The sequence below is a fragment of the Elaeis guineensis genome, chromosome 1 (assembly GCF_000442705.2).
Source record: "Elaeis guineensis isolate ETL-2024a chromosome 1, EG11, whole genome shotgun sequence".
In the NCBI taxonomy this organism is placed as follows: domain Eukaryota; kingdom Viridiplantae; phylum Streptophyta; class Magnoliopsida; order Arecales; family Arecaceae; genus Elaeis; species Elaeis guineensis.
This window is the reverse complement of record NC_025993.2, coordinates 163,294,952-163,362,736: the sequence shown is the minus strand read 5'-3', so window position 1 is coordinate 163,362,736 and position 67,785 is coordinate 163,294,952. Positions and strand designations below refer to the sequence as shown.

General features: G+C 37.4%; 3 protein-coding genes and 1 pseudogene across 4 annotated transcripts; 1 reads left to right on the top strand and 3 right to left on the bottom strand.

The window, feature by feature from the left end:
* Nucleotides 1-7,727: 7,727 nt before the first annotated feature.
* On the bottom strand, nucleotides 7,728-13,271 carry LOC105039485 (ADP,ATP carrier protein 1, mitochondrial). Of its 2 annotated transcripts, none has more exons than XM_010915648.3 (4): nucleotides 13,054-13,271; nucleotides 10,416-10,942; nucleotides 9,000-9,371; nucleotides 7,728-8,321 (listed from the first exon to the last, which is right to left on the bottom strand). In XM_010915648.3, exons 2-4 carry the CDS (start codon nucleotides 10,920-10,922, stop codon nucleotides 8,025-8,027), a joined length of 1,176 nt encoding a protein of 391 aa, XP_010913950.1. In that variant the 5' UTR covers nucleotides 10,923-10,942; nucleotides 13,054-13,271; the 3' UTR covers nucleotides 7,728-8,024. The 2 variants fall into 2 exon arrangements, with proteins under 2 accessions (XP_010913950.1, XP_010913951.1); XM_010915649.4 differs by having other exon boundaries at nucleotides 13,020-13,269.
* Nucleotides 13,272-27,693: 14,422 nt separating this feature from the next.
* LOC105039541 (DNA-directed RNA polymerase I subunit 1-like) lies at nucleotides 27,694-40,881 on the top strand (annotated as a pseudogene).
* LOC105039484 (uncharacterized) lies at nucleotides 39,925-51,177 on the bottom strand. The gene is given in 5 exon segments (XM_073246485.1): nucleotides 39,925-40,176; nucleotides 40,327-40,563; nucleotides 49,440-49,874; nucleotides 49,877-50,066; nucleotides 50,068-51,177. Coding segments are annotated over 3 exon segments (1,281 nt in total). The 5' UTR covers nucleotides 50,884-51,177; the 3' UTR covers nucleotides 39,925-40,176; nucleotides 40,327-40,563; nucleotides 49,440-49,599.
* Nucleotides 51,178-54,972: 3,795 nt separating this feature from the next.
* Nucleotides 54,973-63,133, bottom strand: LOC105039483 (copper-transporting ATPase HMA4). Its single transcript, XM_010915646.4, has 9 exons — nucleotides 62,801-63,133; nucleotides 61,930-62,178; nucleotides 59,724-60,469; nucleotides 58,749-59,220; nucleotides 58,493-58,660; nucleotides 57,704-57,958; nucleotides 57,445-57,567; nucleotides 56,732-57,217; nucleotides 54,973-55,747 (listed from the first exon to the last, which is right to left on the bottom strand). The coding sequence occupies exons 2-9, from the start codon at nucleotides 62,170-62,172 to the stop codon at nucleotides 55,328-55,330; spliced, it is 2,913 nt and encodes a 970-aa protein (XP_010913948.1). The 5' UTR covers nucleotides 62,173-62,178; nucleotides 62,801-63,133; the 3' UTR covers nucleotides 54,973-55,327.
* Nucleotides 63,134-67,785: the final 4,652 nt, after the last annotated feature.

Genomic DNA, 67,785 nt, shown 5'->3' with positions numbered 1-67,785 from the left:
CTGCCCCCCAAGTGATTCCCACAAATTCCTTCGTGAACCTCTCGGAGGGCGTAGTCAGCGTCGGTCGGTCCCAAGCACCTGAGCAGAGGGAGGGAGAACGACCTCTTGTAGAGTCGGCCGTCCATGATCACATATTGCGACGCCGACCATCGGAGTCGCTTGGCCTCCGCGGGATCTTCGGGACTGGTCCCGTCGGACAGGTACCGGACGATCGGGTCCATCCAACTTGGTTCAGACGTTAGCTGCTGTACTTCTTCGACCCGATCGATGCTCGGCTGTTGGAGGTTTTCGACAAACGTCGACCCAAAGAATCATAGGCCGACGTTGCCAATCTGGAGAGAGCATCGGCACGGGCGTTCTCCGTCCTGGGGATGTGGGAGATCTCGAAATGCTCGAGGCGGCCACGAGATCCTTTACCTTCTGAAGATACTTGATCATGGTCGGATCTCGCGCCTCGAAGTCGCCCTTGACCTGCCCCACGATCAGCTGAGAGTCGGAGAATGCCCGGAGGCTGTCGACGCCCAGTTCCTTCGCCATCCTCAAGCCCGCGAGGAGTGCCTTGTATTCGGCTTGATTGTTGGAGGCCTTGAAGTCGAACCGGAGGGCGTATTCGGTGACTACCCCATCCGAATTCGTGAGCAGGAGCCCGGCCCCGCTTCCCTGAGCGTTGGAGGCTCCGTCGATGTGAAGTACCCAGGTGGAGATCGGGTCTGGCTCAGAGACCGAATCTCGTCCCGGGCCTTCAGCTCCCGACCTTCGGTCGGTCGTCGGGCATTCAGCGATGAAGTCGGCCAAGACCTGAGCCTTCAAGGCAGGCCTCGGTCGGTACTGAATGTCGAACTCGCTAAGCTTCATTGCCCACTTGCGAGTCGTCCGGATGTGTCGGGTCGGCGCAGTACGCCCTCAGGGGCTGGTTGGTGAGTACCACGATGGCGTGGGCCTGGAAGTATGGTCGGAGCGTGCGCGGAGACGGTCAGGGCGAAAACCATCTTTTCCGTCTCCGAGTATCTGCTTCGGCGCCGTGGAGCACTTGCTGGTGTAGTAGATGGGCTGATGGGTTCGGCACTCGTTTTCCGAACGAGCACCGAACTGATCGCCTCAGAAGATGTGGCCAAGTAGAGATACAAGGTCTCCCGACCTGCGGCTTTACGAGCAGCGGCGGGGAAGCCAGTACCTTTTCAGTCTTCAAAGGCCTGTTCGCATTCATCCGACCAAGAGAAACCGTTCGCCTGGCGCAGGTCTTGAAGAACGGGAGGCACCTTTCAGCTGATCGGGAAATGAATCGGCTAAGAGCGACGATTCTTCCGTTCAGCTGTTGGACCTCCTTCTTGGTGTTCGGATGACGCATGTCGAGGATCGCCTTTATCTTCTCAGGGTTGGCCTCGATCCCTCTCTGAGAAACGAGGAATCCGAGGAACTTCCCCGAGGTCACCCCGAAGCGCATTTGGTCGGGTTGAGCTTCATTCGGTGTCGTCGAAGGGTGCGAAGGTCTCCTCGAGATCCTGAACATGGTCCGGGATCTGCGTGCTTTTACCAGCATGTCGTCCACGTACACCTCCATGTTCGCCCGATCTGGTCTTTGAAGACCTTATTGACGAGTCGCTGGTAGGTGGCGCCGGCATTCTTCAATCCAAAGGGCATCACCCGATAACAGTAGAGGCCCTTGGGGTCACGAACGCGGTGTGCTCCTCGTCTTCAGGCGCCATCCGGATCTGATTGTACCCGGCGAAGGCGTCCATGAAGCTGAGCAGTCGAAATCCGGACGTCGCATCCACCAGCTGGTCGATCTTCGGAGTGGAAAGCTATCCTTCGGGCATGCTCGGTTGAGGTCGGTATAGTCGATGCAGATCCTCCATTCCCGTTGGCTTTCTTGACCATGACGACATTGGCGAGCCAATCGGGATACGTGGATTCCCGAATGAAGCCTGCTTCGAGCAGCTTGTCCACTTCTTCGTCATGGCCTTCTGCCTTCTGGGGCGAAGGACCTTTTCTTCTGCCTCACCGGCTTCATGTCGGGTCGATGTTGAGTCGGTGAGTAATTGTTTCTGGAGGGATGCCCGACATATCTGCTGCCGACCATGCGAATATGTCGGCGTTGGCCGTCAGCAGCTCCGCAGTCGGTGGCGTCGGTGTCGGGCAATTGAGACCCGATCCAAACTTTTCTGTCGGGATTTTCTCCTATCGGGATCGCCTCGAGCTGCTCGGCCGGCGAACCCCGCTCTTCCTCCTCCCGTTGATCCAGCTTGTCGATTGTCAGGGGATCCTTTGTCTCGTCGCTTTGGGCGGAGATTTGGAAGCATCGTCGGGCGAGCTGTTGATCTCCGCGCATCTCCCCGACTCCGTTTTTGGTCGGGAATCGAACAAGGAGATGGTACGTCGAGACGATCGCCCTGAGGGCGTTCAGTCCGGGTCGCCCGAGTATGGCTTGTAGGCCGAAGGAACTTGGACGACCGCAAAATGAGGGAGACTGTGCTTTGCCGTGGTTCGGTACCGACCATCACGGGCAGGGTGATTTCTCCTTCTGTCGTGACGGTGTCTCCGGCAAAGCCGATCAAGGGCGTGGAGACCCCACTAAGTCGATCAGTCGGTAGTCGCATTCGGGAGAAGGTCGAGTAAAACAAAACATTTGTCGAACTTCCATTATCAACAAAAATTCGTTTTACATCGTAATTGGCTATTGTCGCCGACACAACAACAGCGTCGTCGTGGGGAGTCTGGATGCCCCGAACGTCGTCTTCTGAGAAGGTAATCACGTCGTCCGGGCGCGGCTTTTCGTCGGCTCCCCCCTGTAGACGTCCCCGATCCCAGCCGCTTGGAGATCATGTTGATGACTCCAGCCGTCGGCTGGTTAGTCGCGCCTCTTCAGTCGGCTGGGGGCGTCGATCGGCAGTCGGTCGGGTCGGCGGACCCTTTCGAAATTTGCCGAGATACCCCCGGCGGATGAGATTTTCGATCTCATCCTTCAACTGGATGCATCGCTCGTGTCGTGGCCGTGGCTCCGATGGAACCGGCAGTACTTCGATGGTCGAGGCCCTTTGCCTTCAGAGGCGGAGGCCGTCGCAGGTATTCTTCCCCTTCGATCTCCATCAAGATCTGCGCACGGGGAGCGGAGAGAGGAGTGTAGGAGTCATACCTGGGAGCACCGGCCTCGGAGTCTGTCGGCGAGGTGATTTTGGATCTGTCGGGGTGGAGAAAGCCGACTATTGGCCGGGGGCCTGCTTGGTTCGGCGGGCTCCCGACCTTTCTTCGCTTCTCCTTCGGACCTCTGGGCTCGACCAAGCGTCGGTCGGACGCTCCTTCGTCCGCGCGCATATACTTGTATGCGCGCTCCAGTAGCTCGGCGTATGTTCGGGGGAGGGTTTGTCCAGAGAATAAGTAAATCGGGACGACCTCAGGCCCCGCTTCATGGCTGAAACCGCCATGTCTTCGTTGAGGTCCCGGACCTCGAGCGTGGCCGCATTGAATCGCGCCACGAAGTGTCGGAGCGTCTCGTTTTCCCCCTGCTTGAGGGAGAAAAGGCTATCCGACGTTCGCGGCGGCTTTCGGCTGGTGCTGAAATGGGCCACGAACGAGTGCTCGAGCTGCGCGAAGGAATGGATACTGCCCGATCGAAGACCGGAGTACCAAGCCCTGGCAGCCTTGCGAAGTGTAGCGGGGAAGCCGATGCAAAAAAGAGCGTCGGTTGCCCCTTGAATCGTCATGAGAGCTTTATAGCTCTCGAGGTGGTCGACTGGGTCGGCAGAGCCGTCGTATGGCTCCACGTTCGGCATTTTGAACCGACTGGGAATCGGCTCATCGAGGACCAGTCGAGAGAGAGGCTGGGCGGTCTGGAAGTCGACGTCGTTCGAAGACTTCTGGCCGTCCATCTGCAGTTGGGCGAGCCGGCGGTCGATCTCCTCGAACCGTCGCTCGTAGTCGTCCGCTCGTCGATGCTGGGAGACCCCAGGAGTGGAGCCTCCGGAGGATTCTGAAAGAGAGGCCGACGGTGTGCGCGGCCGCTTTTCCTTCCTCGCCCGTTCCAACGGGGAAGGAGAGGGCCGCTGAGACCGTCGGTCGTCGCGCCGTGGTCGCCCTCCTCCTCTCCGTGGGAGCGCTGTTGGGAGCGCTCGCATGGAGGCGACAGGGGTCGGCGCGGCCGTCGGCGGCTGCTCCTGGAAGGCATAGGTCGGGCCGCCGATTGTTGCTGGAGGCTTTTGACTGCGTCGGTCAGTACGGTCATCTGCCGTACGATGGCCGCAATCTGGGCCTCCGTGGTCACTGCAGGGCGCGGAGAGCTAGGCTCCGCCGCCGGTGGGGCGGGGAGGCTTCTTCCCGGCGGGAAGAGCGCCTGGCCGACCCAGTGACTCTCGATCGTTGAGCTCTTGTCTTTGTCATGCTGTTCCCTACCTGGCGCGCTAATCTGTTGCGGCCAATCGCCTCATCGCCCGATCGCCGGGAAGCGTGCACCTGCAAAAGGAAGTCCGCACTGACCGGAGGCGGCTCCGGCGGGGACCCTCCGATGGTCAAGTCAGAGAGGTGACTGGGCAACAGTGAGATGCAGACAGAGAGCTCTGAGAAAGAGAGAGAAGAGAGAGAGGAGCGAGCCTGCGTATGTGGGAGAGACGGGCGGATCGACCCTTGCACTGTTGCCTTCCCCGGTATATATAGTGGAGCACGGTATGGCGCCGTCATTAATGACGCGGACAAGTGAGGAACTGTCAACTCACTGTAGACTGTCAGAGCCGCCGTGAAAATGTCATGTCGCCGTGTAGCCGTCTAATCACCAGGGTTGACCCGGCTCTCGGCGGGACAATGCCCCTAGGTAACTGTGCCGCATGTCCGTGTCAGAGCTGACAACGTCTGGCGGCCGTACGGTGGTTGGTGGAGTCGGCCGACCCAAAGTCGGTGGCCAGCAGAGTGGCGTCGGACTCCTCCGTCGGTCGGCGAGCTTCATGTGGGTCGGCTACCGGACCTTTGGGTTCAGTCGGTCGGGAATGGACCGTGGAATGGCCGCAGTTAGCCGCTGATGGCGTCCGTCGGCCTGTCGCCCGACTTACTATCGGCCAGTCAGAGTCGTCCGTCGGGCCGTTGGTTAGTCGGTCGGGCTGCCAGCCGGTCGGGTCCTCCGATAGTCGGTCGGTCGGTCGGGCCGCCAGCCGGTCGGGCCCTCCGATAGTCGGTCGGTCGGTCGGGCTGCCAGCCGGTCGGGCCCTCCGATAGTCGGTCGGTCGGTCGGTGGGTATCCCCCAACACGACCTAAACCGGTTTAAGTGCGGCCATGTGATCACTGTTTAGAATACAGAGCCCTTGCCATAGGGATTATATATGGCCGCGTGACCCATGCTGCAGGGATTATATATGGCCATGATTATTGACTATAGAGCAAAATTGGCATTGGATACCCAGATATAAGTACAAATATGTGTATGGATTGATGTATCAATATATGATTACATGTATAATAATGATCTTGAGACTTGAATAATCTACATTACTCCGCTTGTAGTGATTAATATATGTTATATATGTACAGTATGGAAAGATAAGGTATGCTATGTTAACATATAAATTTTATCAAAATTGATTATCATACAGTAACTTGTACAAATATCATGTTTATATTATTTGATTCAGCAACATTATATAATTTTATCCAATTTAAATTTATAAAAAAATTTGTTATTTATTGAGCCAGAAGTTCATAATCTTCATATATTTTTTAGATTTAAGATTCTAATTTTTGAAAATAGTTATTGATTTTTGGAGCATGTTCATAGAGACAAAGCCGATCTATAGATGGTAAATATTTTCAACCAGTTGGTATAACTTAATATATTATATATGGATATTATATAAATTTTTAAATATTAGAGTTTTAAAATATAAGCATAATAGTTAGTTATTCTGATAAATAACACTGCATGTTCACACAAATGTATTATTTTATATCATAGTGGATTGCATGATAGGTAGAATATCTTGCATGCTTATAGAGATACTTCTATATAAATATGCCGCGGCTGCTGGCATCCTCGGTTTGTGATTGGGGGTTCAGCATGCGACACTCTGAGATTGCTTTTTAGTCTCACATTCCTACTTTATACAATGGTGAATCTTTTTTGTGATGTTTTATGCTCATGGCCCTCCACTAGCACAAAGCTACAGGAATGGCTCTTTCTTCTCCCTTCTAGCATTTGCACGATTTTTTCACTCACAAACTGATGATATATATATAGCTACGGTTTGTTTGCTGTATAGAAACAAAACCCACGGCCTAAATAAGTTGTGTAATAAATAAGAGAGTGCACCTCAGCAGCAATGACTGGTTAAACATGACTTATATTGTTGGGATTGAGAGGGGAAAATCGCCTCTATGGTTCTCAATGAGTTCACTGAAAAAAATCTCTAAGATCAAATTGGCATCAGGTCAATATTTCTGGTTTTTTGCAGCCCACCAATGGATGGTCGTGCCATATCCTCTGCCAATAGTATTTCTTTTGGTGCTGATCGAAAAAAAGATGGAAGTATTATCACAAGCTTAGACATGTAAAATACTCAACAAGCCAACAAAAATACAACTCTCTAGCATTTATCGACTGCAAGAAGATCCAAGAAAATGCATCTGCTGAATGTCAAACATAAAAGGCGTGGATCCAAGAAAAGAACAATGCTTTTAGTATATTAAACGAACAGATTGAACTACTGGGAGAAGTTGCACGCGAAAACTTCTGCACCGATCTGGAGACAAAAATCTTTCGTCTTCTTTCTCATTTATTGTAACAGTTGACGTCCTCTCGGGAATGGTAAAGATGGTGGCGAATGATGGTTCACAATGGTACTGGACAAAGAAGAACATCCCTGGAGTTTCAAATCTCAATTTGTGATGATATGTACACTTGGTCTTGCAAGACAAGAAAGAAATGTTATTGCAATAATGAAGAACTAGTACTCGTAACTATATTGAAGTTGTTGAAGAAACATGTAACACTGGCTACCTGTATATATACAGATGCAAAATACATCGTGTATGGTATGAATAAAACTTTTAATATTTTATATTATATATTTTTTAAATAATTTTTATTTTTCGAATATTTTTAATATATGTAAGTTTACTAATTACATCTTGTATCATTATCTGATTATGGTGCATGGCTCACAATTTTGATAGTAGATTTCATTTATTTAATTTTCATGATCAAGTTCCCCCCGATGTGATTTATATCAGAATAATATCAGATTATAAGTGTATTTAGATAGAGAAAATATGGATGTAATTAATATCCAACTTATCTCCATTTCTCTTCCAAATAAATGTAGATACACTTAATATTCGACAAGTATCCATTAAAAAAATATAAATAAAAATATGGATATATCAATATATGATACATATCCAACTATCAGAGCTTGCTTTGGAGAAGTTAATTCAAAATGAGATTGAAAACTGCATCCATTGTTAATGTCTTTGTTAACAGAAGTAGAAGATATGAAATTGACCATGGAATACCTTGTTCACATCTAGGAGTGGGATTTCCACAATAAAGATAACAATTAGCTCTCACAAAGTTGAATGCTGCATCATGCTTACAATCATTCAACTGATATCTATTGTTGAACAAACAATTCAGAAATTCTTGGTTCCAAATCGACAGAACAGGAAAAATAATTGATAAATTCTTGCTGTTCAAATGCAGCGAGAACAATGCATATTCGATAGTAAATTTTAAGCGCTGCAACAAAGGGAATAGCAGCAACAAATTACTGGCATCTGCATTGATGTCATTTTAAATTTGAGATACCACCATAAGAATACAAAATTTAAAACTTCTGATGTTCCTTGTTCAATGGGCAAACCCACCACTATAACAATGATGATTAAGGTTTGGGAGAACATCACTCCAAAAATTGGGGGATAATCTCCCAATGCGAAAAAAAATTATTAAAATGGTTGACAAAACATCACCGGAGGGAAGGCATACAAACTCTCAAATAGAAACATTAGTTTTGTTGTCATCGCCATCTAAAGAAAAGGTATCACCAACTTAAGCACCACCAGAACCATACTTCTTCCCAAAGACGATCAGCTGCAGCTTGTCATAGCCAGCAAGCACACCAGCCCCGGCAACTGCACGGAGAATGTTGGCACCCGCACCCTTGAAAAGGGATTTTGGCCCCTCATTCTTCAGAATCTGAGAGAATGCATCCAGGGAGCTCTTGTACTTCACTGCTTCTCCTGAGGTCATCATCATTCTTCTGCGGACAGTGTCAATGGGGTAGGAAGCAAGTCCAGCACCATTTGTGATCACCCAACCCAGGGCAAAGCTAGCAAAGAAACTATCCTGTAATCATCCAAAATAAAACAAGCTGAAGAGCCACCATGCAATTCTATCAACAGGTGAATAAGATTGAAAACACCCAGACATATCGCACAAGAAATCTATGTTGAAACTTCAAAACTGTCGAGTAACCCAACAAGATGGCAACTCATGCATACAGAATATTAAGAAGAGCTCTGATAAGGTGTAAGCATATTCAGATCCTCAGGCATGTAGCAAAAAAAAATATTACACTCGCAATTTGAGCATGAAAGAAGTAGCCAACAGTTAAATATCGACCACTTGCTGATGTTCATAGGATGTATTATCATTCAAGCAAGGATTCAAATCCCAATGGGACGTCCTGCGGGATACTAGGTTGGGATACCTTCCCATGTGTTGGGACGGGATTGTCCCGCTGGCATCCCAGCATTCCGATTGAGACGTCTTGGGACATCTCGTCTCAAGTGTTGGGATGGGATGGGATGGTGGCACGTCCCGTTCTATAGAAAAATCAAAACAGCCCTATCCACAGGATTTAAAATCTTGCATTCAAGTTCTAAATGCATTTGGGATGGGATGGGACGATGGCGCATCCCATTCCATGGGAAAATCGGGACAGCTCTATCCCACGAGATTTCAAACCTTACATTCAAGTTCTAAATGTTGATTCATCTTGTAAAATGTCATAAAATGTCATACCTGCAACTTTCCAGTAAGAACAACTGGCTTCAAAGAGTCATACATTCCAAAGTACAGACCCCGATAAACTATAATTCCAACACATGAGATATTGAATCCACGGTAGAGGCCAGCTATGCCATCAGACTTCAATGTCTTCCGGTAGACATCAATGAGGCCATTGAATTGTCTTTCACCACCTTTTTTTGCTGCTTTTGCATCATTTGCCAAACGGGTACGGGCATAGTCCAGTGAATAGACAAATAGTAGAGAAGAAGCACCAGCTGCACCACCAGAAGCAAGGTTGCCAGCAAACCATTTCCAGTATCCATCTTTATCTTTCTTAAAATTAAACATCCTCTTGAAGTAATCCTTGAAAGCAAAGTTTAGGGCCTGCAAGTGATAATAGGGAAGGAAATTAGCATATCTAAACCAAAGAACCATTTAAACATTCAGTACATATAAAGTCAGTGTTCTCAATTCAAATCAAAGAAGTAGGTCACATGCTTTAATTTCCAGTAAATAAGACAACAGACATTCTAGATACATCTGCTGTGAGTGAGGATCATGCTCTAGTACAAGCACATAGATAATGAAACACAATCCCGCAGATGACAGCAGAAGCTGAAAAAACACAGCAAGATGCTAAAATACTACCGCAAGGAAAAGCTATGAATGCGAAAGCCAAGGAGATATTTTGGCTTGATGTTGTACAGCCATATTGTGTCCTCACCAAATTCACCAAACAACGGGAAAAGGGAATATATAAGCAGTCCACGAAGGACAGGCAAAAAATGCACATCAGCATATATTTTAAAATCAGTTATACCGAAATTGATGGGCAAAAAAAAAAAAGCCTACCTAGGCCTAACATGTAGGGCACAGTCTGACCAGCCAAAAAAAAGTGTTATAAGTGCAAGCAACCAAATTATTCTTTTCTTCCTCTCCTAACTGCAAACACCTTATATCATATGCTTTAATTCTTTCTACTTAGAAAAGACATGAAACGCATAAGTCAAAACTCAAAAATTAGCATTCATTGATGTAAACCAAAAAAATTTAGGGAAGGCATCTGGTTTCTCAAAAGCTCAGCTAATTACCTACAGAAGGATCAAAAAAATGGTGCAGGTTCTACTAAAATCTTTCAAGGATTATGCCATGAAGATAAAATTTATCTAGCAACTAGGGGGGACTTTAAAGTTCAGATGGAACACCCTCGTTGAGGATCCAACCAGGCCATTCGACACCCTAGTTCTGAGTAGCAAGTAAAAAGGAAACTAAATGCAAGAGCTGAAATTTAAGAACATCATAAGCAAACTGAGGCAATCAATTCCAACAACTTATTGACTATCTTGCAAAATTAAATAAATTGGTTAAGGTTGCAACGATAAACCTTAACCTAGTATGAAATGATTAGAGGTATGTAACAAAACTCACCTGAGTAGGGAAGTAACGGATCACATTTGCGGCATTCCCTCTCCACAAAGACACAACCCCTTCATCCTTAATAGTTCGGCGGAAACAGTCCATGATACCCTTGTAGGGCTCAGAAAGACGACCTGCCTTGATCATCTCATCCTGGTTCTGGATAAGAAGTTTCACACGCTCAATAGGTGCAGCAGCAGTTTTGGAAACTGCAGCTGAGACTCCACCCATAAGGAAATCAATTGCAAAGCTGGTAAGACCTTTTTCTGAAGGCGCATGGGCAAAGACAGGTGACACAGATGGCACCATGGAGAGATCACAGGTAGCTTTGCATGCAGGCATAAATGGAGTTTGCAGGCCATTGTTGACAAAGCTTGCAGAAGTAAAGTGCCTCCCATATAAAGATGGCCTACTGAAGTTGTAACTGCGGACCTGCATATCTTGTGCAAAGCTGGAACTGAGATGAAATTGGCCGGTAACCTTTTGGATTACAGTTGGGTGGTTAATTTGATCAGCCATGGCTTGTAGTAAAGATAAACCTAGAAGCAATGTACAGCATTCAGATAAGTAGAAAATTTTAACACAGGTCATATATTGTTAATTTAGAAGATACAAGTTTTGTAGAAGATGATAAACAATAAATAAATATTGCTCAAAGAAAACTAAAGGCATTTAGCTTAGCAATTTACAATGCTAAGTATTCCCTCTTCAATATTATTAGAAATGGAAAAAGTAAATTTCAGAATTTTATGAAACAAAAACAACAATTTGCAGAATACATGTCCATGATTTTTAAAAAAAGGCTGAGGATTATGCTAAACAAGCATATGTTTTAGAGCCTCCTTTTCACATGGATTGTTACTTGTTCATAATATTAAATCATCAGTTAAAGCACCTAATGTTGTGCCATTAAGTACACTATATTATGAACAAACACCAAGCAAATATCACCGAGATTCCACAGTAAACAAATATGTAATAATCCTATCAATGCAATTCAAGAATGTTCAGCAATCCCACTTGTTTGGTCTCCACATATGTAGTTACCAACAAAAGGTGACATTCGTTACAGTCCATTTTTATTTATCCATAAATGAAGAGGATTGCCTCCTTTTAAACTGTCCTATACTCATATCCACTTGTGTTTGTCCTCCCCTGTTCTCCAGGCAAACAGATTGAATCATCTTTTGACATAAACTCACACAATGATCAGCAGATACATCAAACTAAGACCTGTGATGGATTTCAAAAACGATCAGGAGATAAGGCTAATACAGATCATACCTATACACATAATGATTAGGCAAGCATGAAACAGAACACGAATGGCTTAAACTTAAGTAATACAACCCAAACATCAACAGAAGCATTAACAAAGCGTACCACAGCAACATAATAATAGAAATTTCCCCAACTCTTTTCCTATAAACTAAAGCAAAATTCCTAGCCTGGAAATTTCTGGCAGGCAAATGTGAAGATTATTTGTATGGTTGGGTTCCTCATCAAAGCAGACCACATCCCTTAAGAAGATCAAAAAATAGACAATGTTGGGTTATAAAATATATACACTAAAATCCCACATATGATCCTTAGTTATGCCAACAACGATGCAAAAAATGATAATGAAATGCTCGTAGGAAGGTCAAAGAAGAAGGCGCATTTCACTTTGACTGAATTTGACCCACACGCATGGAGGTAAACACTTGAAAATATTCGCACAACACAACTACATGCAGTTCACAATAATAACTCGGTCAATATTCTGGGGAAAAAACAATCACCATCTGAAATCCAATATCCCAATTCAAAACCTAAAATCCTAAATCAAGCCAGCGAGGCCCTAAATTTCTTCCATTGTGTTTCTTCCCTCCTTTTAACTTTCGATATCAGGAAAAAACTGACCAAATATCAACGAAAAATTCTCAAAGTATAACCGGATATCATGGCTTGAGTCCACAAACTACTTAAAAAACCGCACAGAAAATGTACCCGAAAAATAACATAAGGTCAAGAGCAGCTTAGATCAGAAAACAAATGACAAAAGAATTTAAGCAACAAAATTCCTTCCCTGGATCAAGGAAAACAATGGAAAGACCGGTATATGTACACAGGATTTTTTGACAGAAATTTGTTCGATACAAATATCATCTATATCTTGACCAAAAAGCATGATGACAATCATCATGAACATTGAGAAGATTTGAAAGGGAGAAGAACTAACAGATCAAGACCCCCGGTATCTTATCTAATAACCGGGGATCCATTATATATATAAACTAAACACAAAGAAAATAATGTTCCCTAGCTTGTTAAATAAATGAGAAAACAAGATCGAAAATTAAAACATTCAGGAAAAATGAATTAAATACATCGCGATCCTACAGACAGCTAGAAAGCAAAAGTCGCTCCAGATCTAGGACTTAAAAAAAGGATCAAAAATCTAAATCACAACAAGATATTCAGATCAATGAAACCTGCTTCGAATATGAAACTGGTTCAACAAGAAATCTTAATAACAGATCTGGACAAAGATTACAGACGATTCAACCGAATAGAACGACCAAAGATCGAGAGATCTAGTAACAGAAATCTTAAGGAAAAGAAAACTAAACAGACCGAGAGAGGAAGAGAGGGGACCGCGATGGCCTACCCTTCGGAAGTGGGACAGACGAAGGCTCCCTCCCCCTCTCTAACTCCACCCTTTAATCTCTAGTAGCTATCTCGGCGCCTCCCGTTTATAGGGAGAGGAGACCAATAGGAGGGACGGCGAGAGATGCGCAGGGGGGCTCCCACTGGGTATCCTAGGGTTTTTACTACAAACGGTTTGTCCTACCCTGCATCGCACGACAACACACGCATCGACATCATCTTCGTGACCAAGCTACAGTAAAATGACGAAGAGCCGACCGTGGGATATTTGTGCAGTTGCGCTCCACCGCGTGCTTTTTTTTAATAATATTTTATTATATAAAATATTAAAAATATTATATATTATTATTTTTATATATTTTATTATTTTTTAAAAATATTTTTTTTTCGCATCCACCTTCCACACCTCCTCTCCGGTCAGACTCTTCATCCATGGCTACTCCACCCTCATCTCTCCTACAACCTTCTTCACCTTGTCCTCCATCGCATGTTTCTATCCTCGCCTTCTGCGCTACTCTCCTACACCTCACCCCCATCTCCCCCTCTAGACCTGCCCTCAATTTTTGTGCCATCCCACAACCCCAATCCAATCGGCCGCAGCTTCTCCGCACCACCGCAAACCAACCCCCAACCCCTGTGCCTCTCTCCCCTACGTGTGCTCGCCCCCGCCTCCTGTGCTACTCTCCAACACCTCCCATTTTCCTGTGGCTTCTCTGCACCACCACAACCCCGCCCCCCAATGTCACCCTCCATCGTGCGTGCCCACCTGCGGTTTCTGTGCCGCCCTCGAACCCCATCCTTGCCAGCTCGCGATTTCTCCATGCTGTTGTAAATCTGATCTCCATCTCATATCTTGAAATATTTACTACATCAGTCATGCATATTTATATTTCAACTGGTTAAAATCTGAATGTATCAATGAATAATAATAATTAAAGTAGTATATTATTTTTTGAATAATAATAAATTTTATTTTAATCTGATAATTAAAAATAAATAAATAATAAAAAAAATAAATTTTTTTAAAGTACCGTAACAAAATTTAAATTATTAATTATTTTTTTATGTATCAATGAAGAAATACTTGATAAATTTTATCATCAGCATTAAAATTAATACCTACATATTTTTTTATTTGATTTTTTATTTGATAGGTGCACCCGACTTGAGTATATAATATCGGTGGTGCAGCGTGAGTGTATTCGCTAAAAATAAGAATATATTTATAAAAATTATTCTGTATGTTATATAGTTTCGAAGTGTATGTTATATAGTTTCGAAGTGTTCTTAAGATCTCATTAATCTTATCATGTGAAGCACATTTTAGCTTAAAATTTATTACAAGAATAGGTTATCGATAAAATTAGAATTATTATATTGAAGGAGATTTTCTTTCCGTTGTGTAGTGATCGAATCGGTGTTATCTTGGATTGTTTAGATGGTTGTGTTTGTGGCTAGAACGATCTGAACCATCTAAATTATGAGACTTCTTAAGATGCGTGGTATAAATTTCAGGAGCTAACAACTCTAGAATAAAGTAGCATATTAACCCATGTGATGCATGTTTTTTTTTTATTTTTTTTTGCATTGAACCTTCCCCGTTAAGAAGTCTTATTTTTCATGTGCAATGCATCTGGTGATTTCTGATGGATATATTTACTTTTGTCTAGTTCTTTCTCCATGCGAAATCATGAAAGGAGGTAGGAACAAATCGCCTCAAAAACTAAAAATCCAATTCATCAATTTAAAAAACATAAAGTTGGAACAAAATTTGGCGAACCACGCTCACCCGTCCTTCCCTCCCACGCATCCGGTGGGCTCACCCATGGAGATGGGTTGTGGCCTGCGGGTTGCATCTCATATACCCGGTTTGCCGAGGGACCAGTGGGTTGACCAGTCACTAGTTTAGCTTGGATTTTTTCTATCCTATCCAGGCCACCATGTTGGTCCGGTCCATTATCGGTTTGGACCCTAATGAGCTAGAAATTAAAGGACACTGGAGATCAGAACTCTAGGTGGAGATCAGGAGGAGACATTCTATGAAACCCTAATCCTAAGTGTTCGCGATTCCATGATCGAGTTGAGAATGAAGACTCACGGGTCGGATATAATTCGATCAAATCTGTGTCAGTATCCAATTCAGATCAGATTCGAATATAAATTATTTTGTCTGACCACATCTGAATAGGAATCTGGATACAGTAGCGATCTCTTAGATTTTTTGGGACTCGGATCTGATAATCCATATAATACATAAATATGTATATATATATGGTCCTGATAAAAAAACTCGGTACAAATCCAATAAATTGCAGAACCATGAAATATTTTTTTTTCTATTTTTTATCTTACGAACTCCTAAGATATTTTTTTCATATATGAACTCCCGAGCCCATTTGACCCACGGTTTTACTCCGATCGGTCCATCAGCAAAGCAGTCCAATTCGGACCTTTCTAACATATCTCAAAATTGCGAGATATTTGGAAAAAAGAACCACCGCTAGATTCTCGATCATAGCTCTCCCCATCTCTACCCCACCTCCCTATTCTATCTTTAAATACTCGCCTTTCTGACCGTTCCATTTCCTTTGCGAGCCCTCAGTCCCTTCCCCCTTTTCTCTGCCATTCTTCCCCTTGTCCGGCCCCCTTAATTTTGAGGGTTTTTCTTTCTTTCTATTTTTTTTTTTTTAATTTCTTTGTAGACCGTGACCCTCGCCCCTTTGATTCGATTGAATTTGAGTGGTCGCCATCTCCGATAAGAATCTAAGGTGAGGAAAAATGTAGCAGCCCATGCTTAAGCAGCAGTAGGCCTTGATGCAGCAAGCTCTCCTTTAGCAGCAGCAGTTCCTCTACCACCATCCTGGCCTCTTGGCTGCCCCTCAGGTCTCCCCAAATTGAATACCATTAGTTCACTTTAGAATTCAGTGCTTCCTCTTCGTCCCCTTCCACATTTAACATGGATCAAATCCCACCTCCTATCCATCTCTACCGTCACCTTCTTTTCGAAGATTTTAGGTACCTCAACCTTCCTTTTTTTTTGGGTACATATGGGGGTCTAGAAGATCGAGATCATGAAATGAACTAATAAGAACAAAATGAAGAAAAGCAATAGATGAAAGAAAAAAAATTGTTAGTCTAAGAAAACCATCTATTGATGAATCCGCTAGCACCTACATCTTCACATGAAGAGGCATGGATGATAAAGAATGAAAGTCTGAATTTTTTGAAAACTTGCCAAAAGTCTGCTAGCTAATTTGCCTCTCTAAAAGCATGGGTCACCAAAAAAGATTCTAAGGATGCAGTGATTTGAACAATATCTGATAGAAGAGATAAATATTAGCCATAGAAGCTGAAACTTTTTTGATCTGCTTTGTGATCCAATGGGTGATCATTGCTGAATCTCCTTTTAGCCAAATTCTTGTGAAATTTAAATACAGAGATCTATTGTAATCCTTCCCAGACTGCTCGAAGTTCTACTTCAGGACCGAACATACAATAATTCTCCTTGCTCCAGCAAATAGTACATATCCTGTATGATTTCTGATATGTATACTAGTATGTAACCCGCGTTCATGGCAGACTCATTGAAATCAAAGATAAGGTTTAAAATATTTTATAATATATAAATTTTTTATATAATATAATATATAATATTTTTATTATTTAATAAACTTATATTCATGCTAATCTTTATCTTTCATTATCTTTTTATTTAAACTAAAAATATGAATATAAAAAAATTATTAAAATATTATTGAATTGAGAAGATTCCATACAAATATGAATCAAAATGATTAAAGAAATAAACTATAATATTTAAAACTAAATTACTTCAGCAGAATAAAAAAGAAAAGAGAAAAGACTAATAACTAAGATATATTATTGGATTATGTTAGGTGATTTTTAAGAAGGTGTTTATTGAAATATTCAATATGAATTCTTTTTCAAGAGTTGAAATAACAAATTCTTGTAGAACATTAGATGAAAAAATTCGGAGTCAAATTTTTTGATAAATTATCAAGCCAAGATTTATTTTCTAAAAATATATCAGTGACCTTCAAATTATACATGCTATCATTGAAACTTTATGAACTAAATATAATCTAAAATATGTAAATGCAATTGAAGATGTTTTTGATAACAACTGGTATTTTAAAGCTGTCACATTTTATGTCTATTGTAAGATTAAGTGCTAGAACATTAATACGTTGCTAAGCTAATTTTCTAAAAATTATAAAGATTACTATACCAATTTCATCTTCAATAGTACTATTTGATTTATACTTAAGACAATAGATACTTCGTCAGTGCATTGATGCATCCACTCAGTATGTATTCCGGGAGACTAACAGTACAGTGGACTGGATGGCTTTCTTGTTGCTGACCATCCCGATGATTAGAGTTGGCATCCTGGTGATGTTTGTCCTCGAAGCTTGAGGGATGTACTCTTTTCTGACTCCTTGGGCTGTACTTGCATCAGAGTTGTGTGATCACCTACTTGTATAAAAAAAAAGATAATAGATACATTAAAATTATATTTTAATAAAAATATATCTATTTTTAGTAAATAAAATTTAGTATTAAAAAATATATTATAACTTTACAATGGTATAGGAGGTCAATGATTTTTACTATATTGATTATATTAAAAATATATTATCATAAATTTTTACTACAACTCTGTAATTGTAACATACTTTATTCCACCAACCATAGGAGATGCCAATTAATTTTAAATTGATCTTGCAAGTGAATTTACTCTCCAAAAAATAATAAAAATAATTAAATATTTTATTTTTTTATATATGCAAGTTATTGGATATAATAAATATTATTTCATATCTAAAATATTACTAATCCAACCCTAAATCAATCCTAATTGAACCAACAATATATGCAAACCCAATTCAAAAAAATAAATAAATTTTATATTTTAATCCAACTTTGGCTATTAATTTTTTGAGCCCAATCTCTTATATAACACAAAACCAATATAGCTTAACATATCCCAAAATCAAAATAGATTATTTATTATTAAATATTAAAACTTAAAATCAATCAATAAATATAATCTATAATTTTTAATTTTTATTTCTAGATATCAATTTTTTAAACTAAATACGTATATATATTGAATATCATAGAATCAAAACTATCAATTTTGTTTATGTCGATCTATGAATGTTTTTCGAACTACATAATAAATTGAAATATTTCTATACATTTCAATATAGGATCATAAAATTTATTTATATTGATTTCTGAATGTTTTTTGGATCATATATAAGAAATCTAAATATTTCTCCATCATAAAATTAATCTTTAAAATCTAAAAAAAAATCTTTTACTCACGAATTAGTGCCATCCAATTAGTACAATCAACTTTATTTTTTTTATTTTTATTTTTTCATTCGTAACAATGCTCTAATGGCTTTAGGAATGATAGTCAGATGGATTTTTTTGGATATATGATCTATTTCGAATCTTAATAGTTATAGAGTTTAGGACGGATTTCAAATTTAAAACTAAAATCCATTTGAATTTGAGATGGATTTAGTATTTAAGTTCGGATGCCCAAAACCCAATCCCAATTTATATATATAATTGGAGATGAAAAGATTTGGGCCAGATTTAGATGGCCTAACCACTACCTTAATCAATAAAATTATATCTATTTGAAAATTAATTTGTAATATATTTATATCCTTTGAACTCTTATATATAACTATCAACACAAAAACTCGCCACTATCTAAACTTCCCTTTTTGGCCTCCAAGCCTCCCACGGTCCCACTCGATTGAGACTCAAAATGAAAAAATAGAGGAGAAAACGTAGGAAGGATCAACGGAAACAAAGGAAAGATTGAAAAAATTAAAGCATGACCTTTTCGCACATAGTTTGATCATTTCTTTTTCTTTTCATTTCGTTTTCTTTTTTTTCAAGATATCTGTAGGGAAAAGAGCACTTGAGAAAGATCGAAGGGTTTTCTTGGGTTTTTTTTTCGGATTTTGTGCGAGAACTGACGGTATGAGTTAGTCCCTTGAGGTAAGCATGATATTTTATAGGGTTCTGAGATTTTCTATCAAAAGGATTCTTCTTTGATAACAAAATCTTCAATTTAAGGAGTTCACTTTGTAATAACCTGCCCAGGACAAAAAAAATAAAAAATAAATGAACACCTCACGCATGGAGCACATGAGGCGGAAAGAAGAGGAACTCCCGAAGGAGTCCTCTTCTTCTCTTCGAATCCGATCGAGAGAAGGATCTTAGGCTTATCCAAACTCTAACAAAGATCCTAGATCTCTCATCTATAAATCCCTCAAACCCCTTCCTCTAGACATCGTCCAATCTTTTCATCAAATCATTGGTGAAATCAAGGTCTTAAAGGGTTCTTTTGTTGAGTCTCTTTGTGGGATTTCATCGAAAAGATTATCGGATCTCTCACCGTGGACGTCATCGAACCCAGGTGAGGTTCTCTCCCTTCTCCTCCATCTTTTTATAACCTTGCAACTATTGGATTTGGTCCGATAAGTCACCGATTTCATTGTGAATAGGGCCATCCCCTTTTTTATTTTCCTTCCCTTCTTCCTTCAAACTGGCCAACGTTGCTGGATTTAGGCGGTGCTCGGAGGGTCGAGGTTAGTGTCATCAGGGTCTATTAATGTTAGGTAGAGAGTCGCCACCATCGAGGGTCATGCTGGGGCTGGGTGGTTGGCCAAAGCCATCACCTTTATTTTTTCAAAATGAGAAGAAGAAAACGAGGGGAAAGAAAAGGAAAAAAAGGGAAGAGGAAAGAAAAGAAAAAGAAAAAAGATTGTTTGCTTTCTCTTCCTTCTCTCTACTCTCTCTCTCTAAATTTTTCTATTTGATCTCTTTAGAATTTTCTTTCTCTTTATGAATTTCTCTCTCTAAAAATCTACGGACCAGATGGGAATCCAGATGTCCAGAGACACTTGGATTGATCGAATAATCTTGAGAGGGGTCTTAAATTTGTCATTATAGAATGTTTATATAATTTTCTACTATCCTAATTATTTATGATTTCTTATTTGACCATATCATATAGAAGTGCATTGCCTGTACAAGGTGTTGAGCAAACACCTTGCTTTTGATTCCGTAGATTGAGAGGTTCATTGATTACTGTGTTGAGTCCATCATCGACAGAAGTAAGGGTTCTTCAATACGAGCACCTACATATTTATGAGAACTAAATTGTATGATTGATATATATTTTATATCTATTGGTATGTGTATTACATGTTATTTAATTAATGTTGTCTGAATTATGATTAATTGGTGCTTGATAATTACTGAGTAAGAAAAATATGATCTAACATAATTGATGGGATGGACGGTATCTAAGTTAGCTAGTTATGCAAGAAACATGGTGTATATGCTGGGTCAGTCTGGACTGGGGTGCGGCTTGTCTACCATGGACTGGAGCATGATTATGACTAATCTAATGTCGAAAATTAAATTATCATTTTAATAATATGGATGAGGTATGAGAGGTATTTAGACTGTGTAACCATGCAACAAATATGGTGTGTGTGCTAGATAGCCTTAGGTTGGGACACAGCATTGTATTTGGCCAACCACGGAATGGAGCATAATTATAATTAGTCCAATACAAAAAATAAAGATAAACTATGGAAAGGAGAGCATGTGGATAGTTGGCTATGTGTGAAATGTGGCGTATCAGCTGTGAGCTAAGATGTTTGGCCTCCATAGGCTGGAGCATATTGTGACTAGTTCGATGTCGAAATCAAATCAGGATGATGAATCATCTCTAATTGAAGGGTATCTAAATTAGCTGACATATGTGAATATGATATTATGATGTCAGCCGCAGGCTGAGTTATGGTTACGGCTATAGACAGAAACTTGATGGCCTACCATGAGCTGAAGTGTAAGTGGGTCTAGTCTAATTCGAATAATAATGTTGTTTGGATCAAAACTGTGGTAATCGGCCAGTGACAAGTAATCTCATTGAATTGCTATGGAATAAAATTGTTGATTATGATATATGATTAGTGTGATGATATTATTCAACTATCAAATTGATGATATATGAATATTATTATTTTTTTATTAGTTATATATATTATTAACAGATATTTTCATAATCATACTAGTGTGAGTGTAGGAGATTCTTACTGGACTGTAAACTCACATCTTTTTCTTTTTCCTTCAGACTTGCAGGGTGCATAGTATCGATCGGGTTGGGTGTAGAGTTTCAAGCGATGGACTCCTTAGGTAGTTAGTTAATTTTTTGATACCAAATAACATTTTAATTTAGCAAACATTGTTCAATAAAGATGGATTTGTTTGATTTGAAAAATATGTTGGAACTTTATGAGATGATCTTGTGGACTTGTTTATTAGGCTTTGTATATTCTTTAGGATTGTCCTAGAGAGTGTCAACCATCATGTATCCATTTGGATATCAGATTCGGGGCATGACACTTCTCATGTAAAGTGTGTATGTGTGTGTGTGTGTGTTTTTTTTATAAGCTGTAGATGGAGAGTCCAGAAGCCTCTGCTTTGGACACCAAAAGTAGAGAAAAATTAGGGGAAAAATAGGAGAAATCAAGGGAAACATAGGAAAGGAGGAAAAATTAAAAGCAAGACATTTTTGACATAATTTATCATTTTTTTTCTTTTCCCTTCATTTTATTTTGATTTTTTTCTCTTTTTCGAAAATCTGTAGGAAAGCACCTGAGGGAGATTGAGAGGAAAGTCGATGCTGATGACAATGGGAGGAAGGCGACGGTGGAGATCGACGGGAGGTAGCATTGAGGAGAGCAAGAGGAGATCGATGTCATGAATATCTGTGGGAAGAAAAGCAACTGAGGGAGATTGGAAAGGAAGGCCAACAGGCAGGGGCCGAGAAGGGTCCGAAAAGAGAAAAAAAAATACATGCTGCCACTGTTTGCAAAAAGAAACCTATTCTGGAGAGTCCAGAACTCGACATGTGGCATGGTAGGAGAGCTCTGGACTCTCCTTTAATATAAAAAAAGTACACTTAGATATCCTGTGGTTTATGCATTTTATTAAAAGGGGCCTGAGATTTTTTTTTTTTTTTTCACTTAAGGACCCGTGGTCTAACACCATTAGCACTTAAGAAAAAATTATCAAACGATGTCAATGATACTTATGTGGCAATCTGACGTGGCAAGATGGGTCCCACATGTGATTTTTTTTAAAAAAATAGAACCTAATTTATTCAAATAACTATACATCATTTTTAGACCCTAGAATTTCTAATGCCCCATTTGATTAAAATCATGTAGAATAGAAGAAGAAAAAGAGAGTGGAGAGATGAGTTTCAATTCATCAACTTGTATGCATCAGCGTTCCAAACTCTAGCAATGATCGAAGATGCTCGTGTGGTAATGTAGCTCCAATCCAGACATCTTGATCAAATGAGAATATGGGTAGAAGATACCGCAACTGTGCAAAATTTTCAAGTAATGATAGGTGTATCTTCTTTGAGTGGATCAATCCAAAGGAGAAGCCAATGCAGCAGAGGTTATTCCAAACTTGATGAAGCATATCAAGAGCTTCGAGAAAAAAATCACGGTCTATAAAGTGAGAAAGGCTGAGTTTGAAATAGAAGTTAGTCGAGCAAAGGAGCAAGTCTATCGTTTGGATAGCACTCTGATATGCTATCAGAAATAAATGATCAAGATACATATGGAGCTGGAATAAAATTGCCAAAAGAGAGTAAAGAATGTGAAGTAAATTTTTTTTTCAGTTATAGGCTTCTCTGTACTTTTGATTGTGCTATTTGTATTGTTAAAAATTAATGTAAGTAATGCAAATGGCAGAATGTGTTTGCCATGATGTTAAGATGTGATGTAATTGGTGTTAAAATATAATTGGTGGTATAGGTGTAGGACATGCCTTGTATTTGACATGCCAGATGTTTGTGAAAATGTCTGAATGAAAATATGATGTTTTGGTAAATTTGATCTGATTTATTAATTGAATTTGCAATGAAAATATGATATTTTGTTAAACTTGGTCTGATTTGTGAGTTGAATTTGTAATGAGATATTATGTGTAAATAATCTATGAATGGAATTGGGAATTACATGACATTGATAGTAAACTGAAAGTATCACTATAATATTGCTTCAAAATTATTAGTAACTTGAAATTACATAACAACTGTACAAATATCACTTAATTACATAATAATCTTTTTGTCAATATTTTGCTGCATTACTTAAACAAAACAAAAGGTACTTATGCAATCACATTGCATACAAAAATATCTTTGTAATCGCATGCAAACAAAAAATCCTGTTTAATTTAGCTTCAAACTATTTATCCATCTATACTAATTACAACTAACAAACAGCTTCAAACTGTTACTCATGTGCCTAAAATACATAACAAGATTTCCAAAATCTATGTTCCACCAAAAAATTTTTCAAAATCTACAACTATCTTAACTTGCAGCTCATCCATAATAATCTTCAATTGGACTTGTTACAGACCTTCTTCTTGGGAGAGGTCCTTATTCCTACTTGTTTCAGTTTTTCAATTGGTGGCATGCAACTAGCTAGCTTATTTGCCCTCTTAACATTTGTAGGCTTGAAGGTGGAATGGTGATAGGTTCAATAAGTGGTTGCTTTCCTTTAGTTCCTGCTAGTCCTGGAGGCTTAAATGATCCTGCTTTAGCCTGAAAAAATAAATTACAATTAGTTTACTATTATGGAATTGTATTAGCTTTTGAATCAAGTTAAATATGATCTCAAACCTTGCTTTGCTGTGTAGCTGTCTGATTACTTGCAGTATGAGTGGTTGCTAAGAGCTTTGGTAGGTTGTTGGATTTTGTTTTGTTGTTGACTTGAAGCATAGACCATGAATGATAGCTTTGCTATGTGCTTGGCTGTTCAACTACCTTCCTTACTCTTCCCATTTTCTTTTTTGTCTCTCTCTATACATATACATACATAATAATAATAAAAAAAAAAAAAAAAAAAAAAAAAAAAAATAATAATATATATATATATATAAGAGTAAATGAAAATAGTATCTTGATATATTATTGATAAGAATTGATGTACTTTTTATCTGAGTTTGCTCTGAACCAACTTGATTACTTTTTCTCTTTACTGTGTTCTGACTCTGAGAATTTATTTGTTAAAGAAAATCTTGGGCTTGTTTGATTATCTCATATGCCTTTGCCAAGGAGTTTCATTAGTAACAGCTGCTTTACAACCTCTCACATTATGGTCTTCTTGGCCACAATTACCATAAAGTATGGTTTACTAGTCCTTGATATTCTGAATGGATTTTTTTCTTCATCAGCACTTCTAATCTCTTTTGTTTGGTCTGCCTGCTGGTTTCCTCATTATAGGGGGTAAATGTCAGTACATTCTGTTTTCTCCCATTCTTCTGACTTGGCATTGGATGGATCGCATGATTGTATACTGCCAAATATGTGGATTTGTGATAATATTGATGCATAAAATCTTTGGCTTCTCTCTATTTGCATATATTGCTGCAATTGCATGTTTACAAGGATTCCAGACAAATCCCATAGCCTACGCTGCAAGTGAGTGAATTCAGTTCAAAACATATTGTGTCATAGAAATTCACTTCAACCTTTTTTTCCAGCTGGAGTACAGAAATAATTTCTTGCCTCATCTTTTTTTCTCTAAAAAGCTTGTATGTTTGGACAAATATCTCCCATATAGTTCAGCATTCCAGTGTATTTCACAAGAAGCATTTCATTAGCCTTCTTCTGATTCACTCAAACATGCTCAAAATAGGCATGTCTCTGACAGTCTTTATCAATGAGTTGAACTCTCACTATATTATTTTGCAGAGCATCATATTTTATTCTGGTGGAGAAAAATGCCCTTACCCACATCTTGGATCCTTACTCATCAACCAGTCATATAGATTTTCATCATATTCCTTTAATTTTGTTATAGCATAATCAAAAGTCTTCTTATCCCAGCCCTAGTTGCAAACCACATCTTCTTTTTGTACTCCAATCCTCTAAAAATCTTTTTATAATTCTTGTAAAGATATTTGACACAATACCTATGCTCTACCCCAGGCATAAGTTCCTAAAATATCTTTATCAATCTCTGTGGTATAAATTATTAAAATGAGTTTAATTTAAGAAAAGAATTAAAAAACAAGTGAAATAAATTTTTTATACCTTTTGTTGGTCTGAAATGAAGACCCAACCTGTCCCAGATAAATGTCCAAAATCTTTAAACAGTAGCTTCAAAAACATAACCATGATTTTTTGCATTCTATGTCAACATAGGCAATGACAAGGGAAAATAAATTCTCATTACCATCTCTTCCAACAGCACACAACAGTTGTCCACCATACATGTCTTCAAGTGACATCCATTTAAACTAACTATTGGCATCAATCCAGCAAAGCATCCTTGCTTTTGTGCAGAGAACCTCATATACATGTATTGAAACACATGTACCAAATTTCTGACACTACATTTACCTTGCTCTCCAGTGACATTTTCATCCGCTATTGATGCTTGATATATATATTTAGGTATGGTAGCATACCCTATTTTTACACAACTATCTGGATTTGTTGCCCTAATAGTGGCTGCATAGTCATGCAACCTAGTGTATTACTGCTTCAAATCTCCTAATATAAATTTCTTCGCTTTCCTTTTAACTCTATAGCACGAATGAATGGAAACCTCAACTCCAAGTTTTCTCTGGATCCTCTTCTTCATTGCATTTACCTCCCAATCTGGATTATCTCTCAATTCATCCATAAATTTGTCTGATATGTATTTTGAATTCACCAAATTATTCTTGAAACTCTTGGACACTCATGCTTTGGTTTAAAATTTTTAATCTGGATGAATGTCTTTGTCCCATTTTGGAAGCATGAATTCTGAAGCTACATTTTTCTTTGCAAATGGCTGTTATCTTGATATTGGAATTCTTGACAAACTTATAATCAAAACCTCTTTTGACTGCTCATTCCTTTAATGCCTTCCTGAACACATAGGCATTTGTGAACTTCATCCCCAAACATAATTATGGATCTTTCAAACTATTGGCCTCATCAAAATTTGGATAAACTTCCTGCTCATCTTCAGAACCTTGAAGGCTATGTAACTCCTCATTAGCTTTGCATCTTCATTGAATTCATCAAAATCTTCTTCTGCAAGTCATTTATCTTAACATCATCTCTATTTGTTTTACCATCGTCTCTGCTTGTTTCTCTAGATGGAGAGTTGCTTGCATCTGCACATGGTACATTGATGAATATATCATCATCACTATCATCATAAAGCCAACTAGCTTCACTATAATGGAGTCACTATCATGTAAATCCTCAGATAATTTTTTGTAGGTTCATAGTCATAACCCATTGAATCTTCACTCCAACTATGCCTGTTTTAACAGTCTGTCCTATCTCTGAATCTCCACCTTACTAGCTGCATTAAACTCACTAGCTTCAAAACCATCAAACTCACCAATGGATAAACCTACTTCTACAAAGTAAACCTCAATGTCCCCCATCCCTTTATTGTAATTTAGCATGTTAGCAACATTCATATCACTCAAATTTTTTTATAAAATTTGATCCTGTCAACCCAGCAATCTTAAATCATATCTGTGCTCCATCTTTGTATCCCAATTCTTTGCATATCCCAGCATCTCAAACATTGACAGATAGTCTATGTCAATATTATTATAGTATATCGCTTCACCACCCTCATAAACCATAGTATCCATAGATTGCCACTTTCCTCCATGGTGAATTGCTAAATTCATTCTTTCAATCATCCTAGCCCGTTAATTTATGAAATTTATACAAATTTTAACAAAGACCCAAATATTGACAGATAATATGTAAGATCCAAAATAAACCCATTCGACATGCATGCAAAACCTATAGCATCCCCATTCGAAGACTTATGAAGATGATAAAAGCTCACACCACAACAACTTCCATTTACACAACAACCCCCATCTTCCCGATAGATGATAAAAGCTCACACCACAATAATCCGACATACTCTAAACCCATATCAAATCCATTCCAATCTTGCCCATTTACATATACATACCTTTTGTCACAAGAAAGAGATAAAAGCATAGGAGAGGGCTGCCTCCAACAATGACTCCATACAATATTTTAGCAATTGGAAGAGGAAAATTACCCTTTTAATTGTAGTCGCTTCTTTGATAAAGAGAATCAGTAGTTGCTTCTTCGATCATAATCACACGAATTAACACAACTACAAGATGTCCGGATTGGAGCTACATTACCACACGAGCATCTTCGATCATTGCTTGGAGTTTGGATGAATTGAAACATATCTCTCCCACTCTCTTTTTTTTCTTATGTTCTACATGATTTTGATGAAATATGGACATTAGAAATTTAAGGTTTAAAAATGATGTATAGTTATTTGGGTGAATTAGGTTTTATTTTTGTTAAAAAAAAATCCATGTGGGACCCATCTTGCCACATAAGCAATCATTGATATCGTTTGACAATTTTCTCTTGAGTGCTAATGGTGTTAGACCATGGGCCTTAAGTGCAAAAAAAACTCTTAGGTCTTTTTTATAAAATGCGTAAACGACAGGTACCTAAATGTATTTTTTCCTATATGTGTATATGGGCAGCGGTTTTTTCTTTCGTCGAACCCTTCCTGAGCCCTGGGACGCCTTCCTCTTCATCATCACCGGCGTCGGCCTTCCCCTTCACCTCCCTGCTCTCCTCGCCGCTACCTCCCACCGCCTTCCCCCTTCACCTCCCTGCTTCCTCGCCGCTACGTCCCACCGGTCTCCGCCGTCGCCTTCCTCCCCATTGTCACCGGTGTCGGCCTTCCCCTCCGATCTCCCTCAGCTTTTGTATGCTTCTTTCATGCCTCCTATTGCCAGTTCTCAACCTGGCAGATTTGGTCGAAAAGTTTGCACATTATCTTCAGATGATGAGATACAGCCTCTTCCTCCTGCTATTTGGAAGCCAGTTCCGCCATGGACAGGAAAACAGGTTGATGCTAGAAAATGGTTGATGGAAAGCTGTTTAGAAATTGCTATCTTTAGCTCGAAACTGTCTAATATTAAGAAACATTCAATGATTTGACAATATGCACTTTCTTCTAACTTTTTTGTGGCAATCCAGGTCATAACTGCAATTTTATATCATATTACACGAGGTCGCCCACCATCTACTGTGTCCCCAAGGAATATCTTGGAAAAGATCATCATGAACTGAAGTTACTTATTTACAAGAATGATCTTATACATGGAATGGTTGACAGGGCTCAATTTGGGAAATATGGGTTGGTCCATACAGTCCATGAACTCTATGGTGCAGACACTGCAGGCATTTTGCTTTCAGTTTTCAGTCGTCTATTTACTTTATTTCTGCAGGTCAATTGCTAAGCTTTTTTCCCCAGGAATTCTATAATTGATGCATTGCTATTTATTTTAATTTCTTAGCCGTGTGCATATAGTGAATGACAACTTATGGTTTCAGATGCATGGATTTACTTGTGGAGTAGTTAACCTTTTACTTGACCAGAGTTCAGATACGGAGAGGAAAAGAATATTAGAAAAAAGTGAAGCACTAAGTGAAGATGTCCACATCCGTTTTACTGCCTTTAAAGATGGAGATAGAGGTTTGTTCAAATTACTCTGCTGCAGCATGCATGTTAAGATTCCATTCACAAGCCTTTCATTTTAAGATATTAAATAATGGATTTATATCCCCAATCTCCCTCCCTCCATCTCCTTCCCTCATCCTCCAACCTTCAACTCCTAAAAATATTTGGTGTGTTACCACTTCTCGGTTGTCTTGTGTTAAGACTTGAGAGTACCTGGCAAAGACCTGGTTGATCTACTTATGTATTTATCCTACTCTTAAGCTTCTTCCAATGTTGGGGCCATTGTGATGCATTTATTTAAAAATCCATATTTGAATTAAGCGTTACCAAGATGTGCTTTGGTCGTCTTAAAAAACAACTGCTTCAATGCCTTTTCTGTTTCATTTTGTATGGAGTAACATGAGCTTTTAATGGAATATGACATCTCTAACCAAAAAAAAAAAGGTATATGACATCTCTTGAAGATTTTTATTGTAGTTTGCATTTTAAAAAATTAATATCTTTAACGCACTTTGTTTGAATATCATATTGGAATGTGCTAGACCCGGTGAAATTACAGAGGGAATTAAGAAGGTCCTATGTTGTAATAGAGAATCTGCAACATCATTGTTGGATAGAATGATGTCCAGTACTATGAATGTTCTGACTTCTGAGGTGAACCAAACCTTATTTCCAAGTGGACTACAAAGGCCCTTTCTGAGAAATTGTCTCTCTCTTATGACCACAACTGGAGCTGAAGGTGGTTTGGTCAGATTTTTTTTTTCCTTCATACTGTCTTCGTTTTGTACATAGAATTGGATGTAAATCGGTTTGCATTTTTCTAGTGATTCTGTTTGTGGTAAAAGTTGTTGTCATAACCATTCAATCTGTAAAATTTATTACTTAACTGCATCCTTCCAACATTTAATTGTTTTGCAAGATTATCAGACATCCGTGTCATGTGACTCTTGGTTGTAGCTCATGGCCAATGTTCTTATGCACTAATGTTAATTTACTTTCTTCTTTATGGGATCCTCTAAGTGGAAGCTGGAAACTGTTTTCTTTTTTTTTTTTTTTTAACCAAACAAAGATGAGCATGAAGATTAAATAACCAAAGTGTCAGCAAAAAAAAAGAAGGTGCAAAGTGAAGCTAGTTTAAACCTAAGATAGAACTGCCTACTCAAGGTTGAACAAGTTCTTTTTGGGTGAGATTATGAGCATTAGGTTTCATGAGCATTCTTTATGCATTCTTATACATAGGTAACTAGCCTCCAAGAGCAATAATAGTTGTACTGTGAGTAGAATCATGATTTTGTGGACTTGTTAATGCAGCTTATGATTCTAAAACTGATTAGGGTTAAAATTGTTGGTCTTCTATGCTTATAAAGCTGATTTGCTTCCTTTTTCTTAAGCCCTATTGCAGAATGGGTTTAACCTAGAGTAAAACTATGTTTTTAGCATTTCATTTATCCTGTCCACCACTGCTTTCGAGTTGGTGTAGGGGCACCTTTTAGGATTGTTTTTTTAAAAAAAACTCACCTATCCATTGAAGTCAAAATAAAGATATTCTGAGAGAGTGGTAGAATATAGTTATTCTTCACCACTACTTTATCTTCTAGGAAACGTATTACTTATTTTCTGCTATTCCAGCAGATTCTATTCTGCAACCAAATGAATAGGGACTATAGGATTGTCACATGCAGCAGAACACACTTCATACATTTTTGCAAAATTTTCTCCAATGGTCTTGGGTAGATAAACTAGAAAATGTGAAAATTTGAGAGGTTTTCTATTCAATATATTTGCATGCATATGCATTGCTTCAGATAACTTCACTAATTCAGCTTGAACTCAAAAGTCAAAATTGAGTTTACTACGCTGCTATACTGTAAAGGATTTGGAGCAGCATTTCCATATGAGTAGTTTTGTCCAAGCCTTTGTTGAATAAAATTAGACTACAGGAATAAAACGTATTGTAATATCCAACATTTTCTTCTGCATTCTAATATATTTCATCTTCTCTATATTTTCTTGAGTGTGTAACCCAGTGTCACTATGAAACCAGAAGACTGAGTATACGTGTCACTGTCACTGACTTCTGCTGTGAGGTCTCCGAATATCTATTTTATGAACACTGATTTAACTTTGAAAGTGAAAAAAATTATGGCAGGCCTTATCTAAGTGTGTCATAAACAATCTCTCTCTCTCTCTCTCTCTCTCTCTCTCCACACACACACACACATCAGAGAAAAATATTTGATTTGCTACTCTTTCTCATTCTCTTATCAGAGAAAAATATTTGATTTGCTATATACAACCTAAATGTACATTTTCCACATCATGTAATCATTTGAGTGCAGATGAAACATTAGGAGCTGGCTATTTCTGTAATTAACATGCCATTGAGCACCTGACAATGAGGTCTGTATCAATACTCCACTTAACATATTTGTCATGCTTGATTAACTTAGTCATATTACTACCTGAAGAAAATATGATAATGGTAGAGCTTCATTGACCCATTTGATTTCTAATAAAACTAAAGTTTTTTGAATCATTATAATGTACCATTAATATGGAGCTGTTTACTATTACCAGAAGGTTTCTTTTGTTATATACAAAGTCACCTAATTGGTCTCTAAATTTTAGTTTGGAACCCTTCACCAATCACAGTCTGTCAAAAAACCAAGTGTTATTATAAGCAAAACAAGCAAGATGAGAATTTAGGTATTAAATGTGCTTGATTTAATGATTTAGTTAATGCATGTATATGGTGGGCTTATTCTCTTATGATTGCATGTATTACATATTGGTCATTAATGAAAGTATCTTTACCAATTGCTTTCTCCCCTTCTGTAGGTCAACATGACACAAATTTCTTCTTTGCTTGGGCAACAAGAGTTGGAAGGAAAACAGTCCCACGTATGGTTTCAGGAAAAACATTACCCTGCTTTCCCCCTTGGGATATTTCATGTCGGGCTGGGGGATTCATTAGTGACCGCTTTTTGACTGGTCTTTGCCCTCAGGAGTATTATTTCCACTGCATGGCTGGTCGTGATGGGTACAACAAACTTTGAACTTCATAACAGTTCTACCTAAGATTTCATATCAAAGTTCCTTTCCTATTTTTGATCTTTCTAGTAACAAGCTAGCACATATAGATACCCAAATATACTGCAAATTCATGCATGTACAGTCCTTTTAATTGTATTTATTCGCATACACATGCATTGTTCCAAGTATCATAATTTCAGGTTTTTCAGCACGTTGACCAATATGCCATATATGCAGGTTGGTTGATACGGCTGTCAAAACATCTCAAAGTGGATACCTTCAATGATGTCTTGTTAAGAATCTTGAGTGTGTGAAAATATCTTATGATCACACAGTACGTGATGCAGATGGATCTGTTATCCAGTTTATGTATGGGGAAGATGGAGTTGATGTCCTAAAAACTAGCTTTATTTCTGAATTAGGAGTGCTTGCTGCTATAAGGACAGGATCCCTAAACTTCATTTCTTTTTTGAACTCTTAACCCCCTGGTGGTAATATATTGTTTTTTGTTGCCTACAATCTTCAGAATCAGACGGTTGTTCTTGATAGGCTTAGTAGTCAACTTGAGGATGCACATTTGTCAAAATCAAATGGTTCTATTTAGGAGTTACCATATTTGCTGAGAGAGAATGCAACTACTTTTGCTCGTCTATCAAAGAACCACCACGGCTCTCTTCATTGAATCAGGTGGAAGGACTTGATGTGATTAATGAAGCTCAAATGCTTGTCAAGTCTTGCTGAGCCTGGTGAGCCTGTTGGTGTGATTGCCGCTCAGTCTGTTGGAGAACCATCAACACAAATGATGTAAGATCTCTTGTAAAATGTTGCCTCAATAATACCTTTTATATTAAGCAACAATTTAACATTTCAGATTTGATATTCTATGTTGCGTGGACACTTCGTTATTAAGCTGTTTGGAATTTTTGACACTTATGGACATGTGGACACGACACGACACAACATGTAACGATTGGACACTACTTCTAATTGTCATGCTAATGTCAGCAAGAAGTGTCCAACACTTGATACTTTTTTGGTACGAAGGATGGATGAAGGAAGGATAGACGGAGGATGGATAGATGGAGGAAAGGATAGATGTATTTCCATCCATCCTCTTATATGTTTGGTGAAACATGAAAGGATGGGAGGAGATGATTCTCTCCTGTGTTTTGTATAGGAGGAATGAGAAGAAGGATGGATGATATTTGTATAACATTTTTCTTAAACTATTCTTTGATAAATATTATTATTATAATTTATAATACTTTTTTATACTAAATAAGTAAACAATGTATAAACTTATAATCTTTATAATCTATAATTATATAAAAAATTATATAAATATTAATTTAGTACATGATTTTATAAATTAATTATTAATGAATTAATTATATAAATAATAATTAATTTATAATTTAGTTTAAATAGTTAATTAATATTATACAAATAGTTAATTAAAACTAGTAAATATAAATAGAGAAATAGAAGATAATCTAATTATTTAACTATAATTATAAAAATTATATACTAATATTAAAATAATGATTAATAAAATTTAATAGTATATGATTAATGGTACATATAAAAATATATATAAATAATATGAATAAAAAAGTGAAGAAGTATTATAATTTTATCAAAAAAATTAATGAGGGATAATTTTATCAATGCAAAAGTCTATCCTTCAATGTTCCATCCATCCTTTCTTGATTCTCTCAATTTGAGAGGATGCAAATTGGTGGGCCAGGATGGATGGACAATCTCTTATTTTTCATCCATCATTCCTATAATTTTTTGAATCGAACGGTGGATGACGGCCATCCATCCTTCCAATATCATGTATCCATCCTCTCATGATCTCAACCAAAGATTGGGTAAGTGTTGGACACTTCGATTGCGTTTGGTAGCTGGCAATCTATCCAGATTGCTGGCAATTTAACATGGGCCCACCAGATTACTGTGTTTGGTATGCTTTTGGGTGGCAATCTAGATTACCTCCTAGATTGCCTTAGGAAGAGGTGGCTATCCAGATTACCACTTGTTTGGCAATGTTGTAAAAAAATTTTGGACAAAATTATCCTTCAAAAAAAAATCGTACAAAATCCATCTCTCCACCCCTTTCTTCGATGGCTCTCACCCTCCCCTTATTATATATAATAATATGACATAATATATTATAATATAATATACTATTATTATATTATTATTATATTTTTATAGTAATTATATTGTGTTACAATAATATAGTATATGATAATATATTATAATATATATTATATGAATCCTATTATATATAACAATAAATTATATTGTATTATATTATATTGTTATATTATATTATATTACATCATTATTATATTATTATATTATTACAATATTATATTACTATATATTATTTGATTATTATTATAATACATTATAATAATATATATTATATGATATTAATATCTTATATTAAAATAATATAGTATATAATATAGTATTATTATATATAATAATATAGTGTATTATATTATTATATAAACATATATTATTATATATTATATTAATATATTGTAATATATATTATATAAATATTATTCTATATAACAATATATTAATTATATTATTACATTATTATATTATAATATATTGTAATATATTAATATATGAATATTATAATATATCATAATAATATCTTTTATTAATATAACATAATATATAATATAATATTATTATATAATATATAGTATAATGTATTATATTAATATATTATATTAAAATAATATAATATATTATGTTATAATAATTATTATAATATTATATAATATTACAATATACTATATTAAATATATTATGTTATATTAATTATATAAATATCATTAATATTATATTACTATATATTATTATATTATTATTATTATATATATATATTATAATAATATATATTATATTATATTGATATCTTATATTAATATAATATAGCATATGATATAATATTATTATATATAATAATATAGTATATTATATTATATTATAATAATGTATTATTATATTATCATATAATATTATATATTGATATATATTGTAATGTATATTATATAAATATTATTCTATATAACAATATATTAACTATATTGTTATACTATTATATTATAATATATTGTAATATATTAATATATTAATATTATAATATATTATAAGAATATCTTTTATTAATATCACATAATATATAATATAATATTATTATATATAATAATATAGTATAATATAATATATTATTATATTATTAAAATAAAATATTATATCATATTATATTATAATAGTTTATTATAATATCATAATGTAATATTACAATATACTGCATTAAAATATATTATATTATAATAATTATATAAATATCATTATATATAATAATATAATATAATATATTATTATTACTATTATTATAAGATTAAGGGGGTATTTTAGGAATTTGATTTCATATTACCGATAATCTGATTGTCATACCAAACATGTCAATCAAGATTTTCAGTAATTTTACTGCAACATTATTTACATGTACCAAACACAGTATTTAACATTACTGACAATTTAATGGTGGCAATCTATCTTGAAGGCAATCCAGATTACCTTCCAAGATTGTCTGACGATGCACCAAACGCAACCTTCAAGTAAAGTGTCCTTGAGGTTTTGGGGGCATTTTGAATAGATTGTCCTTATATTTTTAATGTAAAATTATCAGGATTTGTATGGATGCTTAAACCAAATGCCACTTTGTTTTAATAGTTGTCACAATTATACAAAACTTTATGCAAAATGTCTTCATGTTTTAAATATTAATATATCATGATTAGTTATCACACTAGGTATGTCGCACATCTTAAATAATTTTTTAAATCAATCTAGTAAATAAATTAAACTACTTGCAAACTCAACCATTTGAATTAAAACATAAGCACGCATGTTTATGCATATAATATATATTTTTGGATGTCCCCATGTTCAAAACTTGAGGTTGCTTGGACACCTTGGCACCCATGCCAAGTGTCTAGGTGACACCATAATGATACTATCAATATTTAGATGATTATGGTTATGATTATTCTTCACTTTTGTAGGGGTTGCAGTAGAATCATCAAATGAAAATCTGCTATCTATCTATCTATCTATCTATGGCCCTGTCCCTATGCTTAGATTTTAGATTTTTGGATGTCTCCATGTTCAAAACTTGAGGTTGCTTGGATGCTTTGGCGCCCATGGCAATTGTCTAGGTGACACCATAGTGATATTATCAAAATTTAGATTATTATGATCCTGATTATTCTTCACTTTTGTAGAGGTTGCCATAGAATCATCAAATGAAATTTATGCGTGCTTGTGGAAACATAGATTAACTTGAGGACGGGTTTGGTGTTGCTTAAAAAAACTTTTTAACTAAAGCAAAAAGATTTTTCCTATAGGAAGTAACTGTTTTGGTAACATTGTCTAAGAAGTGCCTCTATGGGAGAAAAAGTCAAAAAAAGTGCTTCTAGGAGAAGCTATAAAAAACCTAGCTTCTGGCTTCTCCTTTTTTAAGGACTTTTGGAGAAGTAGAAGCGGCACCAAGCATGCTCTAATAATTCATACACTGATCTTTTGAGGTAGATACATTTTCCCATATGACTTCCAAGTGAAAACTAGTTAGGCCAGTACTTTGACTTATGTAGAAGTATAGATATTTGTCTGGCTATTAAGCTTTCTGGTAAGTTGAATCTAGGGTATTATATCACCTATGTAGTTTTGGTCGAATTGAAGGCTCTTGTGGATGTTAGAAATGAAAGGTACAATAATTATGAGATTTATTGCTTGTCTGGTAAATTTATGAATGAAGAATGAACTGCTTTTTTGGAGGCAGTATTAGAATAGTGAATCAAAGCATGTAGAAGGTGCACCAAAATTTTTTTTGCTTATGTTAGAACAAATAATTGAAGTTCAGAAGCTACAGTTAAGTAGTAATGGTAAGATAGTATAAGTTTTTGTCATAGGTTCTAAATGGTGAGAAGTTCTTGCTTAAAGTTTTGTAGGCAGGACTCTGCCCTTTTATAATTAGAGATGATTCTTCGTTGGTTTAAAGATCATTATTTTACTTGGACATAAAAGTTTGTGCCATTATTTGGTACAACTATCTGATGTTAGCTATGCAAATGTCACAACTAAAATCGTTAGCATGTATATACTCCTATATTTTACCTAAGGTTTTCTATCTTGGTACCGGACCCGTACTAATACCATCTTATTATTATGTTAGCATGTTTTATGGTACGAGACGACAGGGCATACCACAATAGAGGCATAGCTTTATTATTCTCTAGTAATTTTAACTATTTTCCAGTACTTTTTGAAGGCAATGATGGAAACTTGTGAGGCGCTGGGTTTTCAAAGTGATTGTCTAGCAATAGAGGCATAGCTTTATATATTTAGCAAAACATTCTTCGTGAAACATCCTGAGCTAACCCATTAAATAGTAGTAGTTAGCTGAGCCAGTGGACGTATGTACTAAGGTAATATCTATTAGTAGGAGGGAGCATTAGTGCTAACAAAGCTACTTCAAGAGTCCTAAGGTGATCTGGGATCAAAATGTCAGTTTCAATGATTTTTTAAATAGCAGTCTGTCTAGCCAAGCTCACACTTTCTTCAACATCAAAATGACCTTCCAAACTGTAATTTCAATCAAACCTCTATTTTTATTAGGTGTCATGTGAGCCTGTTCAAATGTAGTCACAATAACACCATGTTTATCCAACGTGAAGTTTGCATTTACTGGAATAATGTGTATATGGTTCGGTTAAAATGTTTCCATACTTTTCTGGATCATGAGCATTGCAGGTAACATTTTAAGAGTCTTGTGACTTTGTACAAATGGATTCCAAAATGTTTATTATTTTACTGTAATAAAAATTAGGCTTTCTTGGAGGATGCTGATGTTCCTGTAGGTAAGAAACCCAATAAACACTATTGGAGCTGGAATTACTGCAGCTGCAGGCACCAGACTTCCCCTCCAAGTATATAATTCAGGAATAACTATCATAAAAAGGTTTTCCTGCTTTCCTTTACCATTTGAATTCAACATGGTTGTCACATTTTTCACATTTCATTTACCATACTCTAGCTGGACATCCAACACAACAATTTGTAATTTCTGGTTTTCAGCCAATTAGAAGTACCTGGTCTATAGTATCAGTGGTACTGTCCTGTTCTGCCAGTATTTTAAACCATGGTTTAGCCTTTCATAGGTTATTATTTCTTGCATTTCATGCAGGCCATGTTTGTGTTTGTACTACATTTTTTTTATCAGTCCTTACCGTATACATTGAACGCAAGCTAATAGAAACATGACCAATGTGCACTCTCTGCTATATAAATATAGTTATCAGTAACCATTGTAAATAAGTTCTTTGTGCCTGCTGGGATTTTTGTTTTTTCATTTTTTTTCCCCCTTTTGGCACAATATCTCGATGACTGTTGTGATGGCTTGCATCTTTCATGACTTAGTGTACTATCTTTTTCTTTTCTTTTCTATTTGGTTCTTCAGGCTCGACACTTTTCATCTTGCTGGCCGAGGGGAAATGAATGTGACTCTTGGTATTCCACGCTTACAAGAAATCCTGATGACAGCATCAGCAGACATTTGTACTCCTGTTATGAAATGTCCATTGCATGATGGAAGGACCAGGTGAGTCAGAGGATTTGTTCCTTGTACCTGCTAATGGGGAGCCACCTATATATTGTGTGAATTACCTTGTTCCATGATGATTGATATTTTTAGCTATTTTTGTGATTGCTAAGAGTCTGTTTTCATGTTTAGATCTATCCTGTCTTGGTGTTCATTCCCAAACCTTCTTTTACAACTTGCAGTTATTTACTGGTTTTTTGCAGGGAGGATGCTGAACGGCTGGCTTCAAAGTTAAGGAGGGTCTGTTTGGCAGACATTGTAGAGAGTATGGAAGTCTGCAGTGTGCCATTCTGCATTCATGGGAATGAGGTGTCGACAATTTATAAGCTGAGGATGAACCTTTACCCACCTGAGCTTTACCCCCCACATTCAGACTTAACCTTAGAAGATTGCATGACAACCTTATGAACAAACTTTATTGATGATATGGAAGATGCAATAGCAAAACACTTGGACATGATATGCAAGATCAGTGACGTCAACTCTGTTACTGCAAAAGGTGAAAGTAACTTAGCAGAAGGGACAGACGAAGATGAACATGGAAGGAAATCCACTCATGGGGAGGACAAGGATAATAGCAGGGGCTTTGATGATGTTGATGATGATGATGGAATCAATGAGGATGAAGGAACGGATGCTGAAAAGAGGAAAAAACGAGCTAGTGATGAAATGGAATAGAGGATGATATCGAAAAAGAGAGCTCTGCCAAAGCAGATAAGCATGATGGAGAGACCCAATCTGGATTTGAAAGTGAAATTGATCATGTTGAGGCTGATGAGGATTATACGGTGGGGGAAGATCCCAGCATGGAAGTTGAACATCGTAGCTTGGAAGTTGAGGAGGAAACACCTGAAAGCCATCTAAAGCTGAGCCTACTCCCAGCATGGAAGTTGAAGATCGTAGCTTGGAAGTTGAGGAGGAAACACCTGAAAGCCATCTAAAGCTGAGCCTACTCCCACGTTGGAGGATGGCAAGAAGAAGCAGAAACTGGCAGACAGCAAGGAATCAAAATCAGAATCGAAGAAGAAGACAACCAAATCAAGGAAGAAAAAGATTAATAGAACCATCTTTGTGGATGCAAAGGGTTTGAAATTTGAGGTTCACTATGTTTTTAAGAAGGAGCCTCGCATTTTACTGACTGAGGTACCATTCTTTCTGCTATGCTTAAATTGGCTGGGAGAAACTTGATTTTGTCTATGCTCAGGGCCTATGCTTGTGTGTTATTTATTCTTTGCTGAAAATTGCTTATCACTTTCTTTAGATATGGGGTAATTATTTTGGAAAGACCAGCATTCTATCAATCTGCAAGACTGGAAACAATAATTTGTGAATATTATATTGGTTGTTTCGTAAAGTCTATAGTTAGACATAGAAACTGCAGCTCTCCAATCATACATGAGAAGTTTGACTTGATACTTTTTTTGTCTGTCATCTATAATCACTGTTTCATATATATTGATACAGGAAATGAGGAGAAAGCCTTGCCAATGCATGATACGAGCTTAAGATAGTTTTTGTAGCGGCTAATATTATTATTTATAACAAAATTAACTGTATTTTGTGTACAAAATTATTATTTATCAATCACTTATTTCATCGAGCTTACGAGATCAATGCTTTCACGCAGGTTGCTCAGAAGGCTGCCAAGTCTGTCTATGTTAAGGGGTCTAAGCACATTGAACTGTGGTCAGTGCCGAAGCCAAAGAAAGATGAGCCCCTCTCACTTCAGGCTGCAGGAGTGAACTTCCAAGCATTTTGGGACCTGGAAGACCACTTGGATATTAATAAAATAACCTCAAATGATATACATGCAATGCTAAACACGTATGGTGTAGAAGCTGCCAGAGCTACCATTATAAAAGAGGTGAAGGGTGTGTTTGATGCATACGGCATACGTGTAAATATCCATCACCTGACACTGTTTGCAGACTTCATGACTTTCCATGGTGGGTATTGGCCGACGAACAGAATCAGGATGAACAATTTCAACACCTCACCTTTTGGCAAGATGACTTTCGAGACAGCAACCAAGTTCATTGTTGGATCAGCTTTCCATGGGGAGGTGGATACCTTAGATGCCCCTTCAGCTAGTGTCTGCCATGGCCAGCCAGTGAAGATGGGAACCGGATGTTTTGACTTGATGCAAAATCTGCAGCTCTGATGAATGAATAGATGGATATGGTTTTGCATTCATGTATTATTTTATAAATAGATATGGCATTCATGTCTTTATTTATGAATTTTTTGGGCAAGTTGTTTCATTTTCTTATATGGTGCTGCTATCTGTCTCATGATGCTTAATCATAGCTTATTTCTAAGAGTGAAGTAGGAGGTACTGTATGGGCATTCGAGCAAATTCTATATTTTGTTTAAAGAAGTACAGGTCTTACACTAATTAAATGATCTGTCAAGTTATTTCTTTAATGTGCTACTGAATTAAAAACGCAAGACTGTCATGAGTAACCAAAGGTGGACTTTGATGTTGTTTGCTGAAATATACGGTTGTTCTCGATCATGTGGGAATTGATATAAACCAAATGCGTACTTATTTGCGGTTTCTCTTGTCTCTGGTTAATGGCTGTTGATCCATTTTGTTCGAGTTCAACAAAGCTGCATTTAATGATAATGAGATGTATATTATTGCTAAGTTACCCATGTGAATCAATGATGCTCTATGTATAGAGCAATGTAGTTTTCCTCCTGGAAGTTTGGTTATCTAGTTTTCTTTTTTCAATTTCTGAGTTTCAGCTTAGAATTAGTGGACAGGTTGAGATATCAGCAATGATCTTTAAAGATTTTTAAATGAGTTTTAGTTTTATATAACAATTGGCTAAACTACAACAGGCCAGGATTCAACATCATAAATCTGATGTTGAGCATCACAAGTCTCCCGTCTTGTATGATCAATTGTAGTTCTGCTTTACCCCAATCATTTATTCCGTAAAGAGGGCATACAGCATATATTGGTAACCATTGCTAATAAGCAATTATTTCAACTACACCCGGAAACAGTTGCAGTGAGGTTAAGAGTGGTTCAGTTGGAACTACCTGTATTACCTATATCTTTTACTCTCAAATCCCCCCTTTCTTCTCTCTCTAGGTGATTCACTTCAATTTTATGCTGTAAGTTCCAAGAAAATTAATAAAGAATAAATTATGGTTCTCTATCCTTCCAATTTTATTCTTTCATCATGTCATTTAAAGTGTATTAAATAACTCTTCCTAATATATTTAGAATGAGACATCTATCCATCTATTATATCAGATATAGTGCGGCAAAAGATAATTGACAGAGCTAGGAAAATTCGAAGAGCAATTTGAGTCCTAATTTCTTTCAGAATTTAGGAAAACAAGTTAAAATACACATGCAGATGCAAGTGTTACTAAAGATTTTGAAACTAAAATCCAAATTCTAAAATGATGTAAAAATAATAAAATTTATAATTACTATTTTTCTAATGCATTATATCTCTCTTTCACCTCTTGGTTTATATTTTCACCTCCATTCATATTTTCTCTCATTTGTTGGTTTGGGAGTTAGTATTAGCGGGCCTTTTCCTACATATTAAATCTACTCTTCTTTCTCTTATTATTTAGATTCCATTACCCTATATTAGTCTAGTATATCTTAAACTTTTTAAGAAAGAATTTTTAAATCTTCACAGGAGTAGTCTGATTAGGATTATTTGTGGAATTGGATGATCGGACACTTAGGCCACATTTATATAGTTTAATTTAAAGTATTAAGGATACAGAAGGGTGACTGCACAAGTAAAAGCATATAAGAGTTTGATAAGTAACAAAAATTTAAAAGTAAAAATTTGACTCACTGAGGCATTTAAGTAAAAATGATGAATAGTTCATTGTCTGTCTTTATGCCTTAGAAAGGTTATGATTAGCCTATGCACGATGATTTATAAATTTTTCATGGTTGAAAGATATGAGATTGGGTAAACAAAGCACATGTATGTACATTTTTCAAATCAACAACCATTTGAGGGTATCATCCCCCTTGCAACACAGCGAGAGTGATAGTAGTAACTGTATTCTCCAAATTATTGGAATGTTGTATTATTTATAATTTTTTTCTGTATCATATGATTTTTTTCTTTGAGAAGAAAAAAAAGGGGGAATCCATTTGAACTATAGTTGCCCAAATCCAACTATTTGGGGATGCACAATCCAAGACTCAAACCCGCAGTCTCTTGCTGAGCAAGGCATGATCATTTACACAAGCCCCAGTTCACCAATGATTCTTCAATTGTAGTCACATTATCCAATAATTGTTTAATCATTCACAAAAATTACAATCTCTTCGTAAAATATAATATAAAAAAAAAAATCCCACAACCAAGATCCGGCCGTAAAGGGCACAGCAATGATGCTATATACTGTTGTTAGTGCCGGTGATTTTAGGTGAACTGCTATGTACATCAGTTTCTGGGTTAGTACCATTAAGTCCGGCTCTTTTTCGGTTTCTGGGTTGCCGGGGGAGCAGTGAATCACTATGATGACCTATCATTTCTTCTCTCCCTTTAGGCATCTTTCCCCTATGTTTCATCATCTTATTGAGGCTTAAGCTCGATTTTGTAATTTTCTGTCTAGATATCGCTTTTTAATTTTCAATTTCTTAAGTTCCTGAAATTAATTTCAGATCATACAAAACTGCAGAAATCATAATTTATTTTTTTTCTGCATCCCTGATTCACAACATATGAATACCCACCCAAGACCCATGCTGGATATCTTGACCAAACAATTGAATTATGTCTCCTAATCAAATTACTCTTCTTAACTTGTCTGTGACCATCGAACAATCACGAGGCCTACAACAGCACAGTGAGTTCAAAACAAGTATATTACCAGATCTGAACAGTTTTACTTCTGAAAGAAAAAGCTGAACATGGAGGAACAGAATCTAATTCCTTCGCTATGAAGAGATTTTGGTCAAGAACGACACTCATAGTAAGAGTAAAGCAAGATATTAAAGACTGTACTTACCAAAACAACTTAGAAAGGATCAGCATGATAGCAGAACAAATTCATGTTGAAAACAGAAAGCAGAAAAGATTCTGTAATAAAAGCCTTGACAAGAAAAGATAGTCCAGTACAACAAGATAATTGGGGATATCTTCTTGTGCGGTGTCCATTCGGATACTTGAAGCAATGCTCCTTCAACAGGGCTCATCAAAATGTCCTAAATAAATTGGGCTGAACAGAAATCAACATCTACAGATTTGCATGTGAAAAATGCCCATGTTCACAGAAGCTGCGAGACATGCAGCTGTGTTTGCATTTAAAAAATCAAAAGAAACAAAATCTACAAAATCAAATCATAGAGTTTCATTTGGAGGGACAAACTAATGTTGGTAGCTATTGAATGGAGGTATCTCGAATTCTGCAGTTGTGTCACAAAAAATTTCAAGAAGTTGGTTATGATCACCTAGTGAATCAACAGAAGCTCACACAGAAAAAACTAGTTATAGCTAACATCAACCATGTACCAACAGTAGCAGCACAGACACGACCTTGTAGATAACAAAATACTGCAGCTACTGTTGTAAATGTTTTAACTACTTTATATATTTGACAGAAATAGGAAAAAGGGCATGGATTGGCAGCACTCCTCTGATGAATGGACCCAGACGTGTACACATCCTAATATGCACATACTCAGAGGTTTGTATATGCATTTATGCTAGGAGGAGTTGTTGGGGGGAAGGGGGGAGGGGGCGTGCGGGGGGCGCGACAAATCCAGTCATGAAAAGATATTATTTATGAAAAATAAGCCAGTAGAATGGTATGAATAAAATAAATTGATCATGAATTGTAATGCTTTCTTTCCAATGAGTTCTCATGTATAATCTCATATTTATTTAATACTTGAAAGAGTAGAAATGTTGGCAGTATCTGACTACCTTTCGTGCTTCTCCACATGATGATCTAACTCATAAATCTTCTATGCTTGATACAAGTATTAATCCTTTTCCCAGAAGCAGCAAAAATTATAACAAATGAAATAGAACAAAAGGAGGAAACATGTGGATCACTCCTTAACCTTTGACAAGTTGATAAGTAGATAAGAGAATGATGACAAAATGAAAAGAATATTGTACTCGAAGAACTCTTTATGTAGTCGTCTCCCAAGAGAAGAAAGGCCACTTGGGAGAGAGAGAATAGAGACATCTAATAGAATACAAGACATTATCCACAGTTTCAGACTAATTCTCAAACGCCCTTCAACAGTATTCTGTCCAAGCTTCGAATAGAATTGCATGATTTACTGAAATCCTACATAGATTTAACCTTTGTATCAGTAGCCACTAGCCAAAAATACCCATGAATCACAACTGGACATTGTTAAAAAGATAGGGTCTTGATATACCAGACTGAGACATTCAAGTCGGCCAATTTAATCACAGTCAAACAGCCAAAGGTCTGAAAGCTCCTCTTGTATCAAGCAACTCATGCATTTGAATCAATATTGATGCCCAACTAGTAGTAGATAGGATCTGCACCACAATAAGGATCTACTAAAAGCTTAGATCTTGTGTTAATAACTAGGTTCAGTACATTGGTTGCTTTCCTATTCATGTGCAATTCAAAGACCTTCAAAGTCGCAGAACCAAAAAAAAACTATCACAAGGATCTATCTCACAACTAAGAATTCTACCAAACAAGGCAACTGAAACTTAAGGTTGGTTTCACTGTGACATGAAAATGCATAAGATGCTTTACCAAGCATAGCGAGAGAAACAAAACTAATCATTTGCAAAGTTATCAAATCGGGATTCAACTCATGAATCGCCCATGCCTTAACTCGAATCGAATCGCTGACTAAATCATAAGATTCAGTAACAAATTCAGTTTTTTAATAAAACGATAGGTATTAGCATAAAAACAAAATTTACATTATAAAAATGATAAAAAGTATAATAATATCTTATTTTGTGTAATGAATTTAATGATCACGTTGTCTAAATGGAAAGATGCTTGCCTCCATAGCAAGAGATATAGGTCCAAATCCCTTTATGGTCAATCCCACTGTAAAAGCCAATCCCCGTTAAAAAGTAAAAACTGTTAAAAAAAATTATTTAAAAAAATAAAAAACCTTAATCTTACTGCTGTTTTTTTTTTTTTGGGTTAAGTGGTTGAGCCACGGGGGGATGAACAGTAGCAATGGGACCACAGTCCCCATACTCGGCTTGAAGCTCCGATCAAATAAATTAACGGACGCTTCGAAACTTCGAGAAAACAAAAGAGCTTCCATTCGGGGAAAAAAAAAAAAAGCTTGCCGGTGGCTTCGGAGAAGAGAAACAGAGAGATTAGGCGGCATCGAGGAAGAGAAACAAAGAGAGATGGGAAGAAGGCTTCAGTCCGATCAACAAAAAAAAAAAAAACTTTGGGGCTTTGGGCAAAAGGTACCCACCGGACCAACGGCGAACTCGTGAGAATGCTTCAAAGTCTTCGAGGCTTTCTCTTCCCCACGCGACCTCTTCCTCTTCTCGCCAGAGTCTTCGAAGGCTCGAAGCAATCGGAGAAGACAGATAAACCATCAAAGAAGGCGAATAGAAGCTTAAAGATTACAAATCTCTTTCATTTGTAGGAGATTTTGCCAAAATCTGACTTTTTTTTCTTTTTTTTCCAAAATATAACGCTCGACTTCCAAAAACAACAACCAACAATTGATTTGAGATTCTCGGAGCTTACCTTTTCTTACTCGACGATATCGACGATCTCGCGAGTCGCACGATTCCGCCGACGAGTTCGCGATTCAGGTATGATTCTTAGACCTTTCTGATTCTCCATCTCGGTTCGACTCGGCCAAGCTTCGAATCGTCGCGAGTCGTACGAGTCGACTAGCGACTCATACGATTCTAACAATAGAGATCATTTGCAAGAGCATCCACCAACTTTTTATCCAAACACAAATAAGTTATATCTCAATTTAGCCTGTTGTGTCCCGTAGCAGCTGTACCCATCAAGGACAGCAAAAAAAAAAATATTCCAGAACTGCTTATCTGGTTTCCAACTAGGTCTTAGAAACATCACCACCATCATTTGAACCCCAAACCTCCAGCCATATGGATGATGGTTGCTAACAGTGGGTTATATACCAGTTCAGAACATAGTCAATAATTACCTTAACTTTTCAATACTTGTTCATGCATCTTATTAGATACGAGTTGCAGCCTAAAATTATCAAAACTACACACACGAAGTTACTGTATAATACAATATACTCTAACATAGTGCTTTGTAACTTTCCTTTCCTGATCTCTCTATTTTCTTATAGAAAAAGTCCCCCCTGACATGTTTGACAAAAACCCTGAATCTCAAGCCAAACTACACTCAAACAAAAACTCCACAAACTCAAGCATATTCAAAAGCAGGTATCCAATATTACTTGAACAAGCAGAAGTACCAGGATTCTTTGATCCTTAACCTTCAGCTCTCTCTTTCCCACCCTACAAGAGCACATTATCATGCACAATTAGAATTTGCTGTACCCCTACAACTTAAAGCTTCTAAAACTTAAGGATGATCCAAGCCTATAGTTTTTCTGAATTCTAAGAACTGATTTGTGATGAAATAATTAGCCAAAAGACACAATCCTAGAAGCATTTTCTTATACAATTGAAATTCCTGGCGATCCTATTGGCCCATCTAAGTTTCCAATAAACAAAATTAGAAAGCATTCACAGGTTTCTATTTATGCTAAAGTGGCCATTGCTTCTAAGTTTCCCATAAACAAAATTAGAAAGCATTCATAGGTTTCTATTTATGCTAAAGCCGCAGTTGGTTCTCTGATCTTTACCATTTGCTATGATGACAATATTTCTGACCTAAGATTATAAATGGTAACACTTCTTACCAACTCATCCACGCTCTCTTGAAATATACAATTCTTCCTATTTCATAATTGCTTTCCTCCTACAACTAGTGAGGCCTTGTTTTAGTAATTAATTATCCCAAAAGGACTTGCTCAAGCACACATTATATAGCTACATTATTTTATCAATTAGAAGAATTTTTGCCCTTTGTTTGAGAGCCATAAACTTGTAACCAGTTCAATGATTCAGCTCCTATCCCCTTCTATCTTTCACAACCTTAACATCCAATACCCTACTATGAGAATCAATAACTATCTCATATTTTGCTTTTGCAATATGATCTGAAAAAAAAGGAGAAGAGCTGATAAAATTACTTCATCTCATCCATATAATAGCAAGTTAGGATTCTCGAATTGTCTTTAAACATTGAAAAGTATATAAAAGTTCATTGGCATAAGGCTACATAAAAACAACATTGTCAATGTGCATAATGTCAGCCAAAGCAATAACTCATGCATAGCCTAGGTAACCTAGACTCTCATGTCTAGCTCAAAGAATCTGTGTCAGGTATATATCAGCAAATTGGATACGCACTACACATGGGTTCTCATTGAGTTCCTTTTACAAATTGCTATAAACTATGATCCTTTCAACAATAAGTGTCAGCAACTTCAACACTGATAGAGGTGGGCTTTTATTATTTTTAGAACAGTCTGTAGGTATCCAAATACTTATGCAAAATATCATGGTTCTTGTAGCATTGAACTAATTTTGGAAATTATTTGCCAAAAAAAAAAAATCCCTTGAGATGTTTGATGAAAACCCTGAATCTCAAGCCAAATTACACTCAAACCAAAGCTCCACAAGCTAAAGCATATCCAAAAGCAATATTCCAATTTTAATTGAACAAGCCAAAACTTGAGGATCATATGATCCCTAACCCTTACATCTCTCCTCACTTTATCATGCACAATCAGAGTTCACCGTACCCCTACAACTTAAAACTCTAAGACTTAAGGGTAATCGAAGCCTTTGAGATATCTGGATTCTAAGAATTGATTTGTGACCATCCCTGAGTCGATGAAACAATTACCCAAGAGACAAGCCCAGAAGCATTTCCATATACAATTGAGTCCCAACCATCCTATTGGCCCTTCTAAGTTTTCAATCAACAAAGTTATAGAAAGCATGGATACATTTTTATTTATGCTAAAGTGGCAGCTGCTTCTCTGATCTTTACTATTGGCTATCTAAGATCACAAGATTTCTTGACCAAAGCATCCATATCCCCTTTGCCCGACAACCATAAACTTGTAGCCAGTTCAATGATTCAACTCATATTCCCTTCAATCTTTCACAACCTTAACATCCAATATCCTATTATGAGAATCAACAAACATTTCATATTTTGCTTTTGCTACATGATCTCAAAAACACACACACACACACACAGAGAGAGAGAGGAGAGAGGAGAGCATATGATAAAATTAGTTTCTCTCATCCACATAATAGCAAGTTAGCATTTGCAAACTTTCTTTATATTGAAAGTATGTAAAAGTTCTTTGTTCTAAGGCTACATAAAAACAATATTGTTAATTTGCATAATGTCAGCGATAGCAATAACTCATGCATAGCCTATGAACATGGACTCTCATGTCTAGTTCCAAGAATCCATGTCAACTATGTATCAGCAAATCAGATGCACATTAGACACTGGATTCTTATCAAGTTCTTTGCTTGCAATTTCTACAAAATGCTATAATATAGGACCCTTTCAACAATAAGTGTGCACAACTGTGATTGTGATAGATCTGGGCTTTTATTGTTTTTAGAACATAATGTATAGGTATTCAAATAATTATGCAAAATATCATGGTTCTGTAACTCCGAACTAATTTTGGAAATTATGTGACAAACATGTATATTGAACTGCCTTAGCATATAACATCTTTTCTTTTTTTTCATTGTATAATATTTAAAAAATTTAAACATGTTTAATTTAGTTTTTTTTTTCTCTTGCATGTTCTTGTATTCTGACTGTTTTCCTCTTGCCAAGTTTGACACATGTCCAAAAATGAACTCCACATCCATGTCCATGCAACACCATACATAGCATTATCCAAACATACGGAACACAAGCAATCCTAGTTTAACACATCATAAAATATGATCATCTCAAGTTAAAACTTACGTCTAACGTAATTGAAGATGTCCACGTGGTGAATTCAGAGAAAGCCACATGAAGTATTGCCTACCAATAATACCTCCCCAGCTGTACAGAAGAAACCTCAACAACAAAGGCAACGATCAATGCATTAGAAACGCCAATGGTTAGTCTCAAGGACAAAATCTTAATGGACCCTTCCAAGCTCCATCTGCTCTCGTCCTTGCTCTTCCTCTGTCCCAAAACCAGCAGACTCTAATGAGTCTCCAGACCTCTTGAAATGCAGCTCCAACTCCTTCTGCCTCATCTGCATCATCATTCGCTCATTCTCAAGCATCAGTCTTTCATTCTCCAGCCTCGATCTCTCAATCTCCCTATCCTTCTTGCTGCTGAACCTCTGCCACTTGAGCCTCTGTCTCTCTATTGCCAGAGCTTCAGTCTCAATGTCCAATCTCTCCTCCCAAGTTGCAATGCCCGCATCCTCAACCATTCCTGCTGCTCCAATGGTGACCTCATCGGGTCTTGAAGGACAGCATCCAATTCAGCAAGGAAACTCTCAAAGCTCCCTCTCTCAACCTCTTCGCTCCCCTCTTCTTCATCCCCTTCATCGTGATCCGCCTCATCCTCCTCCTCCTCCTCCTCCTCCTCCTCCTCCCTCCTCCCCATCAACACACTGATTGCCATCTTTCGATGATGCAGCTTGTGGTAGCGAACAGCTCTGCAAATTGATATCAGGACAATCAGGTATTTTCTGGCCGCTGTGGTACGCACACATCTCCTTGTAAAAAAGATGTTTCGAGCTAAGGATCTTTTTCACGTCGCTCTTTGCTTTTTGGGAGATAGGCATCGACTCCAAGCTTGCAGGATCACTGACGAGCATGCAGGAGGTCCCGGGACCAAGGATATCGTTCAACCTCTTGTATCTTTTGTTCAGGTCATTGAACTTGTCCTCGCACTGCTGCGGCGAGACAGAGGCGCCATTCTCTTGCATCAGTAAGGACACCATCTTCCATTTTCCTTTCTTCTGGAATGCGGCCCCGTGCTTCCTCTTCCCGTCCACGGCCTCCTGAGCGCAGTCATCCCCGACGAAGGCGACGATCCGGATCAACAGCCGGACCACCTCGTCGGTCCACTTCATACGCTGCCAAGGCGAGCCCTTTTTGCCAGGGCCGGTGCCGGTCTGTTGCTCGTGGCCGTTCTCCTGGACGGCGGCGCCTGGTAGTGGGTCGTCATCGTCGCTGGTGGCGGTGGCGGAGGGGGAGATGCCCTTCCCGCGAAGCGGGGGGTTCAGAGAGGCGGTGGCGGGGTCGAAAAGGCCAGCAGCGAGCATTGGTTGAAGGTTGTGGAGGGGATGGTGGGCTTGGGGGAGGTGGTGGACGGAGGGGTCGGCAGATGATCCAGAGACGAAGCCACTACTGGTCATCGAAGTATCCTTGGCTTCCGCTCTTCCTCGGGGCCGGGTTTCAAGCATTACCCAAAAACCCTAGACATCGTAGAAGGAAAACACCCAGAAACCCATGGATTCGAACAGCTGAGTCCGAAACGAAACCCTAGATTTCAGAAAAGCAGGTTCGAAGAGATGAGAAACCTTATGGCTTCGATCCAACGAGGCTAGGCTTTCACGCGGAGATGGAAGAAAACGCGGCGTGCTTTCAGAGCTTAGAGGCATAAAAATGGCGACTTTTTGGCCCGGGGGAGGCGGTCCGGGGAGGAGAGCGAGCGATGCATCGATCGTTACATTGAGGCCGCCTGGCTATTCGCCGGTCTGCCGGCAATAAAATTAGAAACCGCATGGTCGGAGCGGACCGAAAGTCAACCGTGAGCGGTTCGGTCGAAGCAGGTGCAGGAATCCGGTTTGGTTTGCTTTGGTTCGTACGTCGATAGCGTGATGGTCTCGCGAACCGACGCCACCATGGACGCGCATTGGATGATGAACAATTGGATCCACCTCACCCAAACGTAAACTATAAAGCTTGCAAAATACATTTATCTGCTTTTGACTCGACGCGCTTCTCGTATTATCTTTCTTAAATTAATTAATATAATTACTGGAAGATGGTTTTTGCATAAAATATTTAATTACTCATGCTGCAGGAAAAATTAGATTTTTCACAAACTTTTCCTTATTTAAGAATTTATAGATGATTTTATCACCAATTCTCGCAATAAAGCAAGTGAGACGCATTTACAAAATACCCAAGGAGCACTTTCTGAACATTACATTGAGGCAACATTGTTAGAGACCCTTTAATATGTATCACTCTACAATCAATCAAGCAATCAACTAATAAATAAATAAATAAATCTCTCTTTGACAAAATTAATAATTAAGTAGATTTTATGTCCCAAATCTATTTTGTAAAAGAGGTATTATATAAGTATTCACAAAGATGGCAGTCATATGAACAAAGCAAAGAGGGAAAAAAAAGGATGGAGATATATTGCAAGTGTTCGCTTCAAGATGAAGATAGTCCGGCATAACTCTTGGATTCCAACAAAAAGTTATTCTTCTTCTTGTATTTTGATTTTATATCTCACTTATTTTTATAAATTTAATTAAGAATTTAAATTTCAATATTGACTACCATATTAGTGCTCTCAAGAGAATGCCACATCACCTTCTTTATTTTTTATTCAAAATAAAATTATAATTAATATTTAAATATTTTAAGTTTTTTTTTGATGGTGGGATGTGTAATACTAGACTCAGGCTCAATTTAGCTGCTTGTTTTCTCTCCCTTCTTTCTTTTTCTTCTAGAGAAATTTTTTGTACACTGCACGTATGTAGTGTAGAAAAAATGCATCACTCCATCTGATTGAGTCGTATAACTATCATTTTTCAACGTATATTTAATATCCACAGTTTCATTTTTTTATTTGATATTTTGAATAATGAAAATACTCCTCTCTTATGAAAAATTTATAACATCTTGTGCCGATAATATCACCACATGATGTCATAATATCGTCACAGAATGTCATAAATTTTTTAAAAAGAGAGAGGCATTTTCATCATTCAAAATTTCAAAAAAAAAGTGAAACTGTGGATATTAAATACGCATTGGAAAGCAGTGATTACGTAGTCCAATCAGATGGGATGGTGCATTTTTTCTGGACTGCATATAGTGTACAAAAAATTTTTCTTCCTTCTATTTCTCTATTTCTCTCTTGGAACTCGAAGTCTTGAACCCTCTAGAATTAAAAGAGAGAGGCTAAAAAAGAGTAATTCTTTGTGCACCGTCTGTGGTGTAAAAAATCTGACATGGAGTGCACTGCTTCCTCCGATTGGACCATGTAACCACTGCTTTCCGACATATATTTAATGTCTGCAAATTAATAATTTTGTTTAAAAATTTTATATAATGAAAATACTCCTGTCCAAAATTATGACATCCCTTCACAAAAAATCCTTTATGACTTCCTGATACTTTAAATGACTTTCTATGAGTGACTTTTTGTGAATATATATGGCTTCCTGTGACTTTCTGTGAACATATATAACTTTCTGTGAATATATATGACTTTTTGTGAATATATATGGCTTTCTGTGAATATATATACTTCCTGTGAACATATATGATTTTCTGTAATTTCCTGTGAACATATATGACTTCCTTTCTATAACTTTCTATGACTTCTTATAAATATATATGACTTTCTGTGAACACATATATATATTCATATGAAGTCATATATATTCACAGGAAGTCACAGAAAATCATATATGTTCACAGAAAATCATATATATAATTTCCTGTGAATATATATGACTTCATATGAATATATATATATGTTCACAGAAAATCATATATATTCACACGAAGTTATCTATATTCACAAGAAATCATATATATTTACAGGAAGTCACATGACAGAAAGTCATACGAGGTATCAGAAAGTTATAAAGAGCATTTTCGTCATACAAAATTTTTAAATGAAAATATCAATATACAGACATTAAATATGCATTGGAAAATGATATCTATATGATCCAATCAAAGGAAGTGATGCACTCCATATCGGATTTTCTATGCTGTAGGCGGTGTACAAAGAATTTCTCGACTAAAAAAATGCAATAGGCCGAAAAGGCCTCCTTTCTTCCAAGTAATAAAATCTAACTATCACATGACTGGTACCAATTGAGCCGCCTATTAAACTAACCTGTTCTCCCGGTCCATCCCCGAATCGGTATGATGCACTCATCTCTCGCAACAAGCCAATATTAACATATCGTTGGTCCTTAATCCTCTCTCTAATTAGTATTTTTTTCCCATCCATGTAACAATCTCTCTTATAAGAGCACCTACAAATTGTTCTTTCCTCTTTTTGGATACCATCATGCCAATGGAGCGGCACATTAATATGCCTAAAAAACATCCCATTATGAATTTAGCAACTTTCTACTAGTGATATCATCCGAAATCCCTCAAGCATGAGATAGATATACGCGGGAGGGTGACCCCTTCGAAAGCCCCGGTATTACATTTACAGCCTTTTCTCCCCTGCGGCATGAGGGCGTAATATAATGCGGAAGGATTAATGACGGGCCCAGGGTAATGGACTTGGCATGCCAATAGTTCTGCTTGAGAAATTCTTTGTGCACTGCATGCGCGGTGCAATAAAAAATAATATAAAATATATCATCCAATCATGTTAGAATATATGATCATCATCTTTCAACACACATTTAATAGCACATGTAATATCTACAGTCAATTTTTTCGTTTGAAATTTTGAATGATGAAAATAATATTTGTTTTTGAAAAATTTATGACATCCTATGTAAATATTATGATGATTTATTGTACAGGATGTTATAATTTTTTTGTAGAATATCATATTTTTGACAAAAATATTTTCGTCACATAAAAATTTTATAAATTTTTTAATAATAAAAATATTTTTTTTTATGACATCGTACGAAAAAATTATGATATTTTATGCTAGAAATCATAATTTCAATACTGAATATCGTAATATTAACACAGGACGTCATAATTTATTCAGTAAAAAAAAATATTTTTATTATTTAAAATTTTAAATAAAAAATAAAATTATAAATATTAAATATATATTAAAAAATAATCGTTATGTTATATAGCTCGGCCGGATAGAACCATGTATTCCACGTTAGATTTTCTACGCGGCAGCATACAAAGAATTTCTCATTCCCACTTTCTGTATTTGGCCACGCAGGCTAGCACAGAGGACGCAAGTGTAATTGAAAGTCACAACTTGGAGACCAACGAACTGCAGCCAAGAGCTACCAAGCTTTTCTGACTAAAAAAAAAAAAAAAAAAGGGAAAAAAGAGCCGCTAAGCTCCAGGAGCATCTCAGTGCTTTGCTTTGGCAAGGCGCACAGACCTCCCACCAACAAATAAATAAAAAAACCTGATGAACTGAAAGTCTAATCCATTCATTTTCTTATCATTGGTCAGAATTTTGCACTCATTCTATTAAGATTATTTTAATGATAAATTGAAGATTATTGACACATAAAATAATTGAAAAGCAAGGGGTAACAGAGATATTTCCCAAACATGTTATTCAGAAAAGTTGATGATGCAGCAGAAATCACAGCTCTAATCAAATTAGAGAAAACCTGGACTAACAGTTACAACCGTTAGTTCACAGAAAAATGATCCACAATTTCTTGACCAAGTTTGATGCTGCAATACAGATAAAAGCTAATGCCAACTTTAAAACTTGATGGACAGACACTTCAATTGTAGCCATTAATTCTTGTGACCAGTCAGGGATTTCCAATCATGTTGATAGGAAAGTGACGTTACATTGACACAATGAGGGTATAACCAGATGGACTAACAGCTATACTCATTTGAATCTTATAACAACAATGAGGAATCTCGCAATTGTGTTGTGGGAAACTTTGATGATACAAAGGAGATCATTGCCTAAACTGAACAGTAATCATCAGATCCCTGAAGATCTTCGACCTGCAACGGCTTCTTATATGCCTGCAAGAGGAGAGAGGAGCAGACAACACTGACTGATGAGGCTGCCATGCATGCCCCGGCAAGCCAAGGTGGTAGTCGGATTCCAGTGAATGGGAAGAGAACCCCCGCAGCAACTGGCATGCCAAGTATATTGTACCCCAAGGCCCACATGTAATTAAGCTTGATTCTAGAAATTGTCTTCCTTGAGAGATCGATGGCAGTGATCACATCTTCAAGGTTACTCTTAAGTAAAACAACATCAGCAGCTTCGATAGCAACATCAGTGCCAGCACCAATTGCCATGCCGACATCAGCAGCAACCAGTGCTGGCGAGTCATTGATCCCATCTCCCACCATTGCCACTGTCAATCCTTTCATCTGCAATGTGATACAGAAGTCTCTGACATGATTGGCACTGTATTCTATGGCATAAGTAACTAATTATTTTTGACACTGTTTACTTCTAATTTTCTTGGTAAAAAAAGGGGAAGAGGTGCAGAGGGTCATGAAGTTTATTAATTTAATTCAGTACCTTTGTCCTTATATACCAGAAAATCATGATGTTGTCTGATTCTACTTGTTTTTATGCAATTTTGGATTAAAAAAAAAATCTTTAACACAAATTGAATATCACTGCTTTATAACTAGAATGAAATTTCTCATTTGCCTTCCTCCCAAGTCATTCTTTTTAAAAACTTCCTTTCTTAGCAATGAAACATCTCAAAATCCAAATTCTAACTTTTTAGAATGCTTAAAGCAAAGGACAATGGAGCAGAATGATGCACGTGGTAAAAACTCCTAGAGTCTCCATTAAGACTTAAATGAAAGAGCAAATGACAGCATTCAGCAAACTGTAAACTGAAAAACCTTCTAACAAACTTCAATGTCAACACAAGCAAGATGAACCATATTGATATGTTGTTTTACCAGCTAAATCAGTACACTAACCTGTCTCACCTTCAAATGACTTTGAAAATAGACTCAAAAGAGTTTCTGCACATGGTTCAGCAAGGATGCTTGTATTTGAGTTAGAACTTGTTAAGTTGGTTTAGCCAGTTCAATTAATCTAGTCGTAGCAGACTAATTATTATCCTCCATGATATGCTCTTCTAGATTCTTCCATACCATATTATAGAGAAACAAGAGTACCAGTGTACGACAGATGACAGAAAAAATATATCTAGTTCACCAGCCATAGCTCGGCTGGTTGGCAACCATCTCTATTTGAGAGAGGTCCAAATTTCGAACACCGTTGGTGATGTCCCTACTGTTTCTCTTAAAAAAAAAGGAATATTTAACTGAGCATGCAAGAATTTCGCTTGGAAGAATAAGGTATAAAACCACATTAATATTTTATCTTACCTGCAGCTCTTTAATTTTTTCCGCCTTTCCCACAGGATCTGTTTCAGCAAACACTGTACTTATTCCAAGCTCCCTTGCTATAGCACTGGCAGTAGCCCAATTATCACCAGTTACCATAATACTTGAGATGCTCATTGAACTTAGAAATGAGACCACATGTCCAGCCTCGGGCTTCAAGGGATCAGACACAGCAAAAGCCCCACAAATCAAACCATCGACGGCAACCAGCACACAGGTCCTCGCTAAATTTTCAGTGTCTGACATATAGTCCTGAACCTCGGGGCTTATTGGGACTTGGAAGGCAAGCATGAGCCTCTTGTTCCCAACCAGAACCATTTTACCATCAATATTTGCACTAACACCTGCACCAGGATGTACCTCAAAGTCCTTCACTTCTACTGTGTGATCATTGTTAGATCCATACTTCTGGTGAAGCTTCTTTGCATGCCCCACCACAGCCTTTGCTAAAGGGTGCTCACTGTTAGCCTGACAAAAGCAAAAATAAAATGCTAAGGAAATTTTATCAGATGTCTCCAAAGAGTCAAGTGCTAAGAAAATTGATCTACATATTCTGAAAGAAATCAGATGTTCATCCTGAACAAAAAAGGTTCAGTGCAACCCTGCAGTAACAAATAAACAAAGATAATCCTGGACACAATAGAATTATCCACTGTAAGTATCTGGAAGAACTATATACTGGTTTAAAGGCTAACCTCTGCAGCAGAAGCCAAGTTACACAACTCCTGTAGTGGCATATTTGTGAAGATTTTTGTGTGAACTACAGCAGGTTTTCCAACAGTCAGTGTTCCAGTCTTATCAAATATGACAGTTTTCACCTGTATTAATGAAGAATATGCCAGATAATCATCTGTCTCACCATTAATAGCATCACCAAAATCTGGATTAAACAATCAGAAGTAATACAACTACATGATAACCAGAAAGAAACCACTACCATTTTGTCCTACTTGCCTTGTGTGCTTTCTCAAGTGCATCACCTCCCTTGATAAGGACCCCTTGAGAAGCTCCTTTTCCGGTGGCAACCATAACAGCTGTTGGTGTTGCTAGTCCTAGAGCACATGGGCAGGCAACCACTAATACTGAAATCCCAAACTGTAGAGCAAGCTCAAAACCATCCATGGCCTTCGGTATCCAACTCTGTGGTAAAAGATGAGCTTCTCCAGGAATGAACCAGGCAAGCCAAGTAAGAAATGCAGCCACCACAACCTTGAAAAATATATAAGTAAAAATAGAAAGGTTTAGAAAAGGGATCATCATTCAAATACTCCTCTCAGCAGAGTATTAATATGCAGATCAAACTTCAGAAAGTGCTACAAATCTAGAATTTTTGAGCCAGCTTAGATCTGATGCCAAGTGGAAGAAAAGTTTCCACTGAGCACTAATGCAATACATATGGGTTTTATGTGGCACAGGAGCAGCTCAAGCATAGTAAAGTTCTTCACAGATTTATACCATCTGAATCTACACAAATACATGCTCTTAAAGCCTATATGTACTAAATCTCGAAGATTACAAAGATAGAAACAAAGATTACGGATCTGCCCCACTTCTCACAGAAAGCATTCCAAATTAGGAAAAGATATGCTTAAAATATCAAATTAGAATAAATTAATCTAAAGGGGTCTATAACTGCCAATAACTATCAGTATTATAACTGTTGTAACAATAAATAACAATCCTATGCAGAGTTTACTTTATCAGATGATTGTATAGCAGAAGATAATCAAATAAAGAACATACGGTTGGAACAAAGAATCTCGAAATCTTGTCAGCTAATTTCTGCACAGGAGCTCTCGCGAGTTGAGCAGCTTCCACCAGCTGAACTATTTGTGACAAAGCAGTCTCAGACCCAACATGGGTAGCCTTAACAAGGATGCACCCATTCTCATTCACAGTACCTCCAATAACCTGCTTGCAATATGTAGGCAAGAATATTTAGGATACAAGAAGCTTGCAAAACTATGACAATGGTAACAATTTTTTACTAGGTTGAAACCTTGTCTCCTGGTCTCTTAGCAATAGCCTTTGCTTCTCCAGTAATCATGCTCTCATTCACATGGCTCTGACCATTTATAACAATTCCATCAACAGGGACTTTTGCACCAGGAACAATCTTGATCACATCATTTCGTTGTAGTAACTGGGTGCTGATCTCTATCTCTGAGATGACATTCCCATCCTCATTCAGAGTTAGCAGAAAAGCTGTCTCAGGAGCAAGGTCTGTCAGTTTCGCCAAAGCATCTGATGTCTTACCCTTTGCCATCACCTCCAAATATTTTCCCAGCAGAATAAAAGATATCAACATAGCACTGGTTTCAAAGAAATCTTGTCCTTCAAATGATCGTGAAGTTGATGCTTTTATAACAATATACACAGAGTAGAAGTAAGCAGCATTAGTTCCCAAAGCAACCAGAACATCCATGTTAGAGGAGCCTCGTTTCAATGCATGATAAGATCCAATGTAGAATCTGAAATAATTGTCACATACAAAAACCTGCATTAGCAATTGCCACAAAGCTAGAATATAGCTGTTCCATCAAAAAAATGTGAAAATATTAATTAAGGTTGTTCACACTTGGCAATTAAGTTGTAAACTTAAATGATAGGAAGACATAAAAAGAAGAGGGGGAAAAGACTGGTAGCAAGCACTAACAAGAAATAACTAATAATTAATAAAGCACCTCCTCTCTCCCCCAAACTGAAGTTGACACATGGGAAAAAGTAAAATTTAGAAGCACTAAATAAGGGAAAAAATCACATTGAATCAAAAGCCATGTATCTGAATTGAACATGAGTTAATCAATATGAAAACCCTCTCTTAATGAAAATTAAGCATCATCACAAGGGTATAGTAAGTGGAAGCAGACAACAATTATGGTTTTGGTAATGATGGTGGAAATCATATCAGCTGATGAGGGCAACAACAATGATTACAACATGGAAGGAACTAGTGTAATATTCGGAATCATACCTCCAGCCAATTATGAACTGCACTGGAGAGCAAAGGACCCATCTTAGAACAATTCCAGTAGTAAGATTGTTGTATAGCTTATAGTTTAACCAGTCACCAATAGGAGAAAGCATCGGAAATACCATAGAGAACATAAAAACTGGAACTGAAAACAGGCAACTCCAAAGAAACTGGTTCCTGTAAACCCTAATTTCATGATGACGTTCTGTTTCTCTAGACCTTGGGGGAGTATGCAACCTTGCACTAAAGAAGTTAGGGCCTTGACCAGTTTCTTCAATGCATTTTATAAGTGATCTTGGACCAGTGAGATCAGGATCGTAGGCAACAGTTACTTTCTGACCCATTGGATCTATTTCAACATGGTTTACACCTTCAATTGCTTCAAGGGATGACTGGATGAGGATGGCATCTTCTGGAGAATGGAGACCTTCAAGTTTCAAATGAACTTTATTTAAATCATCTCCAGAGCTAATAAGATCCGCGCCAAAACCTGCATCCTCAATAGCCTCAATTAGGTGATCAGAATCAGTGATGTTGGGATCAAAGTGGATCTTGGCTTCTTCAAGGGCGAGGCCAACAACAGCCCTTTTAACTCCATTGACCATGAGAAGTGCTCGTTCAACAGATTCTGAGCAGCTTGTGCATGCCATTCCTTTGATTCGAAGACGACATACAGAAATCTCTTGTTCAGGAAATTCATCAACTTCATAATTTAAGTCTTCTATGGCTTCTTTAATTGTTTTTGCCTGAAGACAGAATCCAAATTTCATAAAAAGAATATATATCAAATAGATATTAATGGGCTAGAAACTAAGAACAATGTAAATGAACATGTTTATCAGAGTATAGAAACAAAAGGATTTAAAAGATATCACCAAAAAGAAACAAACAGGTGCCTCTCCTAGTCCTAGCTTGAAGTTTTAAGTCTGAAAAACTCGTCTCTTTTTTGTTTTTTTTGAACTGTATACTGGCAATGTTTCTGATTGTTCAATTAACCTGTTAAAACAGAAGACAACAACAATTGACAAATCAACTTATCTTTCAGCAGCTCTGCTTGATGCTCTTTTCAGCAGACATGGTCCAGCCCTAATCAATGAGCAATTTTCATATTCATACAAGTGGTTTAGAGCTTATGTAGTATTAGAAAGTATTGCCTGCATAAAAATTTGAATTGAATTTTAACAGATTGAGTACAGGATTTCTAGGCCGCACGAATCATGTATTCCTGTGAGTGAAATTTTTGAGTAGAAATTTTGGTAAGAGTTCTCTATGTGTAAGCAAATCTTTGTATTCATTGAGTAAATTTTAGTATCCATGTGAAAAAGCAGCAGACTAGAGAGTACAAAAGAGCATCTGCATGCATAACATAAAATTTAAACCAATAAAAATATGGGATTTTGGGATGCACATACCAGATGGTTTCATATCACCCAAACATTTAGGAAAACAGTTAGAAGGAATTTTCTGTGAATAATACCAATATGCACTATGGAGGCAAGAAGAAACTTCTCGCACTTGTGGTCTAACATGATCACAGTGAAACCAATTCACAGTTGAAAAGCAACACAAAAATCTGCTTAAATGGGGATTCTAGGCCAATTTACCATGTATCAAAAATTGTAAAAGAAAAAACACCCTGTGAAACTCCACCGTTCAAATATTAAAAGAACCCTTATCAATAGACACTGAAAGGGCAGACCACTGAACAGCAAATTTAAGAAAGTTGTAGAAGCTCTCATTCACTTCACGCTCTTCAGAATTACTGCATACTTCATTATGTAATAAAAAAAATTCATTTTCCCCACATGTCGCTATTAACATTTATGAGCATATCAACAAATAGTAAGGTAAAAAAAGCTAGGTTGGACAGTTAGATTATAACCAGATCCAACATGAACTGAATTTTGGTCAGACCATTCAAGGGTATGTCCATGAGGAAAACCCAAGACCTTATACTGTATTAAATAAGATTTAGAAGAGCCGGAAATAGCCCACATCAAACCTAATTGGAATCATCAAGGCAAATCACAACCCAGATTAGACAGGGCCTCGGGCAAGCACGTAGACATACATCTAACCTAATTCCATCCCAAGAATTCATATTCAACATTATGGAAAAATATAAGGTTACCATACTCGCAGTTATAGTCAAAGAATGTCATTTACGTTATTGAGACCCATAAATAATGGTTATTAGCTGACTCACATTGACAAATGCTGGTCTGTATCTGATTGCAGCCTGGCCTTGAATTGGTGACACTGAGATGCTCTCAATTCCTTTCATATTGCCGATAGCAGATTCTATAGATGCGGCACAAGAAGCACATTTAATTCCTCTGATCCTGAACATGACCTTCCTGGTATTCTTCTCATTTCTTGGAGATGCTTGTGCATCTTCTGAAGGTCGCAGAAGTGGTGCTGTCAAATTGTCCTTCCCATCCATTTCCATTCTCTCCTAATATATAAGCAAAACAAACAGTTGAACAAAAATCAAACAACAAAAATTCTTGAAACCAAAAGCCTAAGATCCAAGCTGGACTAGCTGCAACAAGTTTTGCAGTAACAGTGCAAAAAGTTATGGTGATGAAGTGTTTAATTTCATTACCAAGAAAAAAGAAGTGTTTAAATAGTCATAAGACCAAAAAACTCAGAAAAAAGACGTTGACTTCAAGAAAACAGCAAAGTTATCAACACCAAAACCTTAGAGATGATTCGAGGATAATCCCAAATATGCTGTCAGACAAAATTACTCTTGAGAACTAGCCGGAAAACTTAATCTCGAGATCAATCTTGAGATCCATACCAGGACCACAGCGATCATTCAACGATGAGATCGTCCCAAAGCAGCACGATATCATTTAATCCACTGCAAAACTACCCAGAAAACATGCACGGATTCATCTAAACCAGCACGAGATCGTGACAAAACACGAGTATCTGACTTTTAGAGAAACAACACGAGAACGAATCCAGAACAATCGGAAAAATCCCTAAAGATGAAGGATTTCAAAGAAAGATATGGAATAAATCTCCGAACGGATAACTAACCGGAGAGAAATTTAAAAAAGAAACAATACCTCGATCACCACCGGAACGTGGGAAGGGAGGGAGATTCTGAGACCAACGAGAGGCAGAGGGTTTCGGGGATTCTGCCGGGGATCGGCTAGGGTTTGATTTCCGCTTCTCTCTGGATGGAGGGAGGAGGAGAAGGAGGTCGGCACGGACAAGAGAACTCGTTTGCGGTGTTTGGAATTGGTGGGCGGGGCACCGAGACCCGCTGCCGCTTGCCCTTTTAATGCAGCCCCCACTCCCTCCCTCTAATCTTTTGATTTTTTTTTGAATTTTCGAACCTGTAACGTCTCACGTAATGCGAGAGCAAGGGTTCCACCGTTCACACGGGAAGGTCCGGCGGATGGAGAGCCATCATCAGTCATCCATCATGGTGCTTTTTTCGTCTTGAAAAAAAAAAAAAAAGAGGAGGCCACAATTGTTAAAAAGAAAAAACAGAAAAGAGAAAACTATGAGACTGACCAAGTCAACACTTGGGACATTTTTGTATTTTCCCAATTTCAAGCCTAATTTTAGCAGTGTATGTACAAGTAAGAACAAAATCTTAGCAAACTGGGAATCAAATTTATGCACTAATGTAGAAAATTATCTAAGAAGCTGTATTAACTCAAATTTAGAAGATTCTCCAAGATTTCAAACCAAATCATACAAATAATCAGATTTGGAGTATGTAACTTAACTAATAATTTATAGATCTCAAATATGATATATATATTTTGATGTGCCTTTTTTATTTTTTATGAAACTTTGTATCAATTGATTACATCAAATCCTAATGATCAGGTACTGAGTTCTTGCATGGGATGTCTAAAACAAAAGAACACCCACATGATGGCATATATCGATTTATTAATTACTCAAAAAAAAATTATATTTATTTAACTTTTTAAAAGTTTCGTATGCTATGAGTTCAAATCCTCTATCATAATAGTCACAAATAATTTCTACAATTAAGATATATAATATTATTTTATTAATACAATTTTATATCAATTCAATTCATTAAGGAGATTGGTATAAGTGAAAAGAGAACCTCATATGGGGGGTCATATTTGTTTATGCTCCATAGTGTTATGAACCATTAGCTCCAATGATCACGGCATTGCTCCTAGTATTATCATATGATGATATCATAGATTTGTTATACATATTAATCTATTTAGTCTTGCACATCCACTAGCCTAATCCAGCTATCATCATTAGATACATTAGTTGGGGCTTTGTAGCATGTTCAGAATGAAAATATGAGTAAGAGAAGGTGGTTATGCTAATGAAAATATGAGTAAGGGTTTACCCTTACTTGGGGCAAGTCTTTGCTCAAAGAATAACTCAAGTAAGCTCATCAGCATCCACTTCAGCAAAGGGAATGGAAAGGAGTAATGACAAACAATTCTTACATGGGACATAGACTAATAATGTAAAAACAAAGATGGCATTTGGATAAAATATCAATATTTATCTAAAATATGATTAGAAGCTACCTCACCCCTAGGGGCAGAGATAGGCATAGAGCAACATTGTTCTTGGCATGATGACGAATTGAATGAAGGATTGTTTGTCAATGTATAGAGTGATAAAGGAAGAGATTAATATACTCATAAACCAATTTAATTAATAGGGTTGAAGTTTTCCAAAAGGGATTTAAAAAAAAAAAAGGCAAGACTAAAGTGGAGACTTGTAGTGATTGGAAGAATATTAGAGAGAGGACTAGGACTTGGGTTCTTAAAATTTGTACTTAAGGACCATTGGAAGCTCACAAAAGAGTTGCAAATTTTTTAATTAGGGCTAACCATTTTGTGTTTATATTCCAAACAAAGAAGACTACATTTAGGCGGCTACCAAAGGACCATGGGTTGTGGGTGGTCAAATTTTAGCCTTGAAACCCTAGGAGCCAAATTTTAGGGTATCTATGGATTTGATTAATTAAGCTTCCATCTGGAAGAGAATAGAGAAACTTCTTATAAATTTTTGATACAAGAAAAAGATCCTATAAATTGCATCACTTGCAAGTAAGCCACTCTACTTAGACAACTAGAAAGAGATCCTCAACCTCATATGTTTTGTTAGAGTATCCATTTCTATTTACCTTGATAAGCCTTTATTTTTGAGTATCGAGTTAGAGGGTCAAGAAAGGTGAAATCCAGATCTTGCAATCCTTCACATATGAGGGAGTCCAATTTTCTACTACGCATGTGGTTTCATAGGGCATGGAGTCTTTGAGTACTCCTATAGGAGGGCAAAGGAGAAATTAGCAATGGTGGAATGGGAGAACTCCAATCAAGAGGCAGTCGATGACAAATGAAATCTAATTGAGCAAAGCAAAACAACTAGCACAATGAATGGGCAATGGAGAAAGAGGTAGGAGAAAGGAGAGTTGTCTTTTTGGTTTATAGCTGCTAATTAATTGCTAATGAAGGCAATCGCAGAGAAATGCACAAGGAGAAGGAAACTAGTTTGGAAGGCATGGTAAAGTTAACTTAGACAATCTTAGGAATGAAAAACTAGGTTCTCTAATTAGCGATACTCTAAGGATGAACTTGAAGTAGGAGGCTTGTACTAGCAATGATGGCTATTGTTCAAACTCCAAGTGGGAAACCATCCATGTGAGGAGAGGCAGTTGTTAAATGTTAGGTGGGGCACATAGAGATACTATGCAAGATTTGTATTTCTCAAAAGGCTCTAGGTTTCATGTCCTGAAGTATAGGGAGGATGATAATAATATGATTGTAGATATTGAGATGGAGATAGAGGAGATATAATCAAAGTAGGAATCAAAACTCATTACTTTGTCATACGGAGAAGATAAACTCCAATATTGTTGTTAAGGTAGCAGTCCTATGCTACCCATTATAACAAAACGAGATTACACATTAATGAACTCTGATTCGGGATCTAAAGGCTCTAACTCGGATACAAAATTTTAGGCTAGCTTATAAGGGGAGTCGATAAGATGGGCTGGAGTTGGTAGCAAAACAAAATTTCTATAATATCAATAGGTCAATGAAAGAAAAAGAGCCCGCGGTGAATAGCCACTTTACCTTTAGTCAGAATACAAGGCCTTCTAAATCAAAATCCTAGAGAGCTAGATGAAGAACTTTTTAGGCCAGTCAAGTATTTGAGCGTTGTGGAGATTTTGATCTAGCAGACTATGTAGGAAGTGGGTGGTATTAGTGATAACCAAATTTGGAGAGTATCCTTAAGAAAGAGGAGAACCAGCAAATAGCATGCTCACAAGCAATATCTTTGATTAGAAGGTTGGCTCTACAGAGCAGCAAGAAGGAAGTCATCGACCTAGTGATCCATGTTCAGATAAAGTTTTTCAAACCATGGATGCATGTTCCTCATGAATCTATTAATATGAAATTATCAAGGAGCTGTTGAGATTACATTCTCGATAAATTGAAAATACTTATTTATGTTATTTTAATTGGATGTTTATGTATTTTTGAAGACCCAAATATATAAGTCAGCCATAGATAAGATCCACAGGAAGTTTGGGACCTCTTAGAACATCCGAGACATCCTTGCCTAAAGCCTATCCAAAGGTCTCGGAGCTATTTGGAAGAGAGGTCTAGGTGAGGTTGATTTTGAATCCATTTCTAAACCGATATTTCTATTGCATTTTATCTCCTGTTAATAGGCAAATATAGATGCTAGCAGTGGTTTATGCTATTATTAATGTATTTTCATTAATGAGAGTTGTTGATGAAACTAGTAAAAGTTATTGGCTTGAATCTCTCCATTGTAGTTGCAGAAGATTTCTTTTATGTTCTCTCTAGCAAGGAGGAAAAAGGAGGTCATGCTTTTCAAGGTAATGGAAGAGTAAGGAATTTCAAGAATTTATACAAGCTCGCTCCTTGAGTTCTCTAGACTGAAATGCACCCGGTGCAACAATAGAGATGGCATGGCGAGGATTTGGGAATGCTCGGATAGAGCATCAGACAATGAGGTGGATGAACCAATTTCTAGATGTTGTTGTGAATCATCTTCCTAGAATTAGGTCTAACCATTGCCTTTTATGATCACGATTAAATCCTCAGAGGAGGCCCGACACCCTTCTACTTTGAGAATCTTTAGTTATCCTACAATTATTGAGATCCAAAATCTCAAAGTATCATAAGATTCTGAAATAGCAGAAGATCTTCTGATAGTAAAAATGAGATTTTAATGGTTCAATGTAAATCAAATTTTTTCCTATAAAACTACTATAATTTGTAGGAGGTGCAACTAGGGAAGCAACATAGTGCATAACGGAGGGACACCATAGAATCAAATTCTAAGATCAGACAAGTGATTACGAACTTCTTTCGGAATAAATGAGATAAAATGATTTAATGTGCTCCTCCGAACTTGCCACTAAAATAGAAGCCTTGCAGGAGTATAGAGGCCACCTGGCCTCACGAGTAACTGATGCAGAGATTCTAGCGGCAACGAGGTCTATGGCATTTGATAAGACAACTAGTCTAGATGGATTCCCAACAAGTTTATCTGAGAGCTACTAGATTACGTTTTGTGAGGATATTTGCAGGGTGATCAAGGACTTCTTTCATTGCTATTGAATGTCAGATGCTGGGCAAGCAACTTTCACAATATTAATCCCAAAATGTATTAACCCAACCTTTGTCATCTCGTTATAGGCTTATAAGTCAATGCAGTACCTCTCCGTTTTCTCGAATACCTCTCTACCTCAGCACGGAGCTGCGTGCCTAATGTCCTACTATTGACCACTTTATTTCACCGGATGGATCTGGGAATGAACCTTGAATTAATAACTATTTTCCATTTAGAACTCAAATTAAAGACGGACGGTTACAGGATCATCTCTCTTGGAAGTTGAAGGCCTACTTCCGGTACAAATTGGGAGAAGAAATGGCTGACCATGTACTCTTCCAGCGTCCCAATTCAGGTCAGTGTAGACCAAACTCAATAATCCTGTGCATTTTTTCTGTTGGCATGCTGTCACATTGGGCTAATATGTGATCGGTGGTAAACT

What these genes read in the sequence shown, in the direction of transcription:
- LOC105039485 (XM_010915648.3), bottom strand. Translation starts at nt 10,922, where the DNA reads ATGGCTGATCAAATTAACCACCCAACTGTAATCCAAAAGGTTACCGGC. An exon ending in TCCGTTACTTCCCTACTCAG is followed by an intron (nt 9,372 to 10,415) that starts GTGAGTTTTGTT and finishes TATCACTTGCAG; the next exon opens with GCCCTAAACTTTGCTTTCAA. An exon ending in TTCTTACTGGAAAGTTGCAG is followed by an intron (nt 8,322 to 8,999) that starts GTATGACATTTT and finishes GGATGATTACAG; the next exon opens with GATAGTTTCTTTGCTAGCTT.
- LOC105039483 (XM_010915646.4), bottom strand. Translation starts at nt 62,172, where the DNA reads ATGGAAATGGATGGGAAGGACAATTTGACAGCACCACTTCTGCGACCT. An exon ending in ACTTGGCTTCTGCTGCAGAG is followed by an intron (nt 57,218 to 57,444) that starts GTTAGCCTTTAA and finishes TGCTTTTGTCAG; the next exon opens with GCTAACAGTGAGCACCCTTT. An exon ending in AAAAAATTAAAGAGCTGCAG is followed by an intron (nt 55,748 to 56,731) that starts GTAAGATAAAAT and finishes ATCACATTGCAG; the next exon opens with ATGAAAGGATTGACAGTGGC.